Here is a 69,667-nt window from a genome sequence, read left to right as displayed (position 1 = left end):
TTGGGATGGTACCCAAGTTAGCCAAACCAACAATTTACTCCAGCAGACTTGTAGAAAATCTCCCCAAGATCAACGTGAAGACTTCGGATCGTAGAAACGGGGAGAGAAGGGGCGAGAAATGTAGAGAGAAGTGAGAGGAACCAAGCAGGAGAGAGAGGGAAATGAGGAAAAATAATTTTCTCTCACTGAATCTCGATTTTCTACTATTTATAGACCTTTTTCCATATGGCCTCGTCGACGAGCCACGTCACCTCGTTGACGAGTTTAAGAAGGAAGTTCGTCGATGAGCACCTAACCCTCGTCAACGAGTTTCAGCCCTCGAAAATGGCCCCCCGATAAATAATCGTTGACGAGACACGCGCCCATGTCGACAAGCCCAAGAAGACTATTCGTCGACGACGCCCTACTGCGTCCCCCTTTAAAATTATTTTTCCCTCTCTTTTCTGTATTATTTAATTCTCATAATTATCCGGGTTACTACAAAAAACGAGATAAAAAATTTTAGGTGGTTCGACTATGCCTACTCTACGAGTGGATGAGATCAAAAACTTCATTATCTTGGGAAGAATTATAAGATAATTTGAAATCGGCCTTATACAAAATATTTCTCCTCTTTATCTCTCATCTTCTCTCATCCTTTCTATATACTTACTTTCTTCAAGCATTTTTTGTGTATGTCAAAATAAGGGTGAGATGACCCTTTTATATTACAATAAAGATAGCACATAATTTATGATGGTGAAAAATGAAGGGGTGACACCCATTTATTTTTATATTTTTCATTACACTCCCTCTTAGATGTCACCCATATCTTAACTCCTTCTCGAATATTGTAGTAGGCAAAGTTTTGATAAACCAATCTGTTAGATTGTCAAATGATCGAATCTGTTGAACATCTATATCACTATTCTTCTAAAGTTCATGTGCATAGAAGAATTTTGAAGAAATGTACTTTGTTCTATCACCTTTTATGTATCTTCCTCTTATTTGAATTATACATGCAGCGTTGTCTTCATATAAAACTGTCGAAATACACTTGATTGATTGAATACCACAATTTGCTTTGAAATGAGAAATCATTTATTTGAACCACACGCTTTCTCTACTAGTTTCATGGATAGCTAGTATTTCAGAATTATTTGAGGATGTTGTTGTAATCGTCCGCTTTATTGATTTTCAAGATATAATAGTTTTTTTTTTTTTTGGTAAAGAAATTCATATCCAGTTTGAGATTTAGTATTGTGAGTATTAGATAGATATCCAGCATCTGCATATCCTACTAGTTAAGACTTAGAATCAAATGAGTGAAATAGACCCAAATCAGATGTACCTCTCAAATAGCATAGAATGTGCTTAATTCCATTCCAGTGTCGTCGAGTAGGAGCAAAGATATATCTTACTAGTAAATTTACAGCAAATGCAATGTCGGGTCTTGTACAATTGGCGAGATACATTAGAGAGTCGATAGCGCTTAAAAATGGTACTTCGAGATCAAGTAATTACTTCCCCTCATCATTATGTCGAAATGGATCTTTCTTAACATCAAGTGACCGCACCATCATTGGAGATCTCAAAAGATGAACTTTGTCCGTATAGAATTGCCTTAATATATTTTCGATATATTTAAATTAAGAAAAATTAAGGTAAGAGTGAAAAATGGTCTTACCCCAGGAGATATGCATATGCCGCTCCTACGACAAATTCGCTCCAGTAGGATTGTCGGTGGTGGTGATAGGAACCCAACGGTATCTTTAGATTTCTGATAGGCCGAATATTGCAAAAGAGATTGAGGAGAGTTGGTGTCACGACCTGCTCATTTTCCACACATTTTTTTTTTATAATAATATCAATATCATCAATCTCATACATCCAGCTCAGCAGGTCACCATCCACTGAGACCCGTGGGTACCAGGGATATATCAGAATATATAGCAGAAGCCTAAACAACATAAAGCATATAATCATATACATCTCATCATAACATGCATTACAACGCCAAAGTTACTATAATCACTATATCTCATATATACATCCCAAAAATCACATCTAAGGACATTCCTCGTAAAATCTAACTGTCCCTACAAAACTTACCCTCCAAAAAGGGCAGACAAAAGTACTATATTAGTAGAGCTTTTCCCGCTCTCCTATCTGGGGCTCTTGAAAAATTTATAAGATTTAGGAGTGAGACACCTCTTAGTAAGGGAAATAAACTAATACCAGTGTGTGGCAACATGAGGATTCCGTGTTCTACATATACCATACATATCATGTTCAGTAACTGTTTATCAAATCTGGGAAAACATACATATATCATCAAAACATGGCAGAACATACTGCATTTTCATAATCATATTTCTTCTCATATAATAATAATAACATAAAACATTCCTAGGAGGTTAGCTGGCTGTTGTCATGTATTACCCCCACATGACTAGGTTGTGCGGCCCGAAGGCGGGACTTGACAATGGTTGGCCGACCACTGCCAAGTCAATAGTCCAATCTATAGGTCTGATGGGTCTGCCTGACCTGGTCCGTACACTAGGGGCGATAACAGCACACTTCTTTAATAACCACATCGACCATCCAATCTCACACCACTCCGTACAACGGCGTTAACACAAACATCATGATCACGAAGACCATGGACATATAGCAACGGTACCGTACAAGTGCTAGCCTAGACCAAGCCAATCAGGTTCTGATATCATATACATATACTAAAATCGTGATACATGGATAACTCATATCATTAATTTTTCACATCAATCATATCATTTTGCATATATACATATATCATGAAAATCATCGGCCCGTACGCCGGTATTACACATTTTATCATAGTTCGGCCCGTACGCCGGCAACACATAGCACAGCCCGTGCGCTGGCAAATCACATCATAGCACGGCCCGTACGCCGGCAAATCACATCATAGCACGGCCCGTACGCCGGCAAAACACATAAAAACCTCAGCCCGTACGCCGGTTTTCCATTATAAAAATCCGTATCATTCATATTCCCAGAAAATAGTATTACATAACAATTTCTACTCATGCCACACTAACGGATTTTCACATATTCAACATACGATCATTTTCACAGTATTTTTCAAATATAAATCATATATATAAATATATTTATTTTTCCTGAAACCAGATGCTATATATATATATATATATATATATATATATATATATATATATATATATATATATATACATGCATTTTCTCAAAACAAAACTAGCTTAGTTTATCCCCTTACCTAATTCCTAAAAAGCCTCTAAGAAAATCTTCCCTGCACCCACAGGGTTCCTAACTCAACACCCTGAAACTGAAAACTCTCAGTACTAAAGTTCAGTATTTCTAAGGGTATAACACTTTTCTCAACTGTCACAAATCCAAATATTGAGTAAAAAGTCTTACCCTGGATTTGGGATGGTTTCCACCTAACTTCTACCAACAATCCACTCCAGCAGATTTGGAGAGAACTTCCCTAAGAGCGTCGTGGTGACTTCGGATTGTCGATTCGACAAAGATCTAGCCCGAAATCAACAAAAGAAAGAGGGATAACCGAAGGGGAGAGAGAGAGAGGAGAGAGATGGCTTCTTGAGAAGTTAAAAATCCGGATTTTCCATATTTATAGAATAGGATTTGTTGATGAGCCACGTCCTTCATCGACGAATTCTTATTAATTTCATCGACGAAATTCAGTCTTCATTGACGAAATTCAGTCGACTCAAAAACCCCCTCTCGGTATTTCTTCGTCGACAAATCCCCTGTGTTCGTCGACGAATCTTCTTAAACCTTTGTCAATGAATCCCCTGTGTTGGTCGATGAAGCTCTGATGATCCCCTTTTCCGTTATTCCTTCCAAAATGCAATGTCATCGACGAACGCTTCGCGTTCATCGATAGCCTCCTTTTGTTTCCAATTCCCATTCCCCTTTCTTTTATTATTTAAATACCATTTTAAATTTGGGTTGTTACATTCTCCCCTCCTTATAAAATTTCATTCTCGAAATTTGTTATTCGCCTAACTCGTCATCTCTTAACAAGAAAAGGGTCTACTTATTTTATTACTTACCTTCACTTATGGCGGAGGAATACTGTGGTTACATTCTGAGTCCTAGGAGATTACATATGCACAAAAGAAAATTTCTCCCAAAACTAAAATGCTACACTAATTGAACCATTACATGTACCTGCAAAAAGAAATACAACTTAACTACTTACATTTTACCCACTCAAACTTCTTGAAATAAATATGGATACCTCTGCCTCATCTGCTCCTCGAACTCCCAAGAAGCCTCTTATACCGCATGATTTTCTCCATAAAACTTTTACCTGAGTAATTTTCTTGTTACGTAGCTCCTGTACTTTCCTATCCAGAATCTGTACTGGTACCTCCTCATACACTAGTGAATCACTAAGTTCCAATTCATCATAACTGATGATATAAGAAGGATCTGGGACGTATTTCCTCAACATAACAACATGGAATACGTCGTGGATCCTGGACAACACAGGTGGTAAAGCTAGTCTGTAAGCTACCGGTCCCACTTTATCTAAAATCTCAAATGGACCGATAAACCTAGGACTAAGTTTACCTTTCTTCCCAAATCGCATAACCCCTTTCATCGGAGCTATCTTCAAAAACACATGATTACCCACATCAAACTTCAGATTTCTACGGCGATTATCAACATAACTTTTCTGTCAGCTCTGAGCTACACTAATCCTATTCCTGATAAGCCGAACTTTATCACACGCTTGCTGCCCAAACTATGGACCCACTACTCGCCGCTCACCCACTTCATCCCAAAATAAAGAGATCGACATCTCCTACCATACAAAGCCTCAAATGGTGCCATGCCAATACTAGACGAGTAACTATTATTATACACGAACTCTACCAGTGGCATGAACTGAGTCCAACTACCCCCATAATCTAGTACGCATGCTTGGAGCACATCCTCTAGTATCTGTATCGTCCTCTCAGTCTGTCCGTCTGACTGAGGATGGAATGTCGTGCTAAATGATAACTGAGACCCCAGAGCCTCTTGTAAGTTCCTCCAAAATCGTGACGTGAATCGTGGGTCTCGATCTGACACAATTGATACAGGCACTCCATGAGAACGAATTATCTCTTGAATGTAGATCTCCGCTAAATGGCTGAGGGAGTAGCTGATCTTGATAGGTATAAAGTGGGCGGTCTTAGTCAAATGATCAACAATCACCCAGATGGCATTTTGGCCATGTAATGCCGTCGGCAGTCCGAACACAAAGTCCATCGATATATGATCCCACTTCCACTCTAGGATGAATAACGGTTGCAACTGCCCTGCCGGCCTCTGGTGCTCAGCCTTTACCTGCTGGCACGTCAAACACTAGGTACATACTCGGCGATCTCTCTCTTCATACCACTCCACCAGTACGACTCTCGCAGATCTCTGTACATCTTCGTACTACAGGGATGAACCGTATACAAAGATCTGTGGGCCTCCTCTAGAATGGTCTTCCTGATCTCAGTATCAGAAGGAACACATAATCTGGAACGGAACCGCAAGGTTTCGTCATCTGTAATACTAAATTCCTCCCCCTGACCACTTTGCACTCTGTCCATCACCTCTACCAATTCTGGATCCTCCTTTTGGACAGCTTTAATTCTTTCCTGCAGAGTACGTTGTACCATTAAGCTAGCGATACATACTGGGGTATTACTCTTCATCAACTCTATACCGAGTCCCTCCAGATCCATAATGATTGGATGCTGGATCTCTATAGCTGCCAACACTGGTTCCCTAGATTTCCTGCTTAAGGCATCAGCTACCACGTTTGCTTTCCCTAGGTGATAACTAATGGTACAATCAAAATCCTTAATCAGCTGCAACCACCTTCTTTGCCTCATATTCAGGTCCCCTTTTGCGTGAAGAAATACTTTAAGCTCTTGTGGTCGGAGAAGATCTCACACTACTCGCCGTACAAGTAATGCCTCCAAATTTTTAACGCATGTACCACTACAACCAACTCAAGATCATGGGTAGGGTAGTTCTTCATATTCTTTCAATTGCCTGGACGCATACGCCACTACTCTGCTATGTTGCATCAACACACACCAAGTCCCTTCAAGGACGCATCACTATAAATAACATACCCCTCACCCCCAGATGGGATGATCAATACAGGCGCTATGACTAACCTCTGTTTCAACTCCTGAAAACTCTGCTCACAGCTGTCGTCCCACTCAAATCTGACATTCTTCCTCGTCAGTCGTGTCAAAGGTCCTAACAAAGCTGAGAACCCCTCGACAAAACGACTGTAATATCCAGTTAGCCCTAAGAAACTCCTAATCTCCTAGACATTCCTCGGTCTAGCCCAGTTCACCACCGTCTCAATCTTACTGGGATCTACAAAAATTTTGTCTCCTGAGATAACATGCCCCAAGAACACGACCTTCTCAAGCCAAAATTCACATTTACTAAACTTGGCGTAAAACTTCTTTTCCTGAAGTGTCTGCAAAACTTGCCTCAAGTGCGTCTCATGCACCTCATAACTCTTCGAATAGACCAGTACATCATCAATAAACACAACAACAAATTGGTCTAGGTATTGGTGGAAGACTCTGTTCATCAAGTCCATAAATACCGCAGGAGTATTCGTCAAACCAAACGGCATAACAAGAAACTCGTAATGCCCGTACCTGTTTCTGATTCCCATTCCCCTTTCTTTTATTATTTAAATACCATTTTAAATTCGGGTCGTTACAGTAGGAGAGAGGAGATGAAGGACGAAGGACATTGCACAGCAATAGGGGGGTGGCCTCTGCTTTCGTGCAATCCGGATTGCTTCCTTATACATATCTTATATAATAATATTATATCATTATTATTATTATTATTATTATTATTATATTTATTTAATAATATTAATTATTTAATTAATTAAAAATTTTAATAATTTTTAAAATTTTTATTATTTTTATTTTTATTTTATTTTATTTTATTTAAGATCACTACGTTCTCCCCTCTTTACAAAAATTTCGTCCTCAAAATTTATTAACTATTACCAATCACATTCTTAACTTACTATCCCTATCTACGGAAGAGTCAGTAGCCACCTACATAGCAGCCCCGTCCCAAGTTTATTAATTACCCTCACTTATGGCAGAGGAATACCATGGTTACAATACTGCCTTTGGGAAATTACAATATCCATAAACAAATTTTTCCAAAGACTATCCATAATTAAAACTATACACAACTAACTACATAACCTACTATAATCCCTCCATATACAACCATACCCTTACCCGTTTGGCACTAGCCCTCACTGAACAACTGTGGGTGTAGTGACCCAAAGAATAATGGTATTTAAATAATAATGAGGGATAAAAATGGAAAAGAAACAGAAGGAGACGGCAGACTTCGTCGATGACATCGCACTTTGGGGGTAATAACTGAAAACTTTTCCTTGGTCCTTGTCGACGAGGGCGAGCTTTGTCGATGAGAAAATGCCGAGAGGATGTTTGGACAACTCTGAATTTCGTCGACGAAAGGCAAAGTTCATCAACGAATTGTCTCTTGACCTCTTGACGAGGTGACGTGGCTCATTGACGAAGCCCGCAATATAAATAGCCTAAACTTGGTTTATACGCATAATTTTCGGCATAAATCTCTCATTTCTCTCTCCTGGACGGTTCTTCCTCCCTTTTTATTCGATTTCGGTTCCGTCAGTCGCCGGATCGACGATCTGAGGCCACCACGATGCTCCTGGTGGAGTTCTCTTCAAGTCTTCTGGGGCGGATTGTCGGTGGGATTGAATCGAATTTCTCCCCAAAATCAAGGTAAGGTCTTTTATTCAGTTTTTGACCTTCTGACAGTTGTAAAAAATGATGTAGGCCAAGAAATATTGATATTTTGTTCTGAAAAATGTGGTTTTTAGGGTGTGGAATAGGAAGCCCTGCGGGTGTAAGATCAGTATACGATAGGGGCTTTTCGACAGTTTGGTAAGGGAAGCATGTTATGCTAGGAAAACCTAGTATGATTTCAATATTAAGTTTATGTTTTTACCAGATTATTATTCATAGCAGAACTTTGTTCAATTTATTATTGATGTTAAAATATTTTAAATTATTGTGTGGTATGAGAGTATGAATACAATATAGAAACATGTTTTTATAGCATTTTCAGGAATATGTTTTACAGAATATACAGACAGTGAAATGCGTTTACAGTATCTTTCAAAATACCATGATTTTATAGTTTTACAGCACCATAGCAGGTAGATTTACAGTTTATCCCAGAAAAATATAGTTAATATAGTTACAGATTATTACAGCGTCATGGTTTATACAGTTATTACAGAATCATGGTAAAACAGTTAGTTGTATATAGAAACATATTATATAATATCATACCTTGATGGATCAGATAGCAGAACACAGTACCGTAGCTACAGATATACAAATATTCTGTTCAGAGTGCAACCACTTAACTCAGATAGTAAGTGGTATGAGGTCGATCGTGCCTAGTTGTGGACAGGCTCCCCATCAGATATGGGTTGAGGAGGTCCGATCTGACCGAAGAGTAGAGTGGTTTACCCTGTTAGGCCAGCCATAATAGATCCAGCCTTCGAGCCACACAACCCTGTCATGAGGGGTTAAGTCATGACATACAACCATCTAGGGAAATATTCTCAGATATTATAGTATTATCGGATTTTAGAAATAGTAGTATTATTATGAAAAGTAATCTCATACAGTTTGACATGTTAAATTATGTAGTTAAAGGTCCTACAATAAGTATGCAGTATCGGCATTTTCAAGTTTAGTTATTTGTACTACTCTTAACTCGGATTAATTTTTACAAATCCACTTCTTAGTAGCCACACACTAGTGATAGCATGTTTCGTCTTACTGAGCTTTGGTTCGTTCCAGTGTTGAATTATTTTTCAGGTGAGCCAGTTGGGCGAGCGGAGTAGGCTCGCAGATAGAGGAGCTGTTAGTCTGTCCTTTTTTTAGGGTGAGTGTTTTTGGGGTACAACTTTGTTAGCCCTGGTATTAGTAAGAGTAGTTCTTGAGAGTACAGTGAAATATGTAATATTTGTGGAATATTTAGACACTCTAGTATTGTATATATATATAAGGTTGTGTTTCATGTTATTTGCTTTACGCTGTGTAGGAAATTGTTTTAATTTAAAATAATAGAGAATTTATTCCTATAAGGAGGTTGTTACAGTGGGTACTTCTGGCGTATTTCCGTTTCTAACTCTCAAGAAGCCTCCTCAATTGCATGATTCCGCCACAGCACCTTCACTAACAGTATATAGTTAGTACGCAGTTCCTGTATTTTCCGATCCAAAATCTGAACCAGTACCTCCTCGTATACCAGAGCATCCACGATCTCCAACGGCTCATAACTGATCACATGTAAGGGGTTTGGAACGTACCTCCTCAACATGGACACGTGGAACACGTCGTGCATCCTGCACAGCACTAGGGGTAATGCTATCTTGTATGCCACCAAACCAATCCTCTCCAGAATCTCGAACGGCCCAACGTATTTAGGGCTCAACTTGCCCTTTTTTCCATACCTCATTACCCTTTTCATCGGAGCAATCCTTAAGAATATCATATCACCTATCTCGAATTATAGCTCCCGTTGGTGAGTATCCGCATAACTCTTCTACCGACTCTAGGCTACTCTAATCCTTTCCCTGATAAGCTCGACCTTTACAGAGGTCTGCTAAACAAGTTCTGACCCCAAAATATGTCGCTCGCCTTCTTCATCCCAGTACAATGGAGATTGGCACCAACGACCGTACAAAGCCTCACATCACGTCATTCCAATGCTGGCCTGGTGACTGTTATTGTATGCAAACTCAACCAATGGCAGATATCGGATCCAACTGCCCCCAAAATCTAATACTTATGCCCGTAGCATATCCTCAAAAATCTGAATGGTTCGTTCGAACTGTCCATCCATCTAAGGGTGAAATGCAGTACTGAAAGTGAGTTGAGAACCCAACGCTCCCTGCAGACACTTCCAAAACCAAGAGGTGAACTGCGGGTCCTGATCTAAAACAATGGACACAGGCACGCTATGCATTCTGACTATCTCTTGAACATAGAGTTCTGCCAGATTATCCATAGAGTAACTGGTTTTAATCAAAATGAAATGGGCAGTCTTCATCAATCTGTCAACCACTACCCATATGACATTCTACCCATGCAACGCTGAAGGCAATCCTGATACAAAGTCCATCGAGATATGCTCCCACTTCCACGTAGGGATGTCTAGTGGTTGAAGTGGTCTCACTGGCCTCTGGTGTTCTGCCTTCATCTGCTGACATGTCAAGCACTGACCCACAAATTTAGCAATTTCCCTCTTTATGTTACTCCACCAGAACGATTTTTGCAAGTCTTTATACATCTTCATGCTACCCGGGTGAACAGTATAGAGAAAGCGGTGGGCTTCCCCCAGAATCATCCTCTTTATCTCTGTGCCATCTAGAACACACAATTGAGTGTGAAATTCGAGAACTTCATCTTCTGAAACATTAAAGTCTGTGTGCTACTCATCCTGTATCTTCTCTACAATCACCATCAACTCTGCATCTTTCAACTAAGTTATTCTAATTCTCTCCCGTAAAGTCGGTTGCACCACCAGACTAGAAATGAATGCCTAATGATTCCCTTCTACCAATTCTACACCCAACCTCTCCAGGTCCATCATGATCTGATGCGAAGCCATAACTGCTGAGGCTGACATACCCCTATATTTCTGGCTTAATGCATCGGCTACTATGTTTGCCTTTCCTAGGTGATAGCTAATGGTGCAGTCGTAATCCTTTATCAACTCGAGCCGTCTACGCTGTCTCATATTCAACTCCTTCTGGGTGGAGAAGTACTTAAGACTCTTATAGTCAGTAAAGATCCTGCACCTTACACCATAAAGGTGGTGCCGCCAAATTTTTAACGCAAACGCAACTTCTGCCAGCTCAAAGTCGTGCGTAGGATAGTTATTTTTGTACTCTTTCAACTAGCGAGACACATACACAATGACTTTTCCCTGCTACATTAGAACATAACCAAGTCCCTTCTGCGATGCGTCGCTGTAGATTACAAACCCACCCTCACCTAATGGAAGGGTCAACACTGGGGCAGTGACTTGACACTGCTTCAACCCCTTAAAGCTCTGCTCATATTCGTCAATCCATTCAAACTTCACATTCTTCCTCGTGAGTCGTGTCAAAGACCTTGATAATCTAGAGAATCCCTCAACAAATCGGCGATAATATCTGGCAAGACCTAGAAAACTTATGACTTCCTGCACGTTCTTCGGCCTTCCCAATCAACTACAGCCTCTACTTTGCTCGGATCCACTGAAATCCCTTCCTTTGATACCACATGACCTAGAAATGCAACCTGCTCTAGCCAGAATTCACATTTCTTAAGTTTAGAAAATAACTTCTTTTCCCCGAGCACTTAAAGTACTAGTCTCATATGAGCTTCATGCTCCTCAGGGCTCCTCGAATAGACCAAAATATCATCTATGAACACAATAACAAACTGGACTAAGTAATTGTGGAATACCCTGCTCATCAGATCCATAAATACCGCTAGAGCATTCGTCAACCCAAACGGCATAACCAAGAACTCGTAATGGTCGTACTGAGTTCGAAAAGCAATCTTTGATACATCATATGATCTAACCTTCACCTGATGATATCCAGATCGCAGATTGAATTTTAGAGAAAATTTTCGTACCCTGAAGCTAATCAAACAGGTCATCAGTTCAGGGTAATGGATACTTGTTCTTCGTCGTTATCTTATTAATCTCTCAGTAGTCGATGCACATCTTCACCGATCCGTCTTTATTCTTCATAAACAACACCGATGCACCCAAGGGCGATACACTCAGTATTATAAACCCCTTGTCTAGAAGCTCATGTAATTGCACCTTTTTTTCCTTTAATTCAGCTAGAGCCATTCTGTATGGGGCTTTGGAGATTGGTGTTGTCCTTGGGATCAGGTTAATTGCAAATTCCACCTCCCGATCAGGAGGCAACTCGATAAATCCTCTAGAAAAACATTTGAGAACTCTCTTATCACTAGGATATCTTCCAACTTGAGTTCCTCCTTCGGCGCTTCCTTCACCACTACAAGGTAACCCTGGCATTCCCCCAAAAGTAACCTCTTTGTATGGATAGCAGAAAGGATCTGTGGTATCGAACGCACACACGACCCAAAAAATACAAACTCTAGCTCCCTAGGAGGTCTGAATACCACCTCCTTCTTGCGACAGTCAATGCTCGCGTAGCTAGATTCTAGCCAGTCCATTCCTAGAATAATGTCAAAATCATGCATATCAAGGACTATCAAACTAGCACACAACACTCTCCCCTAAATCTCTACCAGATAATCCTTGATCACCTTGCTACATATTAACATTGACCCTGTCGTTGTGCCCACTACTAATTCAGTCTCTAACAGTTGAGCTTCTAACCCCCATAGTTTAACAAATCCCGAGACACAAACAAGTGGGTTGCACCTGAATTAAATAACACAACAGCACTATCTGACAATATGGAAATAGTACTTGTCACCACATAGTCGGCGTTCTCTGCATCACCCAGCGTAAGTGAGTATACTCGCCCCTGAGCCGTACCCCACTGGTGACCACCTCGGGGTGCCTGATTACCTCCCTGATACTGAGGCTGTTTCAGCCCGTAGTTCAACACTGCGCGATAATCTCGCATCCGATGTCTTGAATCTCCACATCGGTAGTAGACGACTGGTCCTCCCCTGCACTCACCTCAATGCCTCTGATGGCATCTAGAACATATAGGGCGCTTGGAGCCCCCCTGATGGCCTCGGTACCCCATCTCCTGTCGTTGGCCCAAAAAATTACCAGGCTGCTTCCATAAGCCCTAGCTAGAGTTGGTCTGAAACCCCTGAGGCAAGGGCCTCTTCTTCTGGTTCACCACTCTCTCCCCCTCCTAAATGCTGGCCTCAACTGCCATGACACGATCTACCAACTCAGAAAATGTATAGACTTGATTTTATTTTATTTTATTTCTATAAATATATATACTATGAAATTTCACTGTTGTGATACCTTTTAATATAAATCAAACCCTCATCACAGTCCAAATAGGACCCATGGAATCTCAGACACAACAACCAACCTAAGCAGCGAGAAGTTTAATTCATAAAACCACAACCATATATATACAATACTAGAGTGTCAGAATATTTTCCCAAAATATACATACACAACTATTCCCAAAAATACCCTCAACTAAAACTAGGGCTATACAAAAATAACCTCGCAAAATACTCACCCAACAGATAGGGCAATATTGCAGCCCCCTATCTACGAGCCTGATCTACTCAACTAACTGTATCACCTGAAAAATGTTAAATCACTGGGATGAGACAACGCTCAGTAAGACGAAATTTGTTATTGCTAGTATGTGGCAAATGAGTTACATATTTGTAAAATCTGATTTAGAAATACCATAGATAACTAAATCTGAGAAAACATGTATAAACAACGTACAGTATAGCTCATACCTATGTTACTTAACATAACTGTCTTTATGAATTTTCTATTCATAATACTTCTAATATTCATAGATACATCTACTGTTTCTGTAAATCTGAATATACATATAATAACTGAAAAAATTTCCCTGGATGGATAACTGTATGTCTTGATTTAACCTCTCATGACAGGGTTGTGCGGCCCATAGGAGGGACCTATCATTGGCTGGCCTACCAGGATAAGTCACTATACTCCAAAAGTTAGATCGGCCTCCTCAACCCTAACTGACGGTGTAACGACCTGCTTAATTAACTGGTTTTTTTTTTTTACCATAATTTTTAACATACTCTGATACCATACTAGGATAAATCCAACCATAAACCTAAAAAACAAGAAGTAGAAACTGAATATACATATCCATATGTGAATATATACAATACAAAACCAGTACCATGCAATGCTAATACTAGAATACTAACATGTTCCCTAGAATATACACATATCACTGTTCCCAAAAAACACCCTCAACTAGCTAGGGTATACAAAATCATCCCCAAAAATATACTCACTCTCTGACAGGACACCACAGAAGCCCCTCTATCTGCGAGCCTGATCTGCTCACTTACCTGGATCACCTGAAAAATATTTCAACACTGGGATGAGCCAATGCTCAGTAAGAAGAAATATGCTATTACTAGTGTGTGGCAAATGATCTACCATATCATGAAAATTTGTTTCTATATAAGCATGTAAAACTGAATATATACATAAAGTATAAGTGATAAAATCCACCACCCCTGTCCCCATTGTTTAACATATCAGTATCAGAGAATTTTATTCAAAATACTTCTAGAATAAGTAAGTATGTTCCCTGTTTCTACAAATCTATACATACGTAATAATAATTGAAACTGTTCCCTGTGGCTATCTGTGTGTCATGACTTGCCCCCTCATGACAGGGTTATGCAGCCCGTAGGCTGGATTTACCCTGACTGGCCAACCAGGAATAAATCACTATACTCTGTCAGTCGATCTGCCCACCTCTACCCATATCTGGATGGGGAGCCTGACCTCTTCAAGGGCCTAGGTGATCGACCTTACCACGTATTATCTAAATAGGTAGTTGCACTCATAAAGTAACATAATATCTGTAGCAACGGTACCGTACTCTGTAGCTATAAGTCCAACAGGGTCTGATATCATATAATATATTTCTATACATAATTATCTGTTTTACCATGATTCTGAAGTAATCGTAATAACTATGATGCTGCATAAATTGTACTGTAATTCATATGTCGTAATACTGAGAACTGAATAATCATAACACTGAAATTGCATAATCATAATACTGATATTCGTGTAATCATGGTACTGAGATTCGTATAATCATGGTACTGAAATTCGTATATTCATGGTACTGAGATCCGTATAATCATGGTACTAAAATCCATAAAATCATGGTACTGAAATTTACATAATCATAATACTGAAATTCGTAAAATCATGAAACTAAATTCGTAAAACATATCCCCGTACCATATACATATTCACAGGTCACACCATACTAAATACATAATCTTCATAATTAAATAAACTGTATCATATTTTAAGAAATACCTAGCATAACATATTTTCCTTACCTGACTACTAGAAAGTCTCTACAAAATACTAGCCTAACACCCGCAGGGCCTCCTACAAAATACCCTGAAAACAATATTTTCCATAACTAAATATCAATATTTCATCGCCTACAACATTTCTTATAACTACCATAAGGCCAAAAATAGGTTAAAAGGCCTTACCCTAAATTTGGGATGAAATCCAACTCGACTCCACCGACGATTTGTCCTAGAAAACTTGAAGAGAACTTCGCCAGGAACGTCCTGGTGGCTTCGGATCGTCAATCCGGCGTCTGGCGGGGCCAAAAACAGAGAGAGAAGTGAGAGGATCCGTAGGGGAGAGAGAGAGAGAGAGAGAGGAGAAAAAGAGCGGCGTGAGAAATGAATAAAAATCTGATTTTTAGCTATTTATAGGGCCAGATTCGTCAATGAGCCACATCACTTTATCGACAAATCCTTCAGTAAATTCATCGACAAAATTCAGAGCAGGCCGATTCTGCCTCTCGGTATTTTCTCGTCTACAAGGCCCTGTATTCGTCGACGAAATTCTAAAGACCTTCGTTGATGAAGCCTATGGCCTCCTTCTGTTTCTGTTTCTATTTTCTCTCCCTTTTATTATTAAAATGCTATTATTCTTCGGGTCACTACAGACGGGGAGCTTGTCTAGTATATAGGCACGATCGACTACTGTAAATCCACATACTATTTGAGTTATGTGGTTGCACTCTAAATTGTAAATAGCTACACTACTGTGCTCCGTAAACTGATCTATAATGGTCCATCAGGGTCTGATACTATATAATACATTTCTATATAAAATATATATGTTTTACCATGATTATGTATCAACTGTATTAACCATGACACTGTAATAAACTATATTTCTGTATCAACTGTATTTCTATATTTTATGGTTTTATGATTTGTATATCATGGTTCTGTAAAACTGTATAATCATGGTACTATGAAAACTGTAAAAACATCTTCCTGTCTGTATATACTGTAAATCATGATCCTGTAAGTACTATGTAGTCATAGCTTTGTAATAAAACTATATAATCTGTATATCATGATTTTGTAGAAACTATATAATCGTAATTATGTAAAAAGTTGTGTAGAATTATATACTATATTAATATTCTCATGCCACACAATAATTAAAACTCATTAAATATAATTTATAAAACTGTATAATTTCATACTCTGAAAACCCATAAACATATACTATATTTTACTAGTAAAAATCTCTATTTTAACTGGCATAGCATATTTCCCTTACCTGACTACTAGAAAACCCTAATATGACTGGTCCTACACCAGCAGGGTTCCCCATTCAACACCTTGAAAACAACATCTCCCTAAATAAAACTTCAGTATTTCTTTGAGTACTACATTTTCTACAAATGTAGGAAAGCCAAATACCAAATAAAAAACCTTACCTTGAATTTGGGATAGAATTTAACCCTCCTAACAATCCACTCCAGTAGACATGAAGAGAACTTCCCCAAGAGTGCCGTGGCGACTTTGGATCATCGATCCAGTGAAGAATGGACCTAGAATCTTAAAGAGAAGAGAGAAAATATAATTTTCTTGAACAATTTGAGCTAGAATACGAGTTTAGGGCTATTTATACATTGACCTTTGTCGACGAGACACGTCACTTCGTCGACGAGGCCACGAAGGAAGTTCATCGACGAATGCTCATTCCTCATCGATGAAATTCAGGACTAAAAATAGCCTCTCGGTAATTCCTCGTCGACAAGACACGTGTCCCCATCGACGATCCCAATAAGCCACTTTGTCGACGAACAATTTCCTTCCTATCCTCCCATTATTATTTAATTCATATAATTCACCAAGTCTTTACAGAAAAGCAACGCCACCACTTGTGGCTTTCAATGGCTTGTTCGGAACTATGTGTGGAGCGAAACGGGATAACTCCACAAACTTAGCCGCATACTGCTGCATAGTCATGGGCCCCTGAGTTAGCTGCAGGAATTCCTCTACCTTAGCTGCGCGGGTGACAGCGGGGAAATACCTATCGAAGAAAACCTTTCTAAACTGGCTCCAAGTGATAGCCGCCGACCTTGGGCGCTGCTCCTCCACTATTTTTACCGATCATCACCATCTCTTTACTTCCCCCACTAGTTTGTAAGTGACATATTTCACCTTTTGCTCCTCAGTGCACTCCAACGCCCCCAATAGATCCTTTATTTCCTGAACCCAATCTTCAACTATTATCGGGTTCGGTCCTCCTACAAACTCCGGTGGGTTCGCCTGTGTAAAGACCCAAAAAATTAAAATAATTAAAAAATAATAATAAATAAATAAAATAACAGATAAATAAATAAAAGGAATGGTGTGGGAAAAAGAAAAAAAATTAAAAATAAATAAATTAAATTAAATTAAGATAAATTAAATAATTAAATAACTAGTTGTTAAATTAAATATTATTGTATTGAATTTATAAAAAAAAATAATTAAAATAAGATATATATATATATATATATATATGATAAGTATAAGTTTAATATATTAATATATATATATATTATATATATATATATATATATATATATATATATATAAAGTTACTGACAGAATGAGTAAAAGAAGAAGAAAGAAGAAGGAAGAAGAAGAAAGAAGAAAGAAGAAGAACCTGGAGGGAAGCAGACACGCCACCCCCCCCCCTCCTGAATATTTTCCTGCGTGCCACTCCTCCGTCTCCGCTTCTCTTCTTCTCTCAATTACTCAGTGAGTTTGCGACGGATCGGGAAACGGAAGGTGCCGTTGGAATCCTGGTTCCGCTGCCGACATTTCTACTGGAGCAGATTTTTCATGGGAAAGGTTTAGGCACTGCTCCTGGGAAAAGGTAATTTTTTCCCATTTTCTCAATTTCGCCGTTAATATGTGATTAAATCGACGAACGGACACCACCACGGGGTCCTAGTCATCGTCACTGTCATTTTGACGTAGGTAATTTATCAATTGGGATTTTCTAGGCCTTACTCCAAAGTGAGAGTGGGATTTGAAAAATTTGTCAATTTGGCTAAATTTAAGGGTATTATTATTTATTTAGGAATTATGACCCTAGGAAGTATTAAATTTATATTTTATTCATGAATAATTTATTGGAACTAGGAATTTAATTTCAGGGTCCGAGTGAGCGCCGCAGGTATTTTTCGGAGTCCCTGTTGGCGTAGTTCAAGAAACCAGATAAGGGAAAAAATATATATATTAAATCATAATTTTTATGAATTTAATAAAAAAATAAATTGTGTTATATGTACGTATATATGTTTCGGTATGGGTAAAATGCCAGCCATTTAAATTATATTTCTTTCGAGTTTAGGGTTGTTTATTAGATATGTATATGCGAAAATGAACTGATGAAAGTGAGAAATATTTTCAGAATAATTAAGTAAGAAATGAAAGGTATTTTCAGCATATAAACATTAAATGTTGGTTGGCTTATTTTATAGGCATTGTATGAATTTTATTGTTAAATTGTGTGGCATGAGTAAAATAGAATTTTGTGTGGAATTATGATATATATACGAGATGCAAGATATACAGAAAATGAAATGAGCATGAAAATGATATATGAAATTGTTGCATGTGAGTGTTAATGCAATTATGGAATCAATCACGGTTGAAAAGATGCCGACCACGACCGAAAGGATGCCGAAGCTAACAAACAACGGCTGAAAAGATGTCGACCACGGCTGAAAGGATGCCGAAGCTAACCAATCACGGCTGAAAGATGCCGACCACGGCTGAAAGGATGCCGAAGCTAACCAACCACGGCTGGAAAGATGTTGAGTATTTATGAATTAAAATAAAAATGAGTATAAAATGAAAATGAAATGAAAAGGGAAATGAATGGAATAGAAATGAAATGTGAAATGTGAATAATGTAAAATGGAAAGAGTCACTTAAAGTGAAATACAATGCAATGTTAAGCCATGAATATGAACATATGTGTATGCTTGAATAATGATAGAAAAGAATGATGTATTATGATATTAGAAGTATCTATGTACGTAGAACATGTTATGATCGGGCGAGGCGTACCTTTCGCCTGAGGGCTTGCTAAGTAAGGCGAGTGCACTAGTAGCTACAGATGTGGCAGTAGCAGCATAACGTACTAGGGCAGAGGGAACCTACTTGTATGGGCGGGTAGATTTCCCTATCCTTAGGGCCTTTGCCGGTAAACTTTTGTATGAATTGTGTGAGTACGAGATCAATTTAACACTTGAGGGCTTACTGAGTAAGGTGAGTGCCCTGGTATGCTTAAATTGTGACCTTTGGGTTGCCTAAGTATCAGAGCAGAGGGGTGCTACTTGTATGGACGGGTAATCACCCTTATCCTCGGGTAATCTCGTGGGTTAAATATTTGCATGTGTTTGATTAGGATCAGGAAATGATTTCAAAAATTATGTTAAGGATTTTCAAATGTTAAATATTATGTTATATATAAACTTATGTTGGCCACACATTGCTTTAATATATGGTTTCTTCCCTTACTGAGATGTGTCTCACCCGAATATAAATTTATCTTTTTTTAAGGATTTCATCGAGATCAAGCTTAGAGAGCTAGAGGTTCTATAACATTATTGGGAAATAGAAAAAGAAAATGGTATATTTTTATTTTAATTATGGGATGCAAATATATATGTTTTACGTCCTTATATTTTAAGTCTGTGGAGAAAAGAAAGTTGTGAACATACTGAAATGTTTTGGAGATATATGTAATTATGGAAATGCAGGTGTTGGATGATTTATTATAGATTATAGTTATAATTAGTAAACTCTGGTATTATGTTATATGGAGGTTATAATCATGTTTTTCCGTTGCGTATGTTTTGGAATATGATTTATGAGGATGTGATCAGGTATAACGCACCGGACTCGGGTTTAAAGGTTCGGGGCGTTTCAGCTTGGGTGAACTGCTGAAATGTGCAACCCCTATCAGCTACTGGCTGATCCTGCTCTCTAGAGTCCCTCATCTTCTCCTTTCTAGCTTGTCGCGCTATATGTCGCAGCACTGCTGAAGCATCAACATCATCCTCACTAGAGGTATCCCCTCCAACCACAATATCTTTTCCCTTGCAATCCATCCTGTAAATAGGATATAACCCGACTTAGAAATTTCACATTTAACATAATTAAGTCAAATATGGAATAATGGAATTGATCTAATATACAAGTTCTAATTTAATAATTCATATTTCAATTCTATCACAAAACCATTGAGGTAAAAATCTCCATCCTAACATTAACTTCACACACATACCCACTCATCCTAACATTCCAACTAAATTTTCTGAATTCCAGTCCCTTAACCCAGAAACGAAACCATCGATGGATTTAACATGATTTTGTGAAACTAGCGAATGATTAATAAAATCACAGAAGTCCGTCAAAGGATTTCTACCTCCAAGCTTTCAGACCAAAACTCATCTTAACCTACCCAATCCTATCCCTATCTTATTTCAATCCTTAAAGTCTGCAGAACCTAGCAAACCTAGGCTCTAATACAACCTGTAACACCTGTAACAACCCCGACCTGCCATGTGGGCCCGAGGTTCTACTTTAGTGACGTCTGTGTACCTGATACCTTATTTATCAAATATAAAACACATATATGCTGCAGAAATGAAATACAAAATCCTCAAATTACATTACCATAGTTCTAACTATCTTTATACACAAATATATTTATTTTCACATAATTACAACCCATTAAATTTCACAAAAATAAACTATCTATCCATACACACTACCTACATAAATTTACACCGCTAGTCCGACTCCTCTAGCCTGCTAGACCCGATCTCGAGGATTTTCTAAAAAGTTAGTTTGTAAAGTAGGGGTGAGGCGCAACTCAGTAAGGAAAAGACTAAGTTTGTCACGACCTGCTTATTTTCCACATTTTTTTTATAATATAATAAAATCATCATCATACATTCCAGCTCAGCAGGTCACCATCCACCTAGACCCATGGGTACCAGGGATATATCAGAATATATAGCAGAAGCCTAAGCAGCAGAAAGCATATAATCATATACATCTCATCATAACGTGCATTACAACGCCAGAGTTACTATAATCACTATATCTCATATATACATCCCAAAAGCACATCTAGGGACATTCCCCGCAAAATCTAATTATCCCTACAAAACTTACCCTTCAAAAAGGGCAAACTGACAACTCTAGATCAGCGGGGCTTTTCCCGCTCTTTTATCAGGGGCTCCAGAAAAATTAATATGATTTAGGGATGAGACCCCTCTCAGTAAGGGAAATAAACTAATACCAGTGTGTGGCAACATGAGGATTCCGTGTTCTACATATACCATATATATCATGTTCAGTAACTGTTTATCAAATATGGGAAAACATACTTATATCATCAAAACATGGCAGAACATACTGCATTTTCATAATCATATTTCATTTCATATAATAATAATAGCATAAAAAATTTCTGGTAGGTTAGCTGGCTGTTGTCATGTATTACCCCCACATGACTGGGTTGTGCGGCCCGAAGGCGGGACCTGACAATGGTTAGCCGACCACTGCCAAGTCAATAGTCCAGTCTGTAGGTCCGATGGGTCTGCCTGACCTGATCCGTACACCAGGGGCGATCACAACACACTTCTTTAATAACCACATCGACCATCCAATCTCACACCACTCCGTACAGCGGCGTTAACACAAATATCATGATCACGAAGACCATGGACACATAGCAACGGTACTGTGCAAGTGCTAGTCTAGACCAAGCCAACCAAGTTCTGATATCATATAACATATACTAAAATCGTGATACATGGATATCTCATATCATTAATTTTTACATCAATCATATCATTTTGCATATATGTAAGTGTGTCATAAAAATCATCGGCCCATACTCCGATATTACACATTTTATCAAAGCTCGGCCCCCATACGCCGGCAACACATAGCACAACCCGTATGCTGGAAAATCATATCATAGCAAGGCCTGTACGCCAGCAAACACATCATAACACAACCCGTACGCTGGCAAATCACATCCACATAGCACGGCCCATACGCTGGCAAATCACAGTCATATATCATGGCCCGTACGCCGACAAAACACATAAAAACCTCGGCGCGTACGCTGATTTTCCATCATAAAAATCCGTATCATTCATATTCCCAGAAAAAAGTATTTTATAACAATTTATACTCATGCCACACTAACGGATTTTCTCATATTCAACATACGATCATTTTCACAGTATTTTCCAAATATAAATCATATATATAAATATATTTATTTTTCCTGAAACCATATGCTATATATATACATGCATTTTTTCAAAACAAAACTAGCTTAGTTTATCCCCTTACCTAATTCCTCAAAAGCCCCTAAGAAAATCTTCCCCGCACTCGCAAGGTTTCTAACTCAACACCCTGAAACTGAAAACCCCCAGTATTGAAGTTCAATATTTCTACGTGCATAACAATTCTCATAACTACCGTTAAATCAAATTCGGCTTAAAAAGTCTTACCTCAAGTTAGGGGTTATTTCCAACGTTCCCAATTCAATACCCCTGGAAATGAAAACTCTCAGTATTAAATTTCAATATTTTTAAGCGTATAACACTTTTCTCAACTGTCTCAAATCCAAATGTTGAGTAAAAAGCCTTACTCTAGATTTGGGATGGTTTCCACCTTACTTTTACCAACGATCCGCTTCGGCGGATTTGGAGAGCACTTCCATAGGAGCGTCGTGGTGACTTCGGATTGTCGATTCGACGAAAATCTGGCTCGAAATCGACGAAAGAAAGAGAGAGGACCGAAGGGGAGAGAGAGAGAAAAGAGATTACTTAATTTGTAAGTTAAAAATCGAATTTTGATATTTATAGAACAGGGGATTTCGTCGACAAAATTCAGTCTTTATCAACGAAATTCAGTCTGCTCAAACCCCCCCTCGGTATTTCTTCGTCCACGAAATTCAGTCTTCGTCGAAAAATTCTCTAAAGCCTTCGTCGACAAATCCCTTGTATTCGTCGACGAAGCCCTGCTACATCCCCTAGATTATTCCTTCCAAAATGCAATGTCGTCGACCAAGTCGACTGCCTCCTTCTATTTCCAGTTTCCATTTACCTTCCTCTTTATCATTTAAATACCATTTTTAAATTCGGGTCGTTATAAAGTGAATGTTAGTGTGTGACTAGCATGCGTTTAGTGTATAGAAAAATACCAATTCACTAAATAAATAAACACATTTATGAAATCATTCTTATTTTACACTCACGCACACAATTAACCGAGGATAGGAAAGATTATCCATCCATACAAGTAGCTTCCCTCTACTCTAATACCATTACTGCTATTAGGGCACTTGTCTTTCTCAGCAAGCCCTCGAAATTATCTTTTTAATTAATCGTATTCACATAAATTAACAGATATGCATATAAGACACTCCATGTGACAAACACGCCATTTACTTCCCCCATGGCACGGGTTATGCAGCCCGAAGGCTGGACTAAGTTTGGGTGATTAGCCAAAATAGAGTCAAAAAAATAACATCCTCTACAAGTACGTATGCAAGCATCCACAGCAAAGTTGTAGGTCCAGCGCCCTTACTTTAACCTCACGCAGGCAGTCGGCTGGGACCCCCTGCACTTTTATCTAAAATAGTGTGGGTGCACATGACCTAACTAGCAACGGTATCGTGCTCACAATACACTGGTCCCCAGGGTTCCTAAAACATATCATGCAATTTAGATAATAAAAATCACCATTTAAAATATCAATTCACATATATTTCCTATCATTTCAAGAACCTGACCCCCGGCCACAAATACAAATCGACTCACAGCCATTTAAACAAAATCTCGGCGCTCGACCGTCATATCAAATCCCTGCATTATTTACAAGCAATTCCAGTATGTTTCACAACCATTCTCAATTTCGGTTTCACAATAAACCATAAAATTATTCACCTGCCCCACAATTTCAGTATTTGGAAATATTCCAGAAGACAACCAAGATACATAGTATTTTTAATTTGTAACATAACTCAAATTTTCCACCGTTCATAATATTCAAAAATACCATACCATATATCCTAGATTTGTACTTGTTGAATGATTGGTTTTCAAAATAATATTTGAACTTATAAATAAATAAATATATAACAATTCAATCCATTCATGTTTAATAAAATCCTGACTTGACTTAATCCTTTTACTTGATTCCTGAAAAGTCCGATAAAACCCCGACCTATGCCCCACAGCGTTCAAAACCCCTGAACGCTGAATTTCAAACTTAACCACATTATTCATCATAATCCCCAGAGTAACTTTCCCTAAAATCCCCATAGGTTTTGAATACCCTAAATAGCCTATAAAAGCCTAAATTGTTAAACTTACCCCCAATTTAGAGTTGGTGCCCCGGAGCTCCAACTTGAAAACCCGCTCCAGTTAAATTGTAGAGAATCTTCTCACAGATTTCTTGGCAATTTTCATTCGTTAATTGGGCTTAAGATTTAAGAAAAATTTGAGGTAAGAGTGAAAATTGGTTTTTCCCCAAAAGATATGCCTATGTTTTACCCCAAACGAAGGACGAAGGACACTGCACAGCAATAGGGGGCGGCCTTTGCTTTCCTTCAAGTGCAATCCTAGTTGCTTCCTTATACATATCCTATATAATAATATTATATTATATTATATTATTTATTTAATAATTTTATTTATTTATTTAATTTAATTTTTTAATAATTTTTATTTTTATTTTATTTTTATTTAAGATCACTACAGAAAGTATATGTATTTTTAGTTATACAGGTGAGTACAACTTTCAAATGTCATTTTTTGTTCAACTAAATAAATGAAAATATTATGTTCACACTAAAACTCATGATAGCCGCACACTAATGCTAATCTAATTCGCCTTACTAAGAAGTGTTTCGCCCTAATATCTAACTCATTTTTTAGGTCCCACAGGAAATCGAGCCAAGCATACTACAGAGCTGGGTTTAGTTTTGGTAGTTTTTTTTGTTTGTAAGTGTAACCGAGACATTTTTTTATTATGTTTATGCTTTATTTTGGGATGTAATATATATAGAACTTTGAGACAAATATGTGTAACTGAGATGGTTTAGAACTTTGGTAATATGTTTGAGGTTTATATAATTTCCGTTGCATGCTTAAATTCAGTTTATAGACAGGGACACTCGGGACCCCTATTTGGGTTCGAGCCATTATCACTATGGTATCAGAGATATATGTGTAGGAAATAGCACTCCGGACCCCTCCGGGCTCAAGGCACTACAACTTTATTAGCATTATTCATGTTTTATATACAATTGTTATGTCACTTAAAGCTACTATCGAGTCCCTATTTCAAGACATGGGTTGAGTTTATCTGAAGTGCATAGACAAGGTCTAATGGAGCAAGTAACATTAAAGGGGACTCAATGAATATATGAAGGAAAATGATTTTTTATGTTCATTATTTTTCTTATGAGCTTCAATTAACATTTGTAGCTATTGCAACGATTGAAAGCAATTTGAAATTGTTGTGCATTTTAATTTGGTTGCCAATTTAACAAGTGTGGTTGGTCTTTCATGCAATAACCAAACATTGTTTGAGAAACTTAAGCTCGTAAAGTTGTGATAACATTGTAAAATGGAGAACTTTCAAATGGGCATGGTTTGAATCGAGAGACCATTCTTAAATGGGTCATTGTTACTCACTTAGTTTACATGATAAAGCTCTAATCACTTTGATTATTGTGTTTTATTTTATAATTAATGTTCTTAAAGTTTTTAAAATAAATGGGACTAGCTCAGAACAAAGAGCAGAAGCAAGTATCTTTTGTTTGGTGCAATCTTTTAAAATTGTATTTAACTTTCACTTGACGAGAAATATATTAAGATTTACCAATGACTTGTCTCAAGCATTTCAAAGGAAATATTAAGATATCATAAATGATATGATATTGGTCAAAGCACACAAACAATGGTTGCAAATGATGAGAGTGAAAGATGGAAATTTTTGCTTAATGATATTACTTCTTTCTATAATATTCGCAAAAATTCTCATTCCAAATATGGATGATGCTTTTGTAGCTCAATAGTAGTCTTGATGATGGGTTTACTGTATTTCAAATTTACATTACTTCAAATGAACTATTTTATCAAGTAAAGTCTTGATCATGGGTTTAATGTATTCATTTGTGTCATGCTTAAATCTAGTACATTCATTTTTGTTCTTTTGATAAAACAAAAATTACTTTGACTTGGTCAATACTACCTATGTAAATCTTTTTTTTTTCACATAGAATTAATGACACTTGCAACCAACTTGAGATATGTTTTTTACATTTAAAACTACATTTCAGGACTAAGGGAATGAGTGATCTTCGTGGGAGACTGGTTGAGACAAAGAAACATATTGTTTATCCTTTCTTGTTCTTACTTTAAAAATTATCTTATATTGCAAATTACAACTCCAATCATAGAAAGAGAATTCTCAGCTATTGACATTATAAATTATTGGTTACATAATCAAAAGAGGGACGAATGATTGAATGGTCACATATATTGAAAAAAATGTGTTTGAAAATGTTAATAATAAGGAAATCATTCAAATATTCTAAAATATGGGGACTTGCCTAGAACAATTCTACAATATGTATGGAGAAGTGTTGCTTTATTAACTTATTTATATATATTTTTTTCTGTGCAAGTATTATGATATATATATATATATATATATGTGTGTGTGTGTGTGTGTGTGTGTATATTAGGTCTACCATGCTTGAGCCTATTGTCCAGATGTAAAACACATGACCAATGTTTTCCACTACTGTTAGTCATCTTCCTTCTTGAAGGCATTCAACTAACTCTAACGGGATCTAAAAAAGCATTCGCCTTACGCTAATAGAATTCATCCCTTGTGCATTTTTCTATCTAAGCAACTAGGACAGCAAATGAGCCAATTTTTTTTGAGTTATCAAGTTTTCAACTCGATAATACCTTATCTAAACTCATTCATTAAGATAAATGAGTCAAACTCAAGTTTAGATTTGTAGCTCAATAACTAAATGATCAAGACTGAATTGGACAATACTCAAGCTCATTAAACTCACGTGAACTAATTCCTGAGTTGGCTTGTTTTACAATAGGACTGCATATTAAGCTTATTGCATCATCAATCTCCAAAATTGGTACGATAGACATCCTCAAGATGCTATATATCTAGTCTCCACAAGAGATAGTAAATACTTACTTCCTTCAAAGGGTATATTTTTAACCTCATTTAACCTTCAAAAGGGGTGATATACATTATTACTCATTTTTATATCATAATTGAAATCCCCAAGAAATACAGATTAAAAAAAATAATATAATGTTTCAAAAAAAAACATATTACTTCAAGGGTGGAAGCAATATGATATTTATTATTATCTCAATTTCATTTCAATTTTTATATTTTATTTTTTTTAAATTACCTTATTATTGTTAATTTTATTCACATACCGAATTTAAATAAAATTAAATTTATTTCCCAACAACAATTATTTACTATGAGTTCTTCAAAATTTTGATTAACATTTAATGTCGCAGACCTCCTTGGAGTTTGACAAAATCAAAACACTAACTTTCCATTAAAAAGACTACGAAGTCCTAAGAATTTTAAAACCATAGGCCAGTAATAAAACTTTTTGAGAGATATATTAAGGACTTGAGAGTTCAAAGGGCAACTAAGAGTAACTTAGATGACTTTTGTCTGTTATTAGGATGGTTTTCGTGATAAATACAATCCAACTGAGGAAAAACCTTGAGAAAAGACATCATACTAGATGTGGACGTAATCTAGTATCCAATTTTAAAATAATAATAGTTGTTTAATGGCATGTTTCAATTTAGAGCACAATCGAAAACTAGTTCAATCTGAAGGAATTTAGTTTTTTAGGTTAAGTATATACAAATTGTAGAGTTTTAAAAAAGGATTTTCAACAAACAATGTGCAGGAATATAGTATCATCATTGAAAAGTATTTTCTGACATTTTAGAAGTCAATGGAAGGGTAGCAGCAAATATATTTTTGACAAATCTATACCAAGCCGTGTCAAAAGCCGTTGTAATAGTGTTCAAAGAGGCACATCATTGGGGTGGGTTCTGTGGGGCGTGGGAGATGTTTCAAATTCTGGTAATTTTTTCCTTATTCAATAATGGCAGTTTTTCTTATTTTTTTCAAATAATTTTTATTTTGCTGCAAAAACCAAGACTAGAATTTACTCTTCTAACACCTAATTTCGAACCACCCTAAGATTCAAAGAGAAATTAACTGAATTTTAGAACTTCAAAAAACCTCTCCAAAGTTTTAGCCCTATATCAAACCAAACTAAAATTAAATTCAGTACAATTTTATAATACATATTATCTTCTACAAAAATTCAAATCCATAATTTCTCCCATAAAAGGATCAAAATGTTTCTCATGCTCCACAGAAAAAAAAGACAAAACAATACTTCTTTAGTTTTTTGGATGAGCAGCCTCAGAGATCTTGGTGGATGGGAGTCATCAGATGGGAAAAAATATTTGCCCATCAAGAGTAGCAAATATTGTTGAATCATCACAGGCCACTCTAATATCAAAACAAATATAGAAATTTTCAAGTATTTTTACCTTTAAAAAGAATGAAAATGGGGAAATTATGAATATGAAATGGAGGACGCATGATGAAATGCCCTGACTAATCATCACAGGCCACTCTAATATCAAAACAAACATAGAACTTTTCAAGCATTTTTACCTATAAAAAGAATGAAAAATGGGAAAATTATCAATATGAAATGGAGGATACAAGATGTGTCAGAAAGAAAGGGATTTGATATCATTTTTGAATCATTGGGAATCCGATTGATTCATCTCTTCATCCAACATCATGACCCAATCCTCCAAAAATTATATTTGAAATGAAAATAAGAGATATGATGAGCAGACTGAAAATCTATCTACCTTGTCACCAATAAATCCTATATTGTAAAAAAGAATAATCAGGGCTAAAGGCAGAATATATTTTCGTATTGCCTGACGATAGATTCTTTGATTCATATCACATTTCTGCTGAAACAAAGAATTGCAATATCAGGCGTAAAATCACAATCAAAAGTGTAGAAGGAACGTCTCAGACATCCAAGGAAGGATTAAAGCAGCACAAGCTCTCAAGCCCGGCGAAGGCGAAAGCTCTAAGGCGGCCACTGCGAATGTTTCGAGAAACAAGCCTTCAGATTTGTCATCGTCGACAATTGTGCATTCAAAACCAGTTTACAGATCATTAAAAAAAAAAAAGAGATCAAAAGTCACTCTGTAAATGAAACAAGTAATTGCAATATCAGGCGTACAATCGCAATCAGAAGTGTAGAGAACGAACGTCTCAGACATCCAAGGAAGGATTCAAGCAGCACAAGCTCTCAAACCCGGCTAAGGCGAAAGCTCTCAGGCGGCCACTGCGAATGTTTCGAGAAACAAGCCTTGAGATTTGTCATCATCGACAATTGTGCATTCAAAACCAGTTTACAGATTAAAAACAAAAAATGAGATCATAAGTCACACTCTGTAATGATTATTTATAAAAGAACATTTGTGTAAAGAGCATTGATGCAGATTTAAAGTACAAAAATATTTCTATTTCTAGTTGAATAATTTGATTAAAATGCTGATAGAATCAAAACAAAAAGAAACTTAAAATTGTGAAGATGGATCAGATTTCTGGCTTGGATTCTCAAAAGAGAAAAAAAATCGCACGGTATAATCAGCGTAGATCATTGGGGGAAAATGATCATCACTTCCATCTCTTGTTTATACTATATTTTAATTCCCTTTCACTGAGGTGATTTGCAAACACCATTAAAAACAAATATCAGTGTAAAAAGACTATACAAATATCAGTGTAAAAAGACTATCTAAAAAGCATCTTTGATATCACATAGTCTTACAGGGAAAGAATAACAATATCATGTCAAAAGCAAAAATAAATCTTCATGATGAACTACGGAGAATAAAAAATATAAGAGGAAACAAAATCAGTAAAGAATGGATAAGATGGATCAGATTTTCTGGCTTGGATTCTCGATAAGAGAAACGAGTCGCTCAGTATAATCAGCGTCGATCATGTGGGGAAATTATCATCAACTCCATCTCAAAATTTCTTGACGAAAACAAAAACAAACGGCATAAACAAAACAAATAATAATAACAACAGCAACAGAAGAACTACAATGACTATTTGGACTATTACTGCAAGAAATAGATCAGAAGAAGAAGATTTCTCCGGATCTGTTGAGAGGGGCTCTCGCAGACACAAAGCCCTACGTTATTACCAGAAACGGAACAATTGTAGCGTCGGCTCATACGCAACGCCCACACCTTTTAGAGAGCGCAGGTAATCAGTAATCGACGCGTTGCGTACAGAAAAAAAAAATAACACCCTAACCCTAGGAGGAACTTTCTTCGGGCCTACACTAACGCACCTGGTAAAGAGAGGACGGAGAATGCCTGAGAGAGGCATAGGAGAAGAGATTTTATAACGGAGGTGCGAAACCCTAATTCGAGTGAGGAGGGCGATGAGTTTATGAGCCGAGACACGTGTACGGTGCAGATTCTATCGCTCCAAAACCCTAGTGGAGCATGGGGAGCTTCTTAAGGGCTGCAAACAAATCAAATCTTTTACCAATTAAATCAACCAACGGATCGGTAAGAGTTCGTTTAATCTTATCCACCTATATTATATATTAAAAGAGATTATTTTGGTCTCCAAAATCTCTAAAATCTTCTTCCTAATTTAATTTTTTAAATTATTCAATCATAATAACTATTACAAATACTATTGGTTTATTAATTATTTATTATATTTTAATTATAAAAATAAGATTTGACTTTCAAACTAATTAAATGACAACCATGATGTTCTTTAAACGGTTCACATTAATTTTTAATTTTTTAATATTTTTAATTATAATCCTTATTTATTCCTCTAATATTATTGATTCATAATAATTTTTTTATTTAAAAAAAATAATTGATTTCCAAACTAGTTTATTAAAGACCGTTACACTTTTTAAGCCCTTCACACTAATATTTCAGTTTTTTTAAAAAAATTAATTATAATATTTATTATTTATTAGCTGATATATTTATTCCTCTAGTACTATTGATTCTGTAGACACTCATTTTGTCCAAGTCCAATATAACAAATTATACAAATTTTCATTCCATAAAAAAAATATAGAAAAAAATTTAAAATACAAGGAAATGAATTATACATTGAAAATGAAAAATAAATAAATAAATAAAAGAAATGGGCTAGCATCTGAAACTCCAAGTTCAAACCCGTAAAAGAAAGATTCAAGCAAATAAACATGTGAGAAACGTGGGAAAACTGAGTTCAATACTGATTGAAAAATTTAGTATTGATTGACTAATTAGTGTTAAGTTGATTAGTTCCACAAGCTTATGAAATAAAGGCATTTTGAGAGTAAGAGAACACAAATACAGAGAAGTCATATAAACAATTGAGAGTGGGAGTCAAAAAATTGAGAGTTTGAGAGAATTCTGAGTTTGGATGAGAGTTTGTGAAGAAAGAAGGAATCGGATAAAGGCTACAATTCAAGAGTCAAAAAGGTTGTAGATCCTAAGACTTGGAGAATGCAAAAGGCCATAATTAGAGAAAAATTGAAAGACGAATATCAAGCTTGAAGACAAAAGGTGTTTGAAGACTAAGGTTGTTATGAAGGTTGTTATGTTTTGTTTTATCATAAATTTTAAAATTTAAGATCTAGTGATTTGAAATGCAAAATTTTATTTAAAATAAAAGGTTTGGATCTGACTCATTGACTTGGATTCGATCCATTATTTGGATCAAACCTGTTGACCTAAGATCTTACCTGTGACCCAGAGACCAAGATCCAAGGCCCAGGTTCGATTTGGACTTGAGCCCATTAACCATTGAACCTGATCATGGCCCATTGCCAAATAGAGTTTGGGAGGATCTAGACCAAATTCAACAATTGATTAGTCCAAGTTCAATCCCTAAATAAAGTTTGGTATGACCCTATTAATTAAGTTCAAGCCCAGTGCCCAAACTGAATGTTACCCGGCCTAACTGACCAAACCCAATCAATTCAACCCTAATACCGAGAGGCGGTTTGAGTTGCTCTGAATTTCGTCGACGAACACAGGGCTTCATCGACGAATTTACTGAAGGATTTGTCAACGAAGTGACGTGTCCCGTCGATGAATCTGACCCTATAAATAGTGGAAAACCGAGATTTTTATCATTTTTAGCACCCCTCTCTCTCTTCTCTCTCTATCTACGTCTCTCTCTCCCTTCTCTCTTCTATTTCGGCCCCGACAGTCACCGGATCGACGATCTGTAGCCACCACGACGCTCCTGGTGAAGTTCTCTGCAAGTCTACCGGAGTGGATCGTTGGTGAAACGAAGTAGGAAATCATTCATAAGTTGAGGTAAGACTTTTTAAGCCAAATTTGATATTATGATAGTTATAAGAAATGATGTACGCATGAAAATACTGAAATTTAATACTGATAATTTTCATTTTCAGGATATTGGTCAAGAAATCCTACGGGAGTTAGACTAAATTGTTTTGGGGGCTTTCTCAGTAGTCAGGTAAGGGGATAAATTAAGCTAGTTCTTTTGAGAAAATGCATGTGTGTGTGTGTGTGTGTGTGTGTGTGTATATATATATATGATATATATTTGGGAAAATACTGTAAATGATGGTATGTTGAATATGCGAAAAAAATCTGTTAGTGTGGCATGAGTATAAAATGATATGAAATACTGTTTTCTGGGAATGTGATTATGATACTGATTTTTATGATGAAAAACTGGCGTACGAGCCGAGATTTTTATATGATTTGCAGGCGTACGGGTTGTACTATATGACTGTGATTTGCCGGTGTACGGGCCGTGCTATGTGACTGTGATTTTTCGGCATACGGGCCGTGCTATGTGATGTGATTTGCCAATGTACAGGCCGTGCTATGTGACTGTGATTTGCCGGCGTACAGGCCGTACTATGTGATGTGATTTGCCAGCGTATGGGCTATGCTATGATTTGCCAGCGTACGAGCCAAGCTATGATAAAATGTGTAATACCGGCGTACGGGCCAATGATTTTCATGATACATGTATATATGCAAAATGATATGATTGATATGAAAATTAATGATATGAGATATCAATATATCACAGTTTTAGTATATATTATATGATATTAGAACCTGGTTGGCTTGGTCTAGGCTAGCACTTGCACGGTACCGCTGCTATGTGTCCATGGTCTTCGTGATCATGATATTTGTGTTAACGCCGCTGTACGGAGTGGTGTGAGATTGGATGGTCGATGTGGTTTTTAAAAAAGTGTGTTGTGATCGCCCCTGGTGTACGGACCAGATTTGGCAGATCCATCGGACTTACAGACTGTATGTTTGACTTGGCAATGGTCGGCCAACATTGTCAGGTCCTGCATTCGGGCCACACAACCCAGTCATGTGGGGGTAATACATGACAACAACCAGTTAACCTACTAGAAATATTTTTATGTTATTATTATAATATGAGATGAGATATGTTTATGAAAATGCAGTATGTTCTCCCATGATTTGATATATATATATATATATATATATGTTTTCCTAGATTTGACAAACAGTTACAACATATGTTATATATGGTATATGTAGAACACAGAATACTCAAATTGTCACACACTGATATTAGTTTATTTTCCCTTACTTAGAGGTGTCTCACCCCTAAATCTTATAAACTTTTCAAAAGCCCCAGATAGGAGAGTGGGAAAAGCCACGTTGATCTAGTGCGGTTTGATTGCTCTTTTTGAAGAGTAAGTTTTTGTAGGGACAGTTAGATTTTGTGGGAAATGTCCCTATATCTGATTTTTGAGATGTATATACTGAGATGTAGTGATTGCAGTAACTCTGGTATTGTAACATATGGTATTGAGACGTACATGATTGTATGTTTTCTGTTGCTAGGGTTTCTGCTATATGTTCTGATATATCCCTGGTACCCACAGGTCCAGGTGGATTATGATTTGATGAGATTGGTGATTTTGATGTTATTATATTATAAAATAAAAAAATATGTGTGGAAAATGAGTAGGTCGTCACAAAAATGAAGAAAGAAAAAAGGGAAAATGAAAAGAGAATGAAATAGAGAGTGAGAGAGTTACCAAATAGTGAGAAAATAGTAAAGGCAAAGTAAAAATAGAGAAAGAAGAAGAAGAAAAGAAAAGAAATGGAGTAGAGAGAGAGAGAGGGAGATCTACGAGCATAGCAAAGAGAGTGATCTATGAACAAAGAGGGAGAAAGAAAGAGAGAGTAGAGGAGTGAGAGAGTAGAGGTGTAAGAAGGGCAGATCCACAAGCAAAGAGGGAGAAAGAAAAAGAGTAGATAGAAGTGAAACGGAAGAAAGGAAGAGAGAGAGAGGAAAAAAACAAGTTTATATATGGGTGTTAGTGGGACATGTGTCACCATTAGTATAGTGACACGTGGCATAGCTAGGACTGCGTCTTTCGAGGGTGGCGTGGTGTAATACTAGTCGTCCAATATGTGTTTTCTTTAGACGACTTGATTTTTGTCATGTCAGCAATCCATGTCACCTATTTAGAGCCATTCAGAAACTATCACATGGTGGGTGACGTCAACTGCTACAAAAATATAAAAAAAAAGTTGCCACATGGCAAGTGACGTCGGCAGGTGACGTCATACTGACAACACCCTACTATAGTGGATTCTGTTAGCCCTAGTATACTAAGGCCGACAAGTTCAAAAAATAAAATAAATTTAAAAAGAACCACGTATCACAATTGTAGGTGGACACATGGCTCACTTGTCCCAACGGGGTCAGATCTGATTGAACCTGCCCAATTTTTAAAGTTGATGGTTTTTTTTATTTTATTTTTAATTTGATTTTAAATTTTTAAAAATTGGAAAAAAATAAAAATCAAGGAAAATCATAAAAAAATATATTTTAAACATCAATAAAAATAAAATGAAAATATTTGAGTTATTTTTTACTCAAATTTTAAAAATAAAAAATAAAAATAAAAAAAATGAAGAAAAGTCTTTAAAAATCCTAGAAAGTTTTGAAAAAATGTCAGAAAAGTTTCATAAAAAATTTATAAAGTTTTGAAAAATTTTGGGAATATTTTAAGACTTTTTTTACTCAAATTTGATGATTTTTTATTATTATCCGTGTGTGTGTGTGTGTGTGTGTGTATATCCTATCTTTGTGTATGTGTGTCCCAATAATTTAACAAAGGGTAAAGAGATATTTTAGACCTCACCTATATTAGTTCTAAGAAAAGTTTGTCTAACAAGATGCCCTCATTTTGGAGATCTTATTAGACACTCCTAAATTGCACCATAGTTTTCCTTTTTTGTTTAAATATTTATTTATTTATTTATTTTTAAAGGATTGATTAAAGATTATTACATTCAATTTAGGGATAATTTGTAATTAATTATGTACCGTTCGTAGAACAGGTGTATAGGAGGTGCTAGTACCTTTCTCTCGCATAACTGTACTTCCACTCCCAACTCTTGTAAAAGCAGATTGAAACTAGTGGTTTATTGGTTTTGGACTAGTCTAGAGACCAATCAACGGGTATTAACTAGGTGAATTAATTGCACATAGGTAAATAACAAGTTAATGGTGACTCCATCAAATTTTCAATATTATTATTCTTTGCCATTTCGGGCCTTTCTCCGAAATGTTGCGATAGGTTCATTAACAAATTATTAAATTTTTAATTCAAAAAAATAGTAGTTGACTTCCTAACTAAAACGACCATTATGCTCTTTAAACTATTCAATTAAAGCTATTGATTTATTTAATTAAAAATTATATTTGACTTCCAACTAATTAAATAATGACCGTTATGCTCTTTAAATCGTTAAAATCCTTGTAACGATCTGCGAAAAGCATATGCATATACAATACAATGTCGTACAATACCAAAGTGCTAAAATACTTCCATAAAATTTACATATAAAGCTGTATTTCCCAAAAACCCTCTTCAAAGACTAGAACTATACAAAGAAAACCTTCCGAAAAATATTCATTCTATCAATAGGCAGCACTGAAAACCTCTCTATCTGCAAGCCTGATTTGCTTGCCTTACTCGATCACCCGAAAAATATAAGTTAAATGGGATGAGGCGATACTCAGTAAGAAGAAACATGTTATTACTAGAGTGTAGCAAGTGAGTCCTATGCTTAGAAATTTTGATTTAAGAAAATACCATAATTAATAAAATCTGAAAGAAAACTCACATGTCTATTGCAATATATCATACCCTATATTGTTTAACATAATCTGGTTTTTTTGAATAATCTGCTCATAATACTTCTAAATATCTAAGTAGGGCTAATTTTCTAAAAAATCTGATCATACATATATAATAAAACTGAAGAAAGTTCTCTGGATGGATAACTAAAGTCATGAATCAACCCCTCATGATAGGGTTGTGCAGCCCGAAGGCGGGACTTAACCTGACTGGCTGACCAGGGTAAGTCAACTGAACTCCGACAGTCAGATCGACCCCCTCAACCCATATCTGATGGGGAGCCTATCCACAACATAGGCACGATTGACTTCTAAATACCACCTATTATCGGAATAGGGGTTGCACTCTTAACTGAATATAACTACGGTACTGTACTCTACTACTGAATATGGTCTACCAGAGTCTGATACTATATACATAACTGATATTTTTAAAAATATTGTTTTTACCATGATTTTGTAACATCTGAAATAACCATAACATCATAAAAAATGCTGAGTAAACTGTAATAATTGAGTTTCTGAGATATCTTCTTAACTGAATAACTGAAATATCTGATTTACTGTATGAACTAAATGTTATGGTTTTGAAATAGGTATATCATAATATTATGAAAATACTGCAAAATACAAGTTTCTGCGCATATGCTAAATATCATGGTATTTTGAAAATTATGGAAACCTTATACTACTAATACTAACTCATGCCACATAATTAAATATCAACATTATCAAGCTCTGAAACTGCATAAATAATTTGAATAATAATTTGCTGAAAACATATAATTTATACCGAATCATAATAGGTCTGCCTAGCATAACATATTTCCCTTACCTGATTCTGGCTAAAAACCCCCTACTGTATCGGGGTCCTACAACCGTAGGGCTTCCCACTCAATCCCCTAAAAATCATATATCTCAGAACAAAATATTATTGTTTCTATGTTTGCTGCATTTCTTACAACTGCTGGAAAGCCAAATTTCAACAAAAATACCTTACCCTGAATCAGGGATGAAATCCAATTTCGTCCCACCGACGATCCGCTCCAGCAGACTTAGGGAGAACTTTCCCAGGAGCGTCGTGGTGGCCTCAAATTGTCGATTCGACGAACTACGGGGCCAAAATCGAGGAGAGAGAGAGAGAGAATGAGTCATATGGGAGAAGAAAGAGAGATTCTGGGTGAAATTTCTGCTTAAAAACTGAGTTTAGCACTATTTATATTGTGGGCTTCACCGACGAGCCACGTCATATCGTCAACGAGGCCAAAAAGAAGGTTCATCGATGAGCGCCATCTTCTCATCGATGAAATTCAGAGCTTTGGAACACCCTCTTGGTATCTTCTTATCGGCGAAATATGACCTCGTCGACAAGACCCTTTTGTACCCTGGTCGACGAATCTCTCTGTTTGTCGACGAAGTCGGCGGCCTCCTTCTGTTACTGCTTCAATTTCCCTCCCTCTTTATTGTTTAAATACCATTATTCTTCAGGTCGTTACAATCCTCACCACCTCTTTTGGCACTTTCCCAACCTCCATTCTCTCAATTCCATCTAAGTCAATATGTCAAACTCTACTTCTACTCCATCTTCATTTAGCAAAATTTCGATGTATCTTGATCATCCAATTTGCCACCTAAGACATACAATATATTATAAGCCAATGAATTTATGTCGAACTTCACATCAGAATCTTTGTCAAAGAAATCTAAAATCCTATAAGACTAGAATACTAGAAAGTTCTTAGAGTCAATATAAATCATCTCTGAAATACGGAATTATATAAAATAATTTGTTATTTTAGAGCATTGAAAGTCATGGATTTCATGTGATTCAAGTTCTTGAATTTAGTCTGTGGCGGAATGTAAAAGACATTAACGGATAGAATGACAAAAAAAAAAAAGAGTTCCCTCTCTAAATTGTTCTCTTCTCCTCGCAGTGATGTTTTTCCTTAATTTTTTTTTTCCAGATTTGAAACGGAAGTTGGGCAATTATTCTTTTTTTTTTTTTAGATATCTCATAATTTTATAAATTAATTTTTGATATAGGCGATGACGATTTTTCTGTTTGGCTACTCCATTCTGCCAAGGAGTAGCAGGACATGAACGTTGATGAATAATACCTTTAGAAGCCAAAAATTCTTGAAACTTAGTAAACACATATTCACCACCAGAATTTGTGCGTAATGTCTTAATAGAAGTAGAAGATTGATTGTGAACATACGCTAAAAACTCAGTGAAAGTACAAAAAACCTCAAATTTAGACTGAAGAAAGTAGACCCAAGTAAATCTGCTATGATCATCAATAAAAGTCACATAGTATTTAAATTTTTCATGTAAACTACCCGAGGAAGGTCCCCAAACATCACTATGGATAAGATCAAAGCACTGAGAAGCTCTACTAGCATGCAAATGGAAAGGCAGAGTTTTGCTTTTACCAAGCCAAGTTTGTAAGGGACACACTCAAGAGAAAAAGAAGAATGTTATTTATTAACAAGCAAACCGGAGTTCAATACATGAGATAAGATCTGAGTATTGGGATGGCCTAAACAACGTTGTCACACCATACTAAGATCTAAAACATTATTACAAACAAAAGACTTAATAAGAAACTGGAGAACGTGCTAAAACATGCAAAAGTAATGGAAACAAGCGCCCCACTTTAGGTCCCTTCGTGATTGGCTCCCTCCTCACATGGTTTTACACAACACAACCATTATTAGAAAAATTAACAACACAATTGTTATCAACTAATTAACCATAAGAAATAAGATTTGTGGAAAGTTAAGGAGCAAGAAACACATCAATGAACATAGAAGAGGCATCTATTACAACAGCTGTTGGCAAAGAACTGTCAATGGTATTTTGAAAAGCAGATTGACCAATGTAGCGCCGAACATGACACAGGGTAGTGGGATTATTCGTCATGTGATTAGAGGCACCCGAGTCCACATACCATAGTTTAGTAGAATTGTTACCTTGGAGCTCCATTACTGATAATGCCGAAATTAGCATCTGTTGCACCATTTCGTGTGCGCAGTAATTCATTGTAGTAGGTGCAAAAACAAAGGAGTCACCTAAAGAAGAACTAGGGGCTGCAAAAGTCATTGTGGGGGGTACAATAACAGAAGCATGTAATGCCTTGGCCTGACGATTTTGCGGGTAGATACGACAGTCTTTGATAATGTGACCGTTTTTCTTGCAATAAAAGCAAAATTTCTTGGAGCAATTAGCAGTGATATGCCCAAATTCTTTGCAGCATAAACACGACAATTAAGGTGCTAGAATATGCAGGCGGTCCTCGTCGTTGAGCAGCATAAGCCACAGGGATAGACCCAAAACTACCATGAGATTGTGCCCAAGTAACTTGAGTACTAAGTTGTTGTTGTTCACAAAGTAATTCACCAAAACAAACATCAAGAGAAGGAATAGGAGAACAATTCAGCAGAGATAAGTGAACAAATTTATAATCGGGGCAGAGTTTCATAAGAAACTAATCATGACAACTAATCTCGTGAAGACGTTGGATAATGGGAAGAGTGGCAACAGGAACATCTGCAGTAACCATATCTGAATATTCGTTCCAAAGAGTTAGAAACCCCAAATAATAGTCTTGTATGGAACAATTGTCATGTTGAAATGTGGCAATCGCATGGTTTAACTGAAAAAAACAGGCACCATTATCTTGATGATATTTTGTTTTTAAATAAGTCCACATAGATTGAGCAGTGCGACAAGGTAGCAAGTTGGGGACAATATATGACTCAACTAAGTCAAGAAGCTAAGACATAATCCGAGCATCAAGCACAACTCATGAAGGACAAGCCGTTGAATCCTTGGCACCAAGCACAACCCATGAAGGACAAGTCGTTGACTCATTAGATTTATCAGGATTGGGTGCACAATAAATGCCATCAATATAACCCCAAACATCGTTTCCCTTTAGGAAAAGTTCAAATTGAAAAGCTCACATAGAATAATTGTTGCCCGTAAACTTGGCACACATAGGTGCGGAGTCTATGCTAAATAAAGAAGAAAATTGAGGAGTAAGAAAAAAAAAATAGATCGTGCTGAAAGAAAAAGGCCACCAAAAAATAAATCAACGCAGGTACAAATAAAACCAAGAACGATCTGCCTACACTAAAAAAAAATTTTGAACCAAAAAACCTACTGTGCCAAGAATTACAAGGACAGAGAAGCACTAGAAACAGCAACAAAGAGAACCAAGACCAACCTTCCTGCACTTAAAAATAAATCTTGAACCAAGAAACCTACTGTGGCAAGAATCACAAGGACAGAAACCTGTTGTGTCGAGATAGAGAAGCACTAAAAACAATAACAGAAAGTTGTTGCCTACTGTGCCTAGAATCACAAGGACAGAAACCTGTTGTGACGAGATAGAGAAGCACCAAAAACAGCAATAGAAAGTTGTTGCATGCACTAAAATAAATGGCAAACCAGAAAACATGTTGTGCCGATAGCCACTTAGCCACAAAAGGTTGAAAGAACAGAAAACAAAAGAATTCCAGAAGAGAAAAAAAAAAAACCACAATAGCCACAGAAACGAGAGGCATCTCCGAAACTGAGAAGACAAAAAAATTCGAAGGGGGAAAAAAAACTTAGCAGTTGGCTGGCTCTAATCATGTCAAAGTATTGTGTGAATGGCCAAAGAGTTTAGCCTTGAGTTCTGTATATTATATATATAGACTTTACAAGAATGCTATACATGGAAAGTAAATAAGTTCTAGCATGATTCTAGCCCTATACATGTAAACTATAATATGTCGAATCCTGTACATGTAAACTAAATATATGCTAACTGTACTAAATAATTAATTGAGAAATAAGGAAATAATTGTGGGCTAAAGTAAGGAAAGAAATCTTTTGCTTTGCTATTTGCTGTTTCGTTGACATTTATTAGGAGGTTTTAAATTACATAGTAATCATTTTTTTTTTGTGGGGTGCTTTCAAAATGTTAATTATTTACTATTTCATAAATAAATTTATTTCTTAACAACTGTAATAGAAATTATTAATATAATTATCATTCATCAATTTAATTATCAATATCAAATAAAAATGAAATTTAAAATTTAAATTACAAAAAACTTTAATTTAATTATTAGTGGTTAACAAAATTATAGTGTTTTAATGCATATAAACTCATAAGCACTCTTAACATTTGATATAATTTTCTAAACATGAAAGTCTCATGAAATAAAAAAAAATAATGAGAATAATATTTAATGATATTTAATAGTATCAATGAATAAAAATAAATTGATAAATTCAATTATTATTGATAGTTACAAAAATATTAATTTAATTGTTATAAGAGTTTATAGAAATTAAATTATAAATTTATGAGAAGATTTAAAAAAAATCATTTTATTTATGAGGATTTCAAAATATTAACTGTTTTATTTATTTTTTCATAATTAATTCATTTCATAATAATATTTAAAATTTTCAATTCCAAGTTTATATCATGAAATGTTAAATTTAATTTTTATTGGTATGAAAATTATTATTAACACAAAGTATTGTTTTTATGCACAAACTCAAAAGTACTCTTAGATTGCATATCATCCCCCTAAGCATAAAATTAATAGGAAATAAAAAATAATATTATTATTTAATGACATTCGATTGCATAAATGAATAAAAATGAACTAACAGAGTACTATTTTTATGTACAAATTCATAAATACTCTTATCATTGCATAACACACCTTAAGTATGAAATTATTATAAAGTCAAAAATAATAATATCTAATAACATCTGATAGCATAAATGGATAAAAATAAATCAATAAATTTAATCAGTAGTTAATTTAATAATTATTAGATGTTACAAAAATTGAATTATAAATTTATGGATAGATTTTAAAATACTATTCATTTTATCAATACATAAATACGTTTTCATCTTTAATTGAATATGTAGGGTTGAGGAGATGAATAATAACATTATACTAGAGATAAAGTATAATTATTGGCATTTGATTAGATTTTTACCAAATTAAAAATATTTTATACATATAACTAATGCTCTTTCAATTGAATTGTTATATTATAGAGAGACATAGCTAGTCAAGCAATCGTGACTACATGGTATCTTTTTTTTAATGAATTTTGAAATATTTAATATATTTGTAAGATATTCAATATAAAAAAGAAAATATTGAACTAGTTGTAAAGCCAATTAAACCTGAAAAAATAATCATGCCATAAAATACGAATCCCTGATGACATGAACCAACCTAGCACGACTTCATTAGATGATACGGTGTGAGACATTTACTTGGCTTGCCCACGTGGGGCCAATATCATTAAATATTTTTCTTAAAAAACAAACATATCTTTCATTTGTCAAGATTAAAAAATTAGTCACCCTTAGGCATATGCTCGGGTGGAAAGGATGGAGTCTCATAGGCCGCTTGACGGAGAGATTGAGGGTTCGAACCCTTCCAGTACAAGTGCATATTCGCAATTTACTCCTGCACGTGTGGAGGGTACCGTGTGTGCAGGCTACCGTGTGTGCAGGCGTGAGATTAGTATCTCTCATCGATCCCGCCAGGTTGCGTGCCAGGCTGTGTGCCTCAAAGGGGAGTGTCCGCTAGAGAGTCCATTAGTGGTGATAGGGATGAGAGAAACCCAACCTAATAAAAATAAAAAAAAAAAGATTAATAAATTAGTCATAAAAACTTCCACAACAATCAAGCATATGTCCTGTAGCGTCAACTCGCAAACACTTTTATTTCTTCCTTCTATTTTTTATTTTAATTTGTTTATATATATATTTTTTATCATTTATATAAATTGCGCCCCCACAATCCATCAAGAATCATCTGCCATGGCAGTCGCTTGCTCCCGCACCTTCGTCCTTCCTCCGTTCCCTTCAATTATATATATTTCTCACGAAGTCAAAACTCCTTTTCGAAATTCCACGCGCTGAATCTCTTTACCCAAGAATCCTGGAACCGCTTCTGCGGCTCTGCCCCATATCCATATATGAATCCTTCCTCTGTTTCGACGCAGCTCAAGAGATTATACATGCAAATTCATATTAGAAGTGCTGTACAATTTGTGGCTTGATCAACGAACGCAGTCTATTCACGTTTCCTCACTGGACCAACAACTTCGCCATGAGAGAGTCAGAGAGTTCTCACTGTCGCAGAAAGAGGAAGAAGATACGAAATCAGAACTAGGGCAAATTTAAAAGCAAAACAAGGTGGGGAAAAAAAGGAAAGGTAGAAATTAGAGAAATTTCTAGAGTTGTGACCGAAGAAGAATTTAATGTAGCCAACACGCCAATGACGAACGACTCAAACAATTAAATTCCCAAGTCACTCGCACATCTTCTTCCATGAACCTTCCCCCCATCTTCCCAAAGATCTCAACTTCCCACCCTTTCTTGGTCATCCTTGTACGGGAATCCACGGCTAATTAAATTTTCTTTCTTCTCAAACAGATTCCATATACACCCACCCATGTATCTGTGTATCTATCTATCTATATATATATATATATATATATATATGTCAATGCCTCTGCGATCATATCAATGGTCTCTGCATACATACCCACTGCCATGCCTACCCTGACCTCCAGCGACATGGCTCGCATATTCGATAAGCTCGACCGGAACGGCGACGGGCTGGTGAGCCTGGAGGAGCTCAACTGGCTCCTGGACAGAACTGGGTTGGTGCCGCTAGGCCTAGAGGAGCTGCACTCCCTCGTGGGCAAACCCTGCCTGGACTTCAATGACTTCATGTTCTTCTACAGCTCCATATCGAGCTCGCAGGGCGACGGCGGCGGCGAGAGCGAGGCCGTGGCCGCGGAGGAGGAGGAGAGGGACCTGGCGAAGGCGTTCGAGGTGTTCGACTTGAACAGGGACGGATTCATATCCTGCGAGGAGCTGCAGAGCGTGCTCAGCAGATTGGGGCTGTGGCAGGAGAACTGTGGTAAAGATTGCAGGAACATGATTAGGACTTACGATACCAATTCAGATGGGCTGCTTGATTTTGAAGAGTTCAAGAAGATGATGCTGCTTGCCATTTCTTGATCCATACATATGTATAAAATCCATTTCAATCTTTGATTGTTGAATTAATTCTTCTGTGGAATGTTTTGTGTACGTATAAAATCAAAATCAAAATTGCATCATATGGTACTTCTTATTTTTGGTTTAATTCTAAGAATATGATTTCTTCAACTAATTATTGCTGATTTTTTAAAATTATTTCTTATTTATTTTAACTCTGTGTTCATCATTGCAAATTTACATCTGAGCTGTTGAATGGATTTGGCTCTCTTGGGATCAAAGATTTGGTAAAGGAAAATAAGGGAAAATTAGAAGCAAAATAAATCATTATCATATCTTCTCCTGTCTCTGCCGTAAAGAAAAATTTTTATCCGGCCTATTACCCCAACAAGAGTAAAACATACATGTAATTCATGACAGATCAGTATTAAATGTTTAATTGTTTCACCTAATAAATTTGCTAAGTGCATGATGTGTGAGTAATTATTACATTTCTTTTTTTTAAAAAAAAAATTAGCCTTAGACGTTGAATTATTGAATTAATGAAGTGGTTGTAGGATGGAACATGTTTTAAAAATACAAACTAAAATTAAAGCAAAAAAGAACACAACTTCTTTTGAGGTTTGATTGATATTGAAAAATTGAATTGTTTTGAGATTTCAAAGATTTTACAGGGCTTTATTGGGACAAATTATTAGGTACAGTGAATATATTATGATTTTATCATATATATGTATTTTAACTAAATTAGGTAATCATCGCAATGTTCCGGAGAAGGGACTAGAATTACGAGCAATAAAAATATTGAAAATTTGATGGAGTCATCACTAACCTATTACTTACCTAGGTGCAGTTAGTTCACTTAATTATTATTTCTTGATTGGTCTCTAAACTAATCCTAAGTCAAGGAACCAGCAGTCTCGGCTTACATTTACTAGAGTTGGGATCGAGAGTTCAGTTATGCAAAGGGAAGGTACTAGCACCCCTTATACACCCGTTCTATGGATGATACTTAATTAATCATGAATTATCTCTAAATTTAATCTAATGGTTTTTAATTAAAATGCGATTTAGGAATGTCAAATATGACCTTTAAATGAGGAGATCTTGTTGGATAAACCCCCTTAGAATTAAAATGGGTGAGGTTTGAAATACCTTTTTACTTTTTATTAAATCATTGGGGCGCATACATTAAAATAGAATATATACAGATAATTATCAAATAAAATTATCAAATTTGAGTAAAAAGAGTCTTTAAAATATTTTCATATTTTTTCAAAATTTCGTAAATTTTTTTTGAAAATTTTCCTACATTTTCCTAAAATGTTCTAAGATTTTTAAAGATTATTCTTCATTTTTTGGTTTTTTTTTAATTTCCTCATTTTTTTATCCAAATCAAAATAACTCAAATAATTTTTATTAAATCTTCCCTGATTTTAAATATTTTTTCTAATTTATATGAAAATTTCCCATTTTTCTAAATTTTAAAAATTAAAAATCAATTAAAAACTAAAATTTTAAAATTAAACTGAACCGACGATTCAAAAGTCAGACTAACTGAATCGTGTCAAAAAAATAAGATTAATTCGAATTTTTTTATAGGTAACAAGCACTAAGTATAAAATTTTCTCTTTTCATCCTCAAATATATGTTAAATAAATTGAGATCAAAATAAATTATTGCACAATGATTTTAGAGACAAAGTACGGTTGCTCACACTCATTAGCTATAAAATTATTTGGTCTAAAAAATGTTGAATTTGCAGTGAAATTTTTGCCAACTACAATATAAAAGTTATACAATGTTCATAATAAAAATTTAGAGCAAATGACGTTTACCTATCTTAAAATTTGACAAAAAGACAGATATCTTCTTTTGAGGTTTCAAAAATGTTATAAATCTCCGTGAGATTTTAAAAATGTCCCAAATCTATCCTTCGATTTGTTAAAAAGACATAGACATCTCCTTAAAAAACTTGTCTTTTTATAAAATATAAGGAATTTTTTTTTTTTGACAAACTTTAGGAGAGGTTTCTAAAATTCTTAAAACTTCAAGGATGTCCCTTAAATTTTTGATACCTTAAGAGAGATTATTGTCCTTATGTCAAATCTCAAGAGAGGTCAATATCTTTTATCCAAAAATTTATTATTACTAAGAATGAATAGTTTTCAAAATTTCTTTTATGATAATTTTTTTGCAACGATGATTTATTAAGATGGGCTTGTTCACTTATATTAAGGGGCTCAAACCCTTTTCCATTTCCCTTGTCTAAGTACTAATAAAAAAATATTTTAATTTTAAGTTCGATTTCAATAATTCATAGTGTCTTTTTTTTATTTTTGATGCAATATGTTAAATAAAATTATATTTTTTCGTAGTCTCTCTTTTATCATGCTTCTCTGAACCAACTCCTGCGCCCAATAATTTGTTTTTTGATGCCAAATCGGTACTTCGATTTAGGGTTCGATTCCCATTATCAATGGGGAAAAGGAATTAGGGAGTCTAATAATAAAATATTTTATGAAATTTAGTTGCAATATGATAATATTTATTGAAAAATATTATACCATTTAAAGAAAAATATTTATTGAAAATTATGCCCAAAGGATAGAGTCTAGAGTCTGTACAAGAGGATATATGAAGGAAGACCAACTAGGCAGAAACACAGACAAAGTCTATAGAATTATGAAATTTCAAAATCCACAAAAGGAGTTAAATAAGGACTAAAATTTTTTATAATAATAATAATAACTGGTACTATTATTATTATTAAAAAAACGAACTATACTTACCCCGTATTCTTCACTGTACGTGAAAAACTATGTTCGAGAACACAAAAAATTCTTGAAAATTGTTTTATGAAAATCTAAATTTTTTATTTGCATTTTTTTAATATGTTTTGAAAATAATTTTCTAAAAACGTTTGGGATATGTTAGAGATACAGCCACGTCCCCACCTCAGCACACTAGAATGCAGCTCTCGGCGCACAGCAAGGAAACCAACCAACTGCCTTATATTCCAGTCGAATCTTAAGTTAACAAAATGGTTGAGCTGGTAAGATAAAATTGTAAAATGTAGCTAAGTTGTTGTCTGTCAAAGCCTATATATTCGGGCCTATCACTGTGTACTGAGGTGCAGAGCAATGAATGATAGAGATGAATTTACTCTTCTGTATATCTCTTTAGCCTTCTATCATATACCTTTCATGCATTTCTTTTCACTTTAACATGGTATCAGAGCCCTTCACTGGACTCACGTCCCGATCCAACATACAGTAGACTTCATGGCCTCCGACTCCGACTCAAACTCCTCCTCTGCTCCACCTTCTCCTCCTCCACCTCCGTCCCCTAATTCCTCACCTTTTCCTACTTCCTCTTACTTCATTACAACTAAACTTACCATCGACAACTACCTTCTTAGATGGTTCCCTTCGTGAAGGGTCATCAACTCTTTGGTTTTGTTGATGGCTCTTCCCCGCTGCCTCTTCCAAAGCTTCACGGCAAACCAAATTCTGATTACTAGAGATGGGTTCAGCAAGATCAGCTGCTCATGTACATGCTTACTGTGTCTCTCTCTGACTCTGTTCTGGCTCAGGTGATTGACTGTATCTTTTCCTTTGATATCTAGAAGACTCTGCAACATCTGTTTGCTGCCAAGTCCTCGGCGCATGTCGTTCACCCTCGGTACTAGTTAGCAACACTCAATAAGGGCTCTGAAACTGTGTCTGATTACTTCGGTCACGCTAAAAACTTGGCTTCGACCCTATCTGCGGCTGGACATCCACTCACTGACTCTGAGTTCTCTATATACCTCCTCGCCAGACGAGGTACAGAGTATGAGTCTCTTGTCACCTCCTTGACCACCCGTTTAGAGTCTTTTTCTCCCTATAAGATCTACAATTATCTCTTAAACCATGAGTCCCGCTTAAATCATCAAATCCAAGTTCTTTTATCTTCCACAACGTTGGCTGCCAACTCCACTACTTTTCGACCTCCCTCCTTGGGGTAATCCCGTGGCCGTCACTCTAGTTCATATCGTGCGAGTCGGTGAGGTCGTGGCTTCGGTCGGGGTTTTCGTCCCTCTCATAGTTCCTCAGATACCTCTCCTCCAAATTCTCATCCTCAATGTCAGGTGCGTAACAAGTACGGACATACAGCCTGAACCTGCTATTACCGCTTTGATTAAGCATATCAGTCACCACCTCCACCTTCCCTTGTGCCAAAAATACCACCTTCCCTGCGCCTTAGCCTACGACAAATACCTGGTTTCCTGATACGGCTACAACGCACCATTTTACTTCCGACTTTGGGAATCTCAATCTGGATTCAGCTTCATATTAGGGGCCCGATCAAGTCAGCATTGGGGATGGATCCTCCTTACCTATTCAACATACTAGCTCCGCTCACTTGAACACCTCCTCTGGCACTTTTCTTCTAAACAATTTACTTCATGTTCCTGCTATTACTCACAATCTTCTCTCTGCTCATCAATTTTGTCTTGGTAATAATGTTTTCTTTGAATTTCACCCATATTATTTTGTTGTGAAGGATTCACGTTCCCAGGAGGTGCTCCTCAAGGGTCCCATTGAAGATGGCTTGTATGCCTTTTCGATAGATGCAGTGCCTTCAACCTCTCCACCTCAAGCCTTTCTTGCTCTTCGCTCTACTGCTCATCTATGGCACTCACGACTTGGTCATCCCTCCCCTCGCACTACGTCTGTAATGACCTACTTAATTTTCATATCTTTTTTTTTTTTTATACTATGACATTTAACATGCTCTGATACCATATTGGGATAAACTCAACCATAAACCTAAGCAGCGAGAAGTAGAAATTAATTAAACATATCCATATATAATTATATACAATACAATACCAGAATACTAACATGTTTCCCAAAATATACACATATATATGTTTCCCAAAATAACCTCAATTATGATGGGATATACAAAAATCCTCCACAATACTCACTTCACTAATAGGGCACTACTGAAGCCCCTCTATCTGCGAGCCTACCTGGATCACCTGAAAAAAATTGATTCAACACTGGGATGAGCCAACGCGCAATAAGACGAAATATGCTATTACTAGTGTGTGGCAAATGAGTTACAGTATTATGAAAATTTGTTTTCATATAATCATGTATAATTGGATACGTAAGTATAGTACAAGTAATAAAATACACCACCCTTTCCATGTTGCTTAACATAACAGTATTGTAGGTTACTATTTAAAATACTTCTAGTGTACATAAGTATGTTCCCTGTTTCTGTAAATCTATACATGCGTAATAGTAACTGAAAATTTTCCCTATGGATAACTATGTGTCATGATTTAACCCCCCACGACAGGGTTGTGCAGCCCGTAGGCGGGATCTACACTGGCTGGCTGATCAGGGTAAATCACTATACTCCATCGGTCTGATCTACCTACTTTAACCCATATCTGATGGGGAGTCTGTCCACATCAAGGGCCTAAGTGATCGACCTACTACCACGTATTATCTAAATAGGTGATTGCACTCATAACATAACATAATATCTGTAACAACGGTATCGTGTTCTGTAACTGCATAGTCCAACAGGGTATGATATTATATAATATATTTCTACATACCACTATCTGATTTTTCATGATTCTGAAATAACTATAATAACCATGATGCTGCATAAACTGTAACTGTAATTCATACGTTATAATACTAAGAACTGTATAATCATAACACTGATAATTGCATAATCATAGTACTGCATTTCGTATAATCATGGTATTGAGATTCATATAATCATGATACTAAAATTCGTATAATCATGATACTGAAATTCATAAAATCATAATACTGAAATTCATAAAACATATCTCCGTACTATATTCATATTCTCAAGCCACACCATACTTTAATACATAATTTTCATAATTTAATAAACTGTATAATATTTTTAAAATTACCTAGCATTGCATATTTCCCTTACCTGACTACTGGAAAGCCCCTATGGTATACTGGCCTAACACCCGCAGGGCTTCCTACATAACACCTTGAAAATAACGTTTGATAGAATAAAATATCAGTATTTCTTTGCCTACATCATTTCATATAACTGTCAAAAGGCCAAAAATGGACTAAAATGCCTTATCCTGAATTTGGGATGAAATCCAACTTCATTTCACCAACGATCCGCTCCAGCAGACTTGCAGAGAACTTCGCCAGGAGCGTCGTGGTGGCTTCGGATTGTCGATCTGGCGACTGGCGGGGCCAAAAATGAAGAGAGAAGGGATAGAGACCGTAGGAGAGAGAGAGGAGAGAGAGAGAGGAGCGTTGAAAGTGAATAAAAATATGATTTTTCACTACTTATAGGGCCAGATTCGTCGACGAGAGACGTCACCTCGTCGACGAGTCCTTCAATAAATTCATCGACGAACCCCTGTATTCATTGACGAAATTCACAGCAATCCAAAACCTTTGCTCGATATTTTCTCGTCGACGAGACGTAACTTCGTCGATGAATTTCTTTATGCGCTTATCAATGAACCCTGTATTTGTCGACGAGTTTCCTTATGCGCTCGTCAACGAACCCCTGTATTCGTCGACGAGTCCTGGCAATTCCTTGAAATTATTATTATTATTATTATTATTATTATTATTATTATTATTATCTCCAAAATACGAAGTCATCGACGAACGCGGAAGTTTACTGCCTTCTCTTGTTCCTATCTCCATTTTCCTCCCTCTTTATTAATAATAATATTATTTTTCGGGTCACTACAATGTCACTGGTTCTTCGTCAGTTTAATCTCTCGTTCTCTTCGAACATCAACTTTGGGCACACAGCTTGCTCCTCTACCAAAACTCATGCACTTCCACACCCAGCCTCACCATCTCAATCACAGCAACCATTTTAGCTCCTATTCATGGATGTTAGGGGTCCTGTGCCAACACCTTCCACAAATAATTCTCGCTATTATCTGTCCATTGTTGATGAATTTTCCAAATTTCTTTGGCTTTTCCCTATGCAAACAAAATCTAATGTATCTCCCATAGTGGTAGCTTTCCTTCAGTTTGTTCGTAACACCTTCAATGCTAATATCATTGCAATTCAAACTGATTGGGGTGGTCAATTTTGCCCATTAAAATTTATTTTTTCAATCCTGTGGCATTTCACATTGAATCACATGTCCTGGTTCTCACCAACAAAATGGAAGTGTCGAATGTTGTCACCGTCACATTGTCAAAACTGGCTTATCACTATTATCCCATTCTTCCGTTCCTCAATCATACTGGGTTGATGCCTTTCAAACCAAAACTTTCCTCATAAATTGCATGCCCACACCCCTTCTAAATAATAGATCTCCCTACGAAATTTTGTTGCACAATGTAACGACCTGCCTAATTTACCATATAATTAAATATCATTTACTTTAAACATAATAAGGTCAACCCAAACCCGTAGGCAACGGAGACACATCTGTCATACACAGTGGAAACCTAAGCAGTAATAAATAGAAATTTTTATCCATCCATAGAATACATAATACCAGAGTTAGCTACATTCCACCAACAACTGTATATATATACAATCCTCAAAATCACGAAAGATAAAACTAGGATCTTACATCAACCTACTGACCCTAGTTCAAAAGACTCACCCTCCTAGCAGGGTAGTATAGCCGCCTCAACGGCGCGGGCTCGATCCACCTGTCTTTCTAGGTTCCCTAAAATGGTTTAAACTGGGGTGAGACACCTCTCAGTAGGGGAAATAAACTAAATACAGTTGTATGACAACATGAATATTTGCGTGCTATAATAGATATATACAGTACAAATCACATGCTTGAAAATACTGGTAACATCATAACTGAGTAAGCATACAAATTCAAAGTCATACTGAATCATACTGTATTTCACTGTTTACAAAATCGTCTGATATATCTAATAATTCTGAAATTTACCCAGGATGAATAGTTAGCTGATGTCATGTATTCCCCCCCATGACGGGTTGTGCTGTGATGACCCAAATATATATATATATATATATATATATATATATATGATTAAAGTACAATAATAATAAAATAATAAAAATAGTCATTAAGTTAATATCAATACAGAAGTGTTTTTCTGTAGGATCCTTGATTCCATGTTTGATGCCTAAGAAAGACCTTATCTTAGCGAGTGCTCAGAGACCATTGCGGCTTAGTCGCTCCCTGGAGGTCGGCTTGGTCAAAATGGAATTTCATAGGATAAACAGGATAGACACTGTTTGTACACGTAAATAAGTATATATACATAAAATAGTATTTTAACAGACATAATTTGTAGAAATACATAATAAGATGATAATAATATAGGTATCATATGTGGGGCCCACAAGACTATATGGGGTCCACATGAGTCCCAGAGCCACAAGACACTGTTTATATACGTAAATAAGTACATAAAATAATGTTTTAACTGATATAATTTGAAGAAATATATGATAAAATAATAATAATATAGGTATCCTATGCGGGGCCCACAAGACTGTGTGGGGCCCACATGAGTCCCGAAGCCGTATGGAGGTTTACATAAGTCTCAAAGCTATGTAGGATGCATAAAATCGTATAAGAGTTATTCGAGTTACGTAGGATCCATTCGGGTCTCGAAGTTGTGTGGGGCCCACAAGACCATGTGGGGCCCACATGAGTTTTCAAATTTTAAATTTAATTCTTGTTCAAAAATAAATAATAAAATAAATAAATACTAAAAGTAGTTTAAAATTAATAACAATGATAATAATGATTAGGAAAAAAAAAATAAAATAATAAAATAATTACTTAAGTAATTGATTAATTAATTAGGTAAGTAATTAATTAAAAAATTATTTAGTGGGAATGGTGGCAAGCACTCCCACATGGCCTCCATTCCTATCCCATACACAACCCATACCTTGCCCATTCTTTAATTTTTAAAAATTATAATTTCACCAATCTCCCCACACTTTTATAAATTTCATTTCTTCCCCAAAATTTTCCTATAAATAGGAAGCTCTCAACCTTCAATTTTCACAACAATTTTCTAAGGAAGAGAAGGACTAGTGAGTGAAAGAATTTGTGGTGGAGAGAGAATTTTGAGTAAGTTCTCACTCACCCACTCTTTCCGATCTCATTGCTTAAAGATAGTTTTTGTGTTCGTAGCACACGGTAAAAGAAGAAGGTAAGTAAATTTTGATTATGTTAGTTTCTTTTTTTTATTTTAAATTCATACCCGAGTTTATTTTGTACGTAAATTTTAACTATGTTACTTAGTTCCACAAAATTTCCATGAGTTTATTTTTACGCATATTTAATTATACCAGTTCTATCTTTAATATACTTGCATCTATTTTTGAGTTAAGAAATGTTCTAATCCCCTCGGGTAAATTTTCAACATTTATTTCTATTCAAAAATAAAATTATATATATTTTTAACACAAAAATTGTGTGGCATGAGTTTATTTTTACGTTACATGTTTTTATGAAAATATGAGTAAAGATGAGATTTTCACGATATTATTTTAAATTGTATAAATTATAATAAGATGATTTTAAAACCCCTTATGGCAACAAAAGTTCAAAGTTACAGATGCTCGGTACCGCAGCTTAAAGTTTATACGGATCAGAGTGCACCCACACTGTTTACAGAGTGGTTATTTATGTTAGTGGATTTCTCCTGAGTGCACACCTGGTTCCGGACCAGGACTTAATAAGGAAAATCTCACTTAAAGTTTACGTACGTTGATTTAGTTTGGTCGGCCAGCTAGCTAAGTCCAGTCTTCGGACCGCACAACCCAGTCATGGGGGTAAACATGACTTACGGCAAACAGGCCTAAGGGTGGTTTTTATAATATATGTTTATACATATTTAATTACGTGCACAAAGTTACTGATGATTTGAAGGAAAAGTGTAAGTTTACGTGAAAAAGGATCATTTTGGTGCTTAAATGACGATCTAAGGATAACGTATAAGGAAAAGTATATGTATGTTTATCATTAAATATTTTTACAGTTTTAAAGTTAAAAGTTTAATTTAGCAGTTATAGTATATGATTGTAAAAATTTACTGTTGAAATTGATGACAAAAGTTTTATGCAGAAATTTTTAAATTTATGTTTATTCTAAAAGCAGTCTTGAAGTTATAGTATTAAATATTGTTTTACGAAATTCTTTAAAAGCTCATTTTGGCCACACACTAATAATAATCTTATTTACTTACTGAGCGTCGTCTCACCCCAATTATATTTTATTTCAGATAACTCTAAAGGACATCTCGGAAATTAGGCTTAGCAAGCATGCGGGTGGGAATTAGAAAAAAATAAAGATTTATTAGAAATATTAGTATGGTTTCAGATATTTATATTTGTGTAATTTTTCTTTTTTGAAATAAATTATTGTAATATGGATAATTAGCGCTCTGGTTTAATAAAAATTTAGTTTATTTTGCTTCCGCCGTAAATGAGTAGTAAAAAGTTAATATCCCAGACCCCTTAGGGTCGGGGTGTTACATGTGCAGTCCGAAAGCAGGACACGACAATGGCTGGCCAACCACTGCCGAGTTAAAAATGTCTTTAAGTATGAAGGACCCGCCACACCCTGGTCCAGACTACCAGGTGGACATCTACAATTATACACTGAAAGTCACATCAACTATCCATCTCCCGCCCCCTCTACTAATAGGGGCGATTAGCACAAGTCTGAACTGAACTGAACTGTATAGCTATGGTACCATGCTCCTGAAACTGATCTGAACTATCATCCGGGTTCTAATAACATATAGTACATGATAATATACTGTTTAACATAAATAGATTGATAGCATTTTTTGATTTCTGTAATAACATAAAATAATTATGGCCTTACGCCAAATATATTCATAACTGCGACCTTGCGCCGAATAACATGCATAGCTGCGACCTTGCACCGGCAATCAATCACGACCTTACGCCAAGCATATCATAAATACTGATTTGAATAAATGTACTATTTATCATATATATTCTGAAATCATAATTTCCTACTTTATCATGTTATTCTTGAAAATAACCGTAAACATGTTTTTTCTACAAAACCGACTTAACATAATACATTGTACGTAAAATAATATTCATGCCACACAAACTGAAAAAATCATGTATTCTGTTCTGAAATCACATTTCCTGACATTTCATACTAAAATATATATATTCCTGTATAACAGCAGTATTTTCCCAAACGTATATTTTCTCAAATATTCTCATATATAAATATGTTTTCTAAAAACTAATATGTTATTAAATAATCATAATTTTAATGGAAAATGACTGCTTTAGTTTATCCCCTCACCTAACTACCGAAAAGCCCCTAAAACCACTAGTCTTACACCTGTAGGGTTCCCCGTTCAACTCCCTGAAAACAATATCTCCTTGAACAAAACTTCAGTATTTCTTCGAGTACTACATTTTTTACAATTGTAGGAAAGTCAAATATTAAATAAAAGGTCTTACCCTAAATTTGGGATAAAATTCAAGTTGACCCCACCAGCGATCCACTCCAATATACTTGAAGAGAACTTTCCTATTAGTGTCGCGATGGCCTCGTGTCGTCAAACCGGCAAGAATCCGGCCCGAAATCTTAGAGAGAAAGGTGAAAAACCGAAGAGGAGAGAGAGTGTTCTGCGTGAAATTCTACTGAAAAATTCGAGTTTAGGATATTTATACACCTGCACTCGTCGATGAGCCATGTCACCTCATTGACGAGGCCACGAAGGAAATTCATCAATGAATGATTATTCCTCGTCGACAAAATTCAGAACTGAGAAATAGTCTCTCGGTATCTTCTCGTCAACGAGACACATGTCCCCGTCAACGAGTCCAATAGTCACTTCGTCGACGAACTCTTCGCGTTCGTTAACGAGGACCTGCTCTGATGCCCCGTTGCAATTTCCATTTTTCTCCCTCTTTTATTATTTAAATACCATGATTCTTTAGGTCTCTACATTCTCCCCTCCTTATAAAAATTTTGTTCTCAAAATTTACTATTCATATGATTCATCGTCCCTTAAGAAAAGTGGTCTACTTATTTTATTACTTACCCTCACTTATGGCAGAGGAATATGGTGGTTACATTCCGAGTTTTGGGAGATTACATATATAAAATAAAATTCTCCCAAAACTAAAATACTACATACTAACTAAACTAATACATACACTGACTAACCTGCAAAAGAAACATTACACAATAACTTACACTTACCTTATTACAACTGAACCCCATGGAACAATTGCAGGTATTTCTGCGTTATCTGTTCCTCGAGTTCTCAAGTAGCTTCTTCTATTGCATGATTCCTCCACAGTACTTTTACTAAAGGAATCTTCTTATTACGTAATTCTTGTTCTTTCCTGCCCATAATCTGTATTGGTACCTCCTTGTAGACTAGTGAATCACTGAACTCTAATTCACCATAATTGATTACGTGAGAAGGGTTTAGGACGTATTTTCTCAACATGGAAACGTGAAATACGTCGTATATCTTGGACAACACAGGCGGTAAAGCTAGCCTGTAGGCAACCGGCCCCACTTTCTCTAGAATCTCGAACGGGCCAATGAACCTAGGGCTAAGTCTACCTTTCCTTCCAAATCTCATAACCCCTTTTAATGGAGCTATTTTCAAAAACACATGATCACCAATATAAAATTTTAATTTTTTGCGGCAGTTATCGGCATAACTATTCTATCGGCTATGAGCTGCACCGATTCTATCTTTGATGAGCCGAACCTTATCGTATGCTTGCTATACTAACTCTGGTCCCATAACTCGCCGTTCACTCATCTCATCCCAATGTACTGAGAACGGACTATCTCCTGAATATAGATCTCTGCCAGTATATCCATGGAGTAGCTTATCTTGATAAGAAGGAAATGGGCGGTCTTAGTCAAATGATCTATAATCACCTAGATTGGATTCTGGTAATGTAATGCTGACGGAAGCCCTAAAACAAAATCCATAGATATGTGATCCCATTTCCACTCTAGGCTGAAAAGTGGCTGCAACTGGCCTGCCGCCCTCTAGTGTTCAGGCTTTACCTGCTAACACATCAAACACTGTGCTACATACTTGGCAATCTCCTTCTTCATACCACTCCACCAATAAGACTCTCGTAGATCCCTATACATTTTCGTACTGCTGGGATGAACTGTGTATAAAGATCTATGAGCCTCTTCCAAGATGGTCTTCCTAATATCAGCATCAGCAGGAACACATAATCTAGAATGGAATCGTAAAGCTCCGTCATCTGAAATGCAAAACTCCTATCCCTGACCACCCTGTACTCTAACTATTACCTCTGCTAATTCTGGATCCTCTTTCTGAGCAGCTTTAATCCTTTCCTGTAGAGTAGACTACACCACTAAACTGGCAACACGTACCTGAAGATCACTTTCGACCATCTCTATGCCAAGCCTCTTTAGATCCATCATGATCAGATACTGAATCTCCATAGCTGCTAGCGCTGGTCCCACAGACTTCCTACTCAACGCATTCGCTACCACATTTTCTTTTCCTAGGTGGTAACTGATAGTACAATCAAAGTCTTTAATTAGATCCAACCACCTACTCTGTCCCATATTCAGTTTCTTCTGAGTGAAAAAGTACTTTAAACTCTTATGGTCGAAGAAGATTTCACATCGCTCGCCATACAGGTAATGCCTTCAAATTTTTAATGCATGTACTACTGCAGCCAATTTAAGATCATGGGTAGGGTAGTTCTTCTCATACTCTTTCAACTGCATGGAAGCATACGCTACCACTATACTATGCTGCATTAATACACAGTCAAGCCCCTTCAAGGACGCATCATTGTAGATAACATAACCTTCACCCCCTCACGGGATGATCAACACTGGTGTCGTGACAAGCCTTTGCTTTCCTGAAAACTCTGCTCACAGCTGTCGTCCCATTCAAAACTGACGTTCTTCCTAGTTAGTCGCGTCAGAGGCCCTGATAATACTGAAAATCCCTCAACAAAATGACGGTAATAACCAGTCAGCCCCAAGAAACACCTGATCTACTAGATGTTCCTCTGTCTAATCTAATTCACTACCATATCAATCTTACTAAGATCCATAGAAATTCCATCCCCTGAAATGACATGCCTCAAAACACAACCTTTTTGAGCCAGAATTCACATTTGCTGAACTTGAAATACAACTTCTTTTCCCTGAGCGTTTGTAAAACCTACCTCAGTTGTATCTCATGATCCTCATAGCTCCTCAAATAGACCAGTACATCATCAATAAAAAAAACAACAAACTGGTCTAAATATTGGTGGAAGATTCTATTCATCAAATCCATGAATATTGCAGGAGTGTTAGCTTTGGTGCAACCCCAAGAGGGGGGTGAATTGGGTATTTAAAATTTATCGCCTAGGTCTACTAGTTTTAATAACAATATAATGCAACCTAGGGTCAATCTATGCAATTTAGAAATTAAACATACACGTGCAGAAAAGTAAGGTGTAGAAAAGTAAACAATACACACAATATGTTATCGGGGTTCGGCCAAATTGCCTACGTCCCCGCCTTGGCTAACAAGCACAAGGATTACCACTATAGGCACACTTAATAGGTGAAGCGGCACCTAAACAACCAGATCAATTAGCATTGGGTTGACCTCAACCTTTACAACTAGGTCAATTAAGACAGGGCTAACCTCAACCTACACAATCCTTACCGGGCTGGATTACGGCCTCTTCAGGCCATGCTTGGAAGCACTCATATTTTACAATCAAATGGTACAGTGATTGTGCTTTCGTTTAAAGCAGATATGTACCCAATACGCACAATACAATCAATACACTTCCAAAAGATAGGATATGATAAGCTCAATGTAGCCTTAGTGTCTACTCTCAAATATTTATGCAAATATAACAATCAGTGCGTGAGAGTGTAAGTGATGGGATCTTTGTGTCAAAATAATATTTCAATCACAATGCATAAACAAAGATCACAAGCATACTTCAAATATCTCAACAAATAATATTTCTCAATAACAACCACGAGAGAGATTCAGATTTAATTTATAAAATAATTTGATCTTTGTGTTCAAGAAGATAAAATCAATTAAATGATATTTCAACAAAGATCTTTTTGCGCATGCACAAATATCTCAACAAAATATTTCTCAAAGTAAATCACACGAGATATTTGAAATCGATTTGCAAAAATTTATTCCACAAACAAAAAGCAATACGAACTCTTGAGTATTGCAATGATGATGCAAAACTCACAAGCTCTACAAAGTTTTCCTTTAGAAGACTTATTAATGAAGTATCCTAAAAAAACTTCAAGCTTACTCTCGGATAAAAAATATATATCAATCAACTAGAACAAACGAGAGTGTAAGTTTAACTAGATACTCACAATAGCACTATTACTTAACAAGATTTGCAAAGAGGATGAGTAAGAATGAAGAAATAATGCTTGGATGTGAGAAATAGAGCTTTTGAGAATTAGAGGATTTTTGCTAATTGTTTTTCTAGTCTCCTTGCTAATTATTCCAAATGAAGGGGTATTTATAGACAACCCCTAAAATATAACCGTTAAGGATATCTTTGGAATTATTAGAAAAGTTTTAATATTATTTAATCAAATTTATCCCATTTAAAAAAGTTAACTGCGGTAAAAAATATGGGACAACCCGAGAGCACCAGTCGACTAGGACAAGTTCGGTCGACCGAAGTTCTTGAGGTTCGGTCGACCGGGCATTAAATGAACTATAAGTTCGGTTAACCGGACATCGAGGTCTAAGGCAGTTTTTCTGAATTAGCGCAGTTCGGTCGACCGGGAAGATTTGAACTAGATGGTTCGATCAACCATAGCGTTGGGACATCTCCCGAGGACCCTCGGTCGACTAGAGAGTTGGAGTACATTTTGGGTTCGGTCAACCAAGTGGTCAACAAGTTGATTCCAAGGGAGTTCGGTCGACTGGGTATAAATGAACTATATCAGTTCGATCGACCGGATTGTGGTCAAACTGTTGACCTGGTCCGGGTTCGGTCGACCGGGCGTATTTGTACATGGAAGTACGGTCGATCGAATGTACTTATTTAGAGCATTTCAATCCTATTTAAGCATGCAAACACCCTATTCAAATGATCATTCATATATATGCATGAGTGAGTGTCCTGGGGTCATTTCTAGGCCCTTTTTAGTTTGAGAGCATCGAAAAAATTCGGTGTCGGTCAATTGAAAGGTGTTCCCTAAGGTCCATCTATGGTCATGAGCTTATAGATCCTACCATGTAGGTAAGATATTAATTATTACAGACTATTTCCTATATACTATTACAGACCCAATATGATAAACATAAATTATAATTGTCGCGGCGTCCCGGGAGCGCGTGTGCCCCGGGCGGCGAAATTAAAATCAATTAATATTCAAGGAAAAATATTGGAATATCGGAGTCGCCACTAACCTTTAGTGCGGTTAGAACACATGATTACTACCCCGTTAGGGGTAGAATCGGTCTACATTACCAGAGTTGGGGCCGGGAGTTCGGTTACGCGAGGGGAAGGTACGAGCACCCCCTACGCGCCCGTTCTTACGAACGGTACCTAATTAATTTGAAATTATCCCTAAGTTAATCTAATAATTCTTTAAATTACTCCCTTTTATGAATTTATAAATACATGTAAAATAAATAAATAAATATATACATATATATATATTCCCTCAGAGTTTAGGGTACGTGATGCCCGAAGGCTCATACCCCCCGCAATAAAATCATAGGGATTGTAAATACGAAAATACTTAATACAATAATACAAAAATACTAGAAATAGTAAATATTGTAATACAATAGAAACATAGAAAATAGTAAAAAAAATAAAAAATATACATATATATGATAATAATAAGGCTAATACATCATAATGATAATACACTACATGTAATAACTATTCTACTATGATAGTGATACATATATATATCTCATAATATTAATAACATATAAATGTTAAAACAATATTTTAATATTATATATCGTAACACGTAAGTACTAACATTGTACAATAATAGTATTATTAGAATGATAATATACCTATATCACACTATTAGCAATAGTAATACACATATATTATAACAATACTACTAGAATACTAATACACATATACCACAATAATATACATATCTTAATACATAAATATTAATATTATACCATAATAATACTACTATACTAATAATACATATATATCATAATTTTAATAACTATACAATACGATAATAATACATTTTAACAAATACATGCAAAAACCCTAATTATAAATAATCAAAACTTTAACATAGCACTAACAAAACCCTAATATTAAGAATAAAGGAAACATTTAAGAACTTGCCAATAAATCAAACCCTAAAAGTTAAAAACAAACATGGAAACAAATAAGATGAAATTATGGAATTAGCCAATCCCTAAAATAAATATACAATATATGCAATAATAATTATGGAAATAATTGAAGCCTTACCATTAATGTACAATAAAAATGTGGAAACAAATTAAACCCTATAATACACATGCAATATATACAATAATGGAAACTATTACACAAGTAAAATCATGGGAAACAATTTAAACCCTAGAATTAAAATATACAATAATAATTGTGGAAATAATTTAAAACCTTACCCTTAATATATCATAATAACATGAGAGACCAATCACACCCTAAATAAAACACATGATGAACAAAACCCTAAATGTATCATTAAAATCCTAAACAAAACATGTAATAATCTAAACCCTAAATACACAATACATAAATAACATACCATAGGATAATTTACAGCAATAACATAGATACAATTATTAATTAAATGCTACAACAATATGTATACAAAGGAAACCCTAATACGAAAATCACACATTTGAATCGAGACCACAATAATAAAAACCTTATAATATAAATATCAAACGCACAATAAACACAACGAAATGAAAACCTTTGAAATACATTTTAAAATTAAATCCAATTTAAACTTTACAATATGAACATTAACATTTTAATAAATACCACTATGATAAAATCTTATAATATTAATATTACACACATAACAAGTAGCAACGACACCCTAAAGATGTATTAAGCATCGAATTACATATGTCAACAATACAAATCTCTCAATGTAAATATTAATGCTTTGATAAATACAATCATATTAAAATTCTCACAACAATTAGAACAGCTAACAACACAACCCTAGCAATACATATTAAATTAAATATAACCGCACTATAAGCATTAAATATAACAACAAGATAAATAATAATAATTAAAATTATATATGATGAATAGATAACAATATAGATTATATACAGTAAATATGTATAACAATATTAACAATTATATCATAAGCACATACTAATAATAATAAAAGGAAAACTCTAATAATATACTATAAAAGAAAACTCCCTATAAAAAGCACAAAGTATACCTAACAATAAAACCTTTTAACAACAATATACAAAATAAAAATAAACACTATAATAAAATCCTGACAATAATAATCTATCAAGTTACCCCAAAAAAAAAAAACGCTGCCTGCGCTACTTCGCCGGTGAAGACCTCTGCTCCGCTCCGACGTTGCTGCTGCTGCTGCTGTTCTTGCCGTGCGTGAGGGGGCTAGGTGTGCTGGCCGTGCTTGTGGAGTGGGGTGCTCGCCGGAGAACTGGGGTTGGTAGCCGCTGTTGGTGCTCGCAATGGCCGGTGGGAGTGACGGCGACGGTGACGCCGTGCTGGGTTACAGGATGTGAAGAGTGGCCGTGAGCGGGGAGACGCTGGAGTCGTCGGGGATTCCGCCGGTGTTGGGTGGTTGGCGGCTGCCCGTGGACGTGATGGCTACAGGGCTGGGCTGGTGTGTTGTTTCGGCTGTGGGTGGATGGGAACCCCTTCTGGCAGCGGAGATGGCTCCTGCTGGTGTGCTTCATGTTGTTGAGGACTGCTGGTGGCCGTGAATGGAGAGATGAGGTTGGGTGGAAGGTGGAGCGGGAAGAGGGGTTGCAGCTGTGCAGAGGTTTGCTTGGCCTTGCTGGAGAGTCTTCGAGACTGCTGTGGGGGATTGGCGGGGTTGATTGCAGCAGAAGGGAGTCACAGATCTACTGGGCTTCTCGACTGCTATTGCTGGTAGCCAGGGGCTGTGTTGGGGCGTTGAGGGTGGATGACTGTAGGTATCTCCAAGAAGAAGAAGAAGAGCAGCGGCTGAAGTTGCCGCTGCTGCTGCGCGTGTGAACCAGGGAAGCAGAAACAGAATTTTTTCCCCCCCCCCCCCCTCTGTGCTCTGCCCCCTCCGCCTCTTATAAAAAAAAAAAATTTGTGAAAACCCTACAAAACATTCCTTCTTTGATTTTCTTTTTTCTTTTTTTCTTTTTTTTATTCTTTTATTCTTATGGTAATAATGAAAAAGGAAATAATAATAATAATAACTATCATAATAATATAAGTATCCATAAGATAATAATAATAATAGTAATACTACTAATAGTAAATAATAATAAATAATTATAGTAAAAATAAAAATTAAGATACTATTGGTAAAATAATAATAATAATAATAATAATATATCAAAAACAATAAAATAAATGAAAAAAATAAATAAAATAAAAATAATTATAGTAAAGTAAAAATAAAATAAAGATAATAAAAGTACTAGTAATAATAATAATAATAATAATAATAATAATAATAAAAATACTAGCAAAATAATAGTAGAGTACTAATAATATAGGAAAATAATAATAATAAAATAATAATAATAATAAAATAATAATAATAATAAGGTAATAATAAATAAAAATAATAGTGGTAATAACAAAATAATAATAGTAAATTAATAATAACAAAAAATAATTATAAGAAAGTAATAACAAAATAGCAATAATAAAAATACTAATAATAATAATAAAATAAAGGGGAACCCCTTGTTCTATTTGGCTAGGGCAAAAATAGGGTGTCTACAATAATGAATACACATTTTGAGTCTTCGTCTTCTATAAGTCCGTGTGCGTGCACCATATGATACGTTCGATTAGTCCTGCACACAAACTCATCAAACCATTAAATACCAAAGTATTTGTCATAATCAAAACAGGGTATGACCCATAGGGTTAACAAGGAGCATTCGTCAAACCAAAAGGCATAACAAGAAATTCATTATGCCCATACCTGGTCCTAAAGGTCGTCTTCGATACATCTTTCACCATTACCTTTACTTGATGGTAGCCTAATCTAAGGTCAATCTTAGAATACACCCGTGTACCTAGGAGCTGATCAAATAAATCATCTATACGGGGTAAAGGATACTTGTTCTTGATTGTCACCTTATTAATTTCCCTATAAACTATACACATCCTTATGGAGCCGTCTTTTTTCTTCACAAATAGCATTGGAGCTCCCCACGGAGATACACTAGGCCATATAAAACCTTTATCAAACAATTTTTGCAATTGATTCTTTAATTTCCAACTTTGCTGGTGCCATTCGGTAAGGTGCTTTAGAGATTTGCGTTGTACCTGGCAGTAGATCAATAGGAAAATCTACCTCCCGATCAGATGGCAAGCCTGGTAACTCATCTGGAAAAATATCTATAAACTTTTTTACTACTAGCGTACTAGTGGGCTTCAATTCATTCCCTGACATTTTCTTCACAAATGCCACGAATCCCTGACAACCACTCAGGATTAGTCTTTTCGCCCGAATAGCTAAAACTAACTGAGGTAGGGATTGCACACGTGACCCTATAAACCTGAATTCTGGTCTTCCTAGAGGTCTGAATACCACTTCTCTTGAATGACAATTTATACTAGCAAAATTAGCTGCTAACCAATCCATACCGAATATGACATCAAACCCGTGCATGTCCACCATTATTAAATCAACAGAAAAAATCTTACCCTAAATATAATTGGACAGTCCTGGAGCACCCTACTACACTTCACTGCTGATCCAGTCGGTGTAGTTACTAACTGCTTAGTGTCTAATAATTGTATTTCTGTACCACATAATTTAATACACTCTATAGACACGAATGAGTGTGTGGCTCTTGAATCAAATAATACAATAACTTTAAAGGAAAACATGCTAATCATACTTGTCACTATGTCGCCGGCTGTCTCAACATCACCCGGCGTCAAAGCAAAAACTTGAGCTGAGGCCATATTCCTCTGTTGGCCTCCACGTGGCACTTGATAGCCTCCTCGAACAGGTCTAAGAGCGGGAGCAACACCAATTTGAGCCTGAAAATCTCTCATCATATGCCCTGGCTCCCCACAACGCTAACAGATACCTCACCCAACATGACACTAGCTCGGATGTCTTTTTCCACAAGACAAGCAAGCTGGAAAAGGCTGCATACCATGAAAACCACGATCCCTTAACTCCTACCTCCGATCCCTATAGTAGCCACCTCTCTTCCACGAACCCTGACTGGACCCCTGTCAGGAACCAGAAGGCATGAATCTCTTCTTTTGTCTCTGCTCCTCGGCCTCCAACCGTTCTCTAGCTTCTGCCATAGTGCCCTATCTACCAGCTCGATAAAGTCTTACAATTTCAGTATCGAGACTTGCTTATATAATTCTCTCCTCATACCTCTTTAAAACTAACTTACCTTCTTTGTCTCATCTAGAATAATGTATAGGGCGAAACGAGATAACTCAATGAACCTCGTCGTGTATTGCTGCACTATCTGCTGTCCCTACTTCAGATTTAGGAACTCCTCTATCTTGGCTTCCCTGGACGAGGATGGAAAATATCTATAAAAAAATATCTCCTTAAATCTCTCCCATGTCATCTCTATAAGAATTGTCCTCTGCTACTCCAGGAGTTTCATTGTCGTCCACCATCTCTCGACCTCCCTAGTCATTTTATAGGTAGCGAACAACACCCTCTACTTCTCAGTACACTGTAGCACTGCAAACACTTTTTCAATCTCTTGCACTTAGTTTTCGGTGACTACATGATCAATTCCTCTTGAGAAAGCTGAAAGATTCATCTTAATGAACTTCTCAATTGAACTGTCGTGGCCTGCAGATGGACCACCCTACTCTCTAGAGTTCTTAGCAATTTCAGCTATGATTTGCTGAGCCACGCTGCGTAGTACTGCATCTGAATCGCCACCAGCAACACCTGAGGGCCCACACCCTCATTACCACTAACATGCGCGCTACAACCTCTAGGGTCCATTCTGAAAAGACAATAAACTTAGCTTAGGACCCTATCACCACAACATACCCTACACAAATCATTCAGCTAATATACCATATCCTTAACTAGTTCATTACCCCTTATCTTGATTCAAAGTTCAGTCCTGCAACCTAGATACCCTACCCAACAATAGTTTACCATGGCTTTCCTGAAATCGTCACCCCAGGAAAGACACACAAACCATCACGGAAGTCCTGCATCTAGACTACATACCAAACCTCAAATTTCCTTATCTTATACTTTGGTATTGTTACTGCTGCGTTCTAGAGTCTACAGAACCTAGCATTTTAGGCTCTAATACCAAACTGTTATGACCTGCCTAATTTACCACATAATTAAATATCATTTACTTTAAACATAATAAGGTCAACCCGAACCCGTAGGTAACGAGGACACACCTGTTGTACACAGCGAAAACCTAAGTAGTAATAAATAGAAATTTTCATCCATCCATAGAATACACAATACTAGAGTTACCTATATTCCACCAACAACTGTATATATATACAATCCTCAAAATCACGAAAGATAAAACTAGGATCTTACATCAACCTACTGACCCTAGTTCAAAAGAGTCACCCTCCTAGCAGGGCAGTATAGCTGCCTCAACGACATGGAGCTCGATCCACTAGTCTTTCTGGGTTCCCTAAAATGGTTTAAGCTAGGGCGAGACATGTCTTAATAGGGGAAATAAACTAAATACAGTTGTGTGACAACATGAATATTTACGTGCTATAATAGATATATACAGTACAAATTACATGCTTGAAAATACTGGTAACATCATAATTGAGTAAGCATACAAATTCATAGTCATATTGAATCATACTGTATTCACAAAATCGTCTGATATATCTAATAATTCTGAAATTTAACCAGGATGAATAGCTTGTTGATGTTATGTATTACCCCCTACGATGGGTTGTGCCGCCCGAAGGCGGGACTCGACAATGGCTGGTCGATCTCTGCCGAGTCAAAAATGTCTGTAAGTACGAAGGACCAGCCACAACCTAGTCCAGACTACCAGTTGGATGTCTACAATTTTACACTGAAAGCCACATCGACTATCCATCTCCTACCCCCTCTACTAGCAGGGACGATTAGCACAAGTTTGAACTGAACTGAACTGTATAGCTACGGTTCCGTGCTCCTGAAACTGATCTGAATTATCATTCGGGTTCTGATAACATATAGTACATGATAATATATTAACATAAATAAACTGATAACATTTTATGAATTCTGTAATAACATAAATAATTACGGCCTTGCGCCGAATATCTTCATAACTGCGACCTTGCGGCGAATAACATGTATAACTACCCCCTTGCGCCAGCTATCAATCACGACCTTGCGCCAAACATATCATAAATACTGATCTAAATAAATGTACTGTCTATCATATATATTCTGAAATCATAATTTCTTGCTTTATCATGTTATTTCTAAAAATAACTGTAAACATGCTTTTTCTACAAAACTGACTTAACATAATACATTGTACGTAAAATAATATTCATGCCACACAAATTGAATAAAATCATGTATTCTGTTATGAAATCACATTTCCTGACATTTCATACTAAAAATATATATTCCTATATAACAGTAGTACTTTCTGAAAACTAATCTGCTATTAAATAATCACAATTTTAATGGAAAATGACAGCTTTAGTTTATCCCCTTACTTGACTACTGAAAAGCCCCTAAAACCATTAGTCTTATACCCGTAGGGTTCCCCGTTCAACTCCCTGAAAACAATATCTCCCTTAACAAAACTTCAGTATTTCTTCGATTACTACATTTTCTACAACTATAGGAAAGCCAAATATTGAATAAAAGGCTTTACCCTGAATTTGGGATGAAATCCAAGTTGACCCCACCAGCGATTCACTCCAGAAGACTTGAAGAGAACTTTCCTAGGAGTGTCGTGGTGGCCTTGGATTGTTGAACTGGCAAGAATCTGGCCCGAAATCTTAGAGAGAAGGGGGGAAAACCAAAAAGGAAAGAGAGAGAGAGAGAGAGAGAGAGAGAGAGAGAGAGAGAGAGAGTGTGTGTTCTGCGTGAAATTCTGCTGAAAAAATTGAGTTTAGGCTATTTATACACCTGCACTCGTCGACGAGCCACGTCACCTCGTCAACGAGGCCACGAAGGAAATTCGTCGACGAATGATTATTCCTTGTCGACGAAATTCAGAGTTAAGAAATAGCCTCTCGGTATCTTCTCGTCGACGAGACACATGTCCCCGTCAATGAGTCCAATAGCCACTTCGTCGACGAGGACCTACTGTGATGCCCCGTTGCAATTTCCATTTTCTCCCTTTTTATTATTAAAATACCATGATTCTTCAGGTCTCTACACACAAGGTACCGGATTACGCATTCTTTCATGTCTTTGGCTCAACCTGTTGGCCCAATCTTCGGCCCTACAATAAGCACAAAATGGATTATCGGTTAACTCGCTGTGTCCTTTTGGGATACAACCCAGATCATAAAGCCTACATATGCCTACATATTCCATCAGGTCGACTTTATTTGTCTCGGAATGTTATATTCAATGAACAAGAATTTCCATTTTTCGAGCCCACGGTCTTATCTACACTTTCTATTCACTCCCAGCCCAATATCCCAATTCCCATTCCTGCTCCTGTATTCGGCCCAGCTACTTCCACTGCCTCTCCTGGTCCATTACTTTCTCCCGAGCCCACTCTGTCTGACCCCCCTTGCCCTAACCCTACTTCCATCTCTCCCTCCCTCGCATCGTCACCCACCGCAACCCAAATCTCATCATCTCCTTCCTCCCGTACTCTTTCCCCCGCAAGACCTTCCATCT

At 36.2% G+C, this 69,667-nt stretch overlaps 1 protein-coding gene and 6 non-coding genes across 7 annotated transcripts; 1 reads left to right on the top strand and 6 right to left on the bottom strand.

The window, feature by feature from the left end:
* Positions 1 to 28,711: 28,711 nt before the first annotated feature.
* On the bottom strand, positions 28,712 to 28,802 carry LOC131163261 (small nucleolar RNA SNORD24). Its single transcript, XR_009139033.1, has one exon. It is a non-coding gene; the product is annotated as a small nucleolar RNA SNORD24 (small nucleolar RNA).
* A 225-nt stretch (positions 28,803 to 29,027) lies between these two features.
* LOC131163227 (small nucleolar RNA R12) lies at positions 29,028 to 29,104 on the bottom strand. Its single transcript, XR_009139003.1, has one exon. It is a non-coding gene; the product is annotated as a small nucleolar RNA R12 (small nucleolar RNA).
* Positions 29,105 to 29,344: 240 nt separating this feature from the next.
* On the bottom strand, positions 29,345 to 29,468 carry LOC131163257 (small nucleolar RNA SNORD14). Its single transcript, XR_009139031.1, has one exon. It is a non-coding gene; the product is annotated as a small nucleolar RNA SNORD14 (small nucleolar RNA).
* Positions 29,469 to 29,593: 125 nt separating this feature from the next.
* Positions 29,594 to 29,717, bottom strand: LOC131163256 (small nucleolar RNA SNORD14). The gene has a single exon (XR_009139030.1). It is a non-coding gene; the product is annotated as a small nucleolar RNA SNORD14 (small nucleolar RNA).
* A 202-nt stretch (positions 29,718 to 29,919) lies between these two features.
* LOC131163223 (small nucleolar RNA Z103) lies at positions 29,920 to 30,015 on the bottom strand. The gene has a single exon (XR_009138999.1). It is a non-coding gene; the product is annotated as a small nucleolar RNA Z103 (small nucleolar RNA).
* Positions 30,016 to 30,265: 250 nt separating this feature from the next.
* Positions 30,266 to 30,361, bottom strand: LOC131163224 (small nucleolar RNA Z103). The gene has a single exon (XR_009139000.1). It is a non-coding gene; the product is annotated as a small nucleolar RNA Z103 (small nucleolar RNA).
* A 13,724-nt stretch (positions 30,362 to 44,085) lies between these two features.
* On the top strand, positions 44,086 to 44,711 carry LOC131161670 (probable calcium-binding protein CML44). Its single transcript, XM_058117597.1, has one exon. It carries the CDS (start codon positions 44,110 to 44,112, stop codon positions 44,608 to 44,610), a length of 501 nt encoding a protein of 166 aa, XP_057973580.1. The 5' UTR covers positions 44,086 to 44,109; the 3' UTR covers positions 44,611 to 44,711.
* The last annotated feature ends 24,956 nt before the right edge of the window (positions 44,712 to 69,667 follow it).

The sequence above is a fragment of the Malania oleifera genome, chromosome 8 (assembly GCF_029873635.1).
Source record: "Malania oleifera isolate guangnan ecotype guangnan chromosome 8, ASM2987363v1, whole genome shotgun sequence".
Classification (NCBI taxonomy): domain Eukaryota; kingdom Viridiplantae; phylum Streptophyta; class Magnoliopsida; order Santalales; family Ximeniaceae; genus Malania; species Malania oleifera.
Note: the sequence above shows the minus strand (reverse complement) of the source record. Positions and strands in the feature narration are given on the sequence as shown.

Excerpts from the sequence above, each read along its gene's own strand:
- LOC131161670 (XM_058117597.1), top strand. The coding sequence starts at position 44,110 with ATGGTCTCTGCATACATACCCACTGCCATGCCTACCCTGACCTCCAGC.